Raw genomic sequence first — 72,089 nt, 5'->3', positions numbered from 1 at the left:
AGTTGAATCCATAGATGAGGACATCAAATAAAGAGGGTTAACAGTTGATATTATATAAATCATAGCATGTTATTTTAAAAAAGGGTATTGCTCAGCATTTAATACAAATAAAAGCCTCTGTTCTGAATGGCTCTGCTATGACCCTCAGAGAAAGTTCCCTGCTACTGTCAGGAAAATAAATGTATTTCCAAGGTCCTCTTGGAAATGCCTCATTTCTTGCAGCCATGATTAGTTTACAATTGGTCTTACTAGTCAATTGGCAGATGAATTGCACCTGCAAGAGCAAAATATCTACCAGAGTCCTACTATTCCCATCATAGTCTGTAGGTTCCTGGCAGGAACCTTCATAAGCCACAAAGTCATTCAGGTTATTCAATTATACCTAGACATGTTATCAGAAAGTCCTATAGAGGGACACCCACAGCTGGGATCATCATTCTCTGCAAAGAGGGAATAATTTCAGAGTCCCTCCCACTTCAGACCTTCTGCATTGAGAATGCTCCCCTCACTGCAGACCCAGAATCCACAGGGACCTGGACTGCCAAGAGCCAGGGAGGTACCCCTCTTCTGCTTGATATGCACACACAGGTCCCCACATAAGCTGCCTGTACTGCACAGCTCCTGGAACTGCTCTGGGGCCCAGGAAATGCTGCTCTACAGGAACAATCTTCAACTTTATACATTTATGGAGCCTCTAAATAAACAAAACACTTGACATTCCCAAAACAAGGTGTGATGTATTTTCTTTGTTTTGCCTTGGCCAAGAAGTAAAAATATTTATAATAAACAGAAAGTTAAAGACTTCAAACTAAATTTATGACATTGATTTCTTAAAAGTAAGTGAATTTTAATGCAAAATTTAAGAAAGGCATAATCTCAGAATTGAAGACAGCAATTTTTTAAAATATAGACACAATATTTTATTTATTTATTTTTATATGATGCTGAGGATTGACCCAGTGCCTCACATGTGCAAAGCAAGTGCTTTACCACTGAGTTATAACCCCATCCCTGAGGACAGCACTTTTAATTGTACACATTTTACTTAAGACAAACCTATCACATCATTCTTGCTTCTTTCATTCCCCATAGACCTGTACCCACATTGACCTTGGTTCCGTCTTGGCCAATTGGTAGAAAAATGCAAAACAACCCCATTTTATTCAACAGTGTTGACAAGATACACTGAGTGAGATTTCATCACATCCTTTTGGGATGATTGATGTTGGTGTGGTTGCCTGATGTAGAGAGATGGGAAGCAATGTGTGTTTAAGCTTCTAGCTCCAAACTGGTCACATATTTAAAATATCTATCACTCTCACAACATGACTACAAACATCAAATTGACTTCAGTGGGTGAATTAAATCAGTACTTACCTTCAAGGAGTGACATCAACTAGTATTGTTTTCTAGGTTATGTCACATGGACTCATAATTCATAATATTCTGCACAACCACTTTGGATTTTGAATTTATAGTCTATATATGATACTAATAATGTAAACAACACTATTCACTTTTATCAAGCAATCTACCATTTGACTAGTCCTAGAGACTCTGGTTGTCCTTGGGCTGTTTATTGATTGATTCATGCATGAGGTCACTTATCATCACTTGTTGTGGAAACAAAGGCAGAATTTCTACAGCCATGCCACCCCATTCTCATCCACAGGCCCCATGAGCACCCCCTGCTACAAACACTGTGGTGGCACTGAGGTCCCTGATGCTCACCAGAGACAACCAAACTCTCCACACCTGCCTATTATGGTTGAGTTATGTGCCCCCAAATTCATAGTGGTCTCAATCACCAATACTTCAGAATGGGTCTTTATTTGGCAACAGGACCTTTAAAGAAGTAATTAAGGTAAAATGGGGTCCATATGATTGATTATAATCGATTCTGACTGGTGATCTTTAAAAAGAAAATACTGGGTAATGCAGTCTTATTTGGCATGCCCCTTATTTGTAGGGGCATGCCAAATAAGACTGCACTACCCTGTATTAGTCTTCAAGAAAACAGGGGAGATAAAGACCTTGATTAAGAATAAATTAAGGGAATGCATGACCACTAGACCAGCATCATTGAAGATATTTGTGATGATTTGGATCCAGAATGACCCCTAAGGCTCACACTCTATGGCTTGGTCCAAGGTGCAATAATATTCAGAAGTGGGGCTTTTAGGAAATGATTGAATCATGAGGACTCTGATCTCCTAAGTGGATTAATCCATGGATGGCTTCATAATATGAGTGGGTTACTGAGAGGTAGTAGAAACTGTAGGAAGTGGGGTCTAGTTAAAAGGAGTGGATCCTTGGGGGCAGGACCTTATGGAATATGTCTTGTCACCAGCCCCTTCCTGTCCCTCTCTCTGGTTCCAAACTGCCAGAGCTGGGAAGCCCGTCTGCCAAGCCCATCATGATGTTCTGCCTCACCTTAGGCACAAAGGAATGGAGCTGGCCCATCACAAAATGAAACCTCTGTAACCATGAGGCAAAATAAATCTTTCTTTTTTTAAGAGTTTTCTCAGGTATTGTGTCAACAGTAATGAACAGCTAAGATAATACAAAAGGTAATACTATACCCAGAAGAGGAGGAAGATAAAATCATCAGCAAATGTGACAAAGTGAATCCCACTAGAGGAGTAGACATGAGAAATAATATAGAATCATACATTATCAAAATCGTAAACCATCTAAGATGAATAAAACAGGAAGATATAAAACATGTAATATTCAAAACCACCAGAAGAAAAAGGAACAAAATGACAGGAACAAGTACATACATTTTGATTAGCACCCTGAGTGTAAATGTTATTAATTTCCCATATAAAAGATGTAGATTGGCTAAATGGATTAAAAAATATGAACGAACAAAATGCTACCTACAAGAAAACTTACCTCTTGTGCAAAGATATACACACAGTGATAGTGAAAGGGTGGAAAATGATGTTCCAAGTAAAAGGAATCCAAAAGCAAAAAGGAGTAGCTATATTTATAATTGAAAAAAACAGACTTTAAAACAAAATCAGAAGAGAAAATAAAGTCACTATATATTGATCAAGGGAACAATTCATCACAAAGATATAATCATTATAAATGCATTAGCAATAAGCCTTGGAGCACCCAATTTTTAAAAACAAACATAATTATAGATGAATGGAAACATAGGCCATAATAAATACATCATCCAGACCAAAAAAAAATTCAACAAAGAAACATGAGGTTTACATTATACTATAGGTTAAATGGACTTAACACACATCTACAAAATATTACATCCAACAGTTGCAAAATACACATTATTTTCTTCAGCCCCAAATATGTTTTCCAGAATAGACCATATATTAGGTTATGGATCAACTCCTAACAAACGTTTTTAAATGAAATCATTTCTTGGGCTGGGGTTGTGGTTCAGTGATAGAGTGCTTGCCTCGCACATGTGAGTACCTGGGTTCAATCCTCAGCACCACATAAAAATAAATAAACAAAATAAAGATACTGTATAACTAAAAAAATAAAAATTAAATCATTTCTTGTATTTTATCTGATCACAATAAAAAGAAACTAGAAATAACTGCAGAAATCACACATACACATGGAAATTGAGCCAACACACTATTAAATGAACAATAGATTATAGAAGAAATCAGGAGGGGAAAATTTAAAACTCCTTGAATCAAATGAAATGAAACCACAACATACCAGAACAGGGAAAGCAGTGCTAATAAGCAAGTTTAGCAACGAATGCCTATATCAAAAAAATAAAAATAGAACTCAAATTAATAATGTCATGATTCATCATAATGTCTGACAGAAAAAAAAATCCAAAATCCATGGAAGAAAAGAATTAGTAAAGATCAGAGAAAAAAATCAATTAGAGACTAAAAGAATAATATAAAGCATCAATACAACAAACAGTTGGTTCTTTGAAACAATAATATTGACAAACCCTTGCCTAAACTGACAAAAAGAAAGAGAAGGACCAAGGAAATAAAGTTAAACTTAAAAAAGGAGTCTTAAAAATAGATAAGAGTGAAATTCCAATGATCATCAGGGAAAGTTTGAAAAACTCTGTGCCTAATAAATTAAAAAATCCAGAAGAAATGGGAAAATTTATGAACACATATAACTTACCAAAATTCAACAAAGAGGATATAAAATACCTGAATATATTGATGACAAGAAACAATATTGAAGCAGTAATAAGAAGTTTTCAGATTAAAAGAAGAAAAAAAAATGATCCTAGGACAAGATGGAATCATTGTTAAATTTTACCAAATTTTTTAAGAATTAACAACAATGCTGCTCAAACTGACTCATAAAACAGGGAAAGAAAGCTTTAAAACTCATTCTATGAAGTCAGTATTATCTTGATAACAAAATCTATAAAGGACACAATAGAAAGACAGTTATAGACCAATATCTCTGATAAATATAGATACTAAAGTCTTCAATAAAGTACTTTCAGATTTAATTTAATAGCTCTTAAAAAGATAATGCCATAAAAAAAGATAATGCCATGATTGAGCTTGTTTCATTCCAAGGATGCAGGATTGGTTCAATAAACACAAATCAATAAATGTAATAAAGAACACAAATAAAATCAAGGATAAAAATCACATGATTATCTTAATAGATGCAAAAAAAAATCCTTTGAAAAAATTTAGCATTCTCATTTTTATAAAAGCCCTGAATAAATTACACATGGTGGGATCATTTCTCAACATTGTAAAGCTGCACATCATACTAAACTGAGAAAAGCTGAAAGCACTTCCTCTAAGATCAGAAACAAGACAAAGATGCCCACTCTCACTAACCTTATTCAAAATAGTACCAGAAACTTTAACCAGAGAAATTAGTCAAGAGAAAGTGAATGGTTTACAAACAATAAAGTTGAAAGTCAAATTATCCCAGTTTTCTGCTGATATGATTGTGCACCTAGAAAATCAGAAAAAAAAAAATCCATCAAAAGACTTAGAACTGGTAAACAAACTCAGTGAATTAGGATTCAATATTAGCATGCAAAAATCAGTCACTTTTGTCTACATCAATAATGAATTCTCTGAGAAAGTAATCAGGAAAGTAATCTTATTATAGCAATGAAGAGGAGGAGGAGAAAAACGAAGGGAAAGTGGAAGGAGGAGAAAAAGGAAAAGAAGAAGAAGAAATACCTAGGAAAAAACATGAGAATGTAAAAAGCTTCTATGATGCAAATTAAAGTACTGAAGAACATACACTAGAGGTTGGAAACACCTACTATATTCATGAATCAGGAGAATTACTATTAAAAAAGGCTATACTACCCAAAGTAATCTACAATTCACTGCAATCCTCAACAAAATACTAATGAGATTCTCCATAGATTTGGGAAAAAATTCTAAAATTCATATGTAAGCAAACAAGATTGAAAATATCTAAAGTATTTTGAACAAAAAGAGCAATGCTAGAAGCACCACAATATCTTATAGTGGTCTGTCTGACAGAAGACGAATACAGCAAAAACATAACAACCAAAAATCAAGTCATATAATAAAAATGGACCAATGAACCTGAATAGACACTTCTCAAAAGAAGAAATGCAAATTGCCAATAAATATAAGTGAAAATGCTCAACATCTTTAGCTATCACAGATGCAAATCAAACCTACAAGGAGATTACATCTTACCCAGTGGGGTAAGATGGTTATTCCAGTTGGATTATTTTAAAAAGTAACTGGTGAGGATATGGAGTAAACAGAATCATATACAATGTTGGCAAATTAGTACAACATCTACAGAAAACAGTATGGCTATTCCTTAGAAAATTAAAATAGAATTACCATATGACCTAGCTATACCACTGCTGGGTATTTATTCAAAGGAAATGAAATCCACAAATAAAAAAGACACTTGAATGACTATGTTTATTGCAACATTATTTACAATTGGTAAGATATGGACTCAGCTGAGGTCCCTGTCAACATATGCATGAATAAAGCAAATATAGTGTGTGTGTGTGTGTGTGTGTGTGTGTGTACACACACACACACACACACACACATATATATGATGAAGAATTATTCAAAGAAAAATGAAATCCTTCTGTTTATAGGAAAACAGAATTGGATCTTGTTAAATGAAATAATTCAGACACAGAGAGGCAAGGATTGCATGTTTTCTCTCATATGTGAAAACTAAAAACCAAAAAAGATATGCAGAAAGAAGAACCATTCGAAACCCAGAAGCAGATAGTAGGGAGAGGGGAGGGTAATAAGGGTGGAAAGGAAGGTCAATGTATTATGCATGCATGTATGAAAATGACACAATGAAACCCATTAATTTATACAATAAATATATGATAATAATAAATTCTCTCTCTTTCACACACACACACACACACACGCACACACCTACATAAAAAGGGGGAGATTAGGGCAAAGACACATAAGATGAAGGACCATGTGAACACATAGAAGAAGACAGCATACAGAATCCAGGGAGAAAATTCTCAGACGAAAACATCCTAATGACATCTGGATCTCAGCCTTTCAACCTCCAGAACTGTGAGTCAATAATTTCTATTTTTCAACTGACTCTTTTCATGGCACTATGTTACGGCAGCCCAAGCTACCTAATACACATCCCTTTCTGCAGAGAGGAATAGAAAGTGGACTCTGCCTTTCCCAATGGCAATCTCTCAATATGTCCCTGGAATATGGGGCCTCACATGAGTTTGTCCCTGTGTCCAGCAGCACCTGGCACCACTCTTATTATTTTAATACTTTTATGACATAACAGCTTTAACAATTTGAAAACTGAATGCCAAAATGGGTACAAATGGGCCAGTTCCACAGTAAAGAAGATAAAAATGGAGTGGAAAACTCAAGGGATGCCAAAAAGTAGTAGTCAAGATAATGAATGTACAAATTTGCAAAATCCAAATTAAGTCCAAAATGTCAAAAGTTTAAGAGCAGTATTCACTAATGATATTTAAAAACTTAACCACCAGAATAGCACATACCCTGCCACAGAGCTGGAGTTGACCCAGAGGGCTTCAGCTTCCAGGAAAACAGGGAGGTGCAGACAGTGTCAGAAGAGAGGCAGGGACAGGCTTGCAGCAGCGGGAAGGAGGGGGGCATTCAGTACTCTTCACCAACCAGTACACACAGTCACACTGGTTTGAGCTATAGAACACCAGCCTATGAGTACAGGTGGAATCAGCCACTGCTAAACACTCTGATGTGGGTGATGTTTATGTCTAAATAAACATCTGGCCCCAGTACAGATAAGGCATCCTCAAGGCCAAGCCCATATAATATTTGCCTTTACATTCTCACAATATGGCTCAGTGCCTTGCCTTCCAGTGTGCTCAATAAATGCTGGTGCTCTAACTGAACTAAAAAAAAGCATCTTTATCTCCATATAACATGAACATTCTAGAAAAGTATAAATTGACCCATAAAGAACCATTTTCTGAATGAAAATGGTCTTTCATGGGCATTGTCACAATTGGTTGAAAGGCAAGTGCTTTCTCAGAGACTGTTTGTTAACCTTCCAAGGTTCATAGGAAAAGAAAGAAGACTGTATTCAAATTTTAAGCCAGAATCCACCCACCTTTGAATACATAGCACACACAGAGGGGTTAATGAAGGGCTTTTGAGGCAGAGACAGCTCATAGAGATGTGGGCAGAGATGAGGAGTTCATTCATGGACCAGTAACACCTAAAAGGAGTCTAGTCTGCACATCAGGTGTGAGTGACAGGGAGAAGCATGCTCCTAGACCTTAGCCTGAAGCTGTCATGGAAGAATTGCTGCCACCTCAGCAGTGGGCTCAGAACTCAGCCTCTGCCAGGGCTGTCTCCAAGCAGGACCACAGAGGTCAGGGAATGAACACCCTGGCCTCTTTCCCCTTCATCCCTCCTCTCCCCAGAAGTGTCTCTCATTGGATGAAGGTAAACCACTGAAAGAGGTCCAGGGAGCCAGGCTGATGCAGGGTGCCATGAACACAGGATGCTGTTGGAGGGTTACATGCAGAAAAGTGCAGAGTTGTGAATGTCATATGTATATATATGCGCATTGATGATCTAACAGCTTTCAAATGCTTCCCATTTAAACAACATCACAACAGGAAATGTTAATAAAGAATGTGCTGAATGACTCCCAGTGATGATTTGTCTCTCTTTTTAGCACAAAACTTTAGTTTTTTTTCTATTTAAAATGTATTTCTGTGTTTAGAGTGTTTCCAAGCTCAGATAATGGTTAAGAGGATTTGTGAGATGGAAAAGATAAAAACAACAACAAAACTCCAAGGACTGAGAAGTAATATCTAACGTGGAAACACTGAAAGATTATGAAAATGCAAAATTAAAAAGAGGAGAAAATTATATATTACAGAGACCAAGAAGATTAAGAACAGAAATGGGGAATAATTTCTTAGCAAAGTCATTGACAGAAAATTAAAAAAAGAAGAAGAAGAAATTCAGGCAAGAAAAACATTCTTGCTGACAAAGTCAGCAAGATCAATTAGAACAAGTAGTTATGTAGTCATTAGAGCAACCAGCAAGAAGGGGCTTTATAATATTTGACAACATTTAAAGAGTAGAGCAATATGTAACTTGTTATGGGTTGAACTTTATTCCCCCCAGAAGATTGTGACATCTTAACACAGTACCAACATATATGACCTCATAAAGAAACAGAGATTTTAGAGATAAGCTAAGATGAGGACATTGGGTAGACCCCAATTCAATATGACTGTGTCTCTATAAAAAGGGGAAATTTGAGAAAACAATTTCTGTGGCATAAGCCCCCAGTTTGTGGTACTTTTCTATGGCTCCCCAAGAAAACTAGTAAACTGCTCTTATTGAAAAGGAGCCATAGCTACTAGGCAAAGTAACCCTCATTTGCCACTTAAGCTTATTATATCTGAAACACCTTTTCTGCCATTATGCTCTTATATCTCTCCAGGACAGAGGTGTTTAATCAATAGTCAAGTTATTGGTGAAAGCTCTGTCTTCAGCTGTCACTTGCACAATGAAGGACCATGTTAAGAACAAGCACAGACAGAAGACTAGATTTTGATGCTAAAAATAATCTTTTAAATAGTGCTCCATTTGTGTACAATATTTCAAAATGCATTCTACTGTAATGTATAACTAATTAGAACAAATTAAACAATAAAAAAAGAAGTCTACATGCTGTGGTATATATGTGTAATGAGAATTGTAATACAAAATAAAACAAAGTAGATGTATAAAGGCATGAATTGGCATGAATATACTCTATATACAAAGATATGAAAAATTGTACTCTATATGTGTAATAAGAATTGTAATTCATTCTGCTGTCATGTATTAAAAAAATGCAAGTCTGTCATTAATAACCATAGCAGAGAAGAGAAAGTAGAACATTAATATAAGACCATTGCTCTATGTGTGCACAATGAATAATGCTGAGACTTTTGAGAGAGCCATTCAGTGAGATGGACTTTGCTAGAAATCCCTTGTATGTGGAAAAGTTCCATTGTAAACAATGCCTTACAGATCATTAGCCATGTAACTTTGGTCAAAATAATTCAATCTCCATTCACTTTAATTCTCTTCACCTGTTGGACTGTGTACAGTATCCAGAATATGAACAAAAGTAAAAGTCATCATGGGGGCAGAAAAACAAAAAGCAATAATGAACATAGTAAGACATTTAAGAGAATAATAAGAAACAAATAAGCCTCCTGAATCTTCAAAGGGCTAAGCAAATTGAAAAGGGCTTAGAGATTTCACTAGGACATGAGAAATTGATTTTCAGATTGGTAAAAACTATTTACTTTATCAACACATTTGGAATTCTAATTTTGATATTTAAGAGAGAAGAACTGATACCTGAATTTTCCTTGCAGCCATCTATTTATTTGAATTTAATTGGGGCTAGAGAATATAATTGCCCAAACTTATTTTTAGATGACAAAATCAATCAAATCAAAAACTGAAATGAATGTGTTTCTAGTACATTACATTAAGTAGAAGATGGAATTTCAGAGCTTGAAGATCAGGTGGACATCCTTGAGCATTCAGGCACTATTAAAGAAAAAAATTAAAAACTCTATAATCATAATTTAGAACTCTGAAACAACACTAAGAAACCAAACTTAATGTACACAGACATTAAAGAAAGATCAGAGATATAGGATCATGGAAGTTATATAATAGCAAAAAAAAAAAAAAATCCTTAAGCTTTGGGAATGGAATGAACCTTCTGATCCTAGAAGCATTTAGACTCTCAAATAGACCAGACTAGAAAAGAAGTTCTTCACGCCCTGTTATAATTACAATGCCAAAATTTCAGTTCAAAGCAGGATTTTAGAAGCTACTAGAATTTTAAAAGCCAGGTCACATTTAGAGAAAAAACAATCAGCTTAACATCAAATTTTTCAACAGAAATTGGAAGGCTTGGAACATTGTATTTAAAGTCCTGAAAAAAAAACTAACAGCCAACCATGGCTGTATCCAATAAACAATAAGAATCATAGTATCAGAAATGAAGAAGAAATAAAAACCTACCAAGATGAGCATAATAAAAGAAATGCTTTACTACTGCTATGCCAGCATACATAGAAGAAAATTAAAAACAATCCAGAGATTTTGAATAAGAATAAATTCCATTAGAAAAGTGGATAAAATGTAATAGTTAGGATAGAAACTAACATTAAATGTAAATCAAAATGGCAAGAAGCAACACATCTTTCCCTATAATAACACTGAATATAAATGGTCTCATTTCTCCAAATAAAAGACCGATATCATAAGACTGAACTAAAAAAAGAAAAAAATGACCCAATTATTTTGCCAGCAAGAAACACATCTATGGTCAAAGCTATTCACAGGCTGAATGTAAAAGAATGAAAAATGACATTGCATGTAAATGAAACCTGAAAACAAATAAGATTTCAAGCAAAATTAGTTAAGAGGAGAAAAAAGAAAGTCACCACATACTGGTAAAGGGAACACTCCAACAAGAAAATAAAAAGATAGTAAACATGTATGCCCCCAAACATTGGTGCACCTAATGACATAAAACACCATGCACTATAAAGTTTCATATAGGCCATAATATAATAATATCAGATGATTCCAATATATCTCTCTAAAAGGTCATCTAGACACAAAATCAACAAAGATACTACATAGTTAAATCAAACTGTAAATCAGATGGATTAAAAAATATATTACAGAATATTTCATCAAACAACAGCTAAATACACTTTCTTTTCAGGTTTCTCCAAAACAGATTATGTTTTAGGCAACAAAGCAAGTGTTAACAAATATGAAAAAGTTGAAATAATTCCATGTATCATATTGCAATAATAATGGAATAAAATTATATATCAACAACAAGAAGAAAACCATGGAAACTGTACAAAAATATGGAGATTGAACAATATACTTTAATGATTAGTGGATCATCAATGGATTTTGAGAAGAAACTAAAAAATTCTAAAAATCAAATAAAAATAGAAATACAACATACCAAAATCTCTAGGACACAGTTAAGGCAGTTGTGTGTAGAAAGATTATAGCTATGAGTGCCTACATTAAAAAATCAGGATGAGTCAAAATACATTTAATGCTCATGTATCCTGAGATCTTATATAAATAAGAACAAGCCATTCTCAAATGTCAGAGATAAAATACAGTCTAAAAAAACATAAGAAGGAAATATAAAATGAAGAATTCATTCTCTGAAAAGATAAATAAGATTGATAATTTCTTAGCTCAAATAACAAAAAAAGAGAAAGACTCAATAAGAAACAAAAATGTAAATATAAAATTTCTTAAGAAATTCAGAGTGTCATTAAGATTAATTTGAAAGCATATATCCCAATAAATTGAAAGTAAATTGAAAAATCTAGAAAAAATAGATACTTTTTAGACGCATACAACATACCAAAATTGAACCAAGAGGATACAGAAAAATCTAAGCAGACAAATAGCAAGCAATAATATTGACACATTAATAAAAAGACTTTCAACAATGAAAAGCCTGGACCAGATAGATTCTCAGCTGAATTCTGCCTGAGCTTTAAATAAGAACAAATGCCAACATTCCTCAAATTATTAGATGAAACAGAAAGGAAAGGAACATTCCCAAACTCATTTTATGAACCAGTAAACCCTGACATGAAAATAAAATTAGAAAACTTCAAGGGAAGAAAACTATAAACCTTGATGAACACGGATACAAAAATCTTTAGTAAAATATGAGCAAATCAAATCCATTAACACATTAAGAACATTGTATATTGTTATCAAGATGGTTTCATATCAGGGGTTTAAGGATGATTCAACATATGCAAATCAATAAACATAATCTACCACATAAATAAACTCAAGGATAAATCTCAAGAGATGTGAAAAAAATCCTTTGAAAAAATTCAATATGCATTCTTTTTTATTGCTAATATAAAATTCTATGTGGTTTATTTTTTATTGTTTTTTTTTTCAAAAAATAAATGACCAGTGAAATGCATTACAATTCTTATTATACATATGCAGCACAATTTTTTATATCTCTGGTTGTATATAAAGTATGTTGACACCAATTTGTGTCTTCATACATGTACTTTGGACAATGATGTCTATCACATTCCACCATCCTTGCTAATCCCCTGCCCCCTCCCTTCCCCTCCTACCCCTCTGCCCTATCTAGAATTCATCTATTCCTCCCATGCTCCCCCTCCCTACCTAACTATGAGTCAGCCTCCTTATATCAGAGGAAACACTTGACATTTGTTTTGGGGGTGTTGGCTAACTTCACTTAGCACTATCTTCTCCAACGCCATCCATTTATCTGCAAATGCTATGATTTTTGTTCTGTTTGATTGCTGAGTAAAATTCCATTGTGTACACATGCCACATTTTTTTATCCATTCATCCACTGAAGGGCATCTAGGTTGGCTCCACAGTTTATCTATTGTGAATTGTGCTGCTAGTAGCATTGATGTGGCCCCAACTTCCTTAATAAAACTCCTATAGCACAAGAATTAAAACCAAAAATCAAAAAATGGGATGGAATCAAACTAAAAAGTTTCTTATCAGCAAAAGAAACAATCTGTGGGGTGAACAGAGTACCTACAACTTGGAAGCAAATTTTTACCCCTCACACATCAGATAGAGCACTCATCTCTTTTAAAAGCTAGGCACCAAAAAACAAATAACCCAATCAATAAATGGGCCAAGGACCTGAACAGACACTTCTTAGAAGAGGATATACAATCAACAAATATATGAAAAACTATTCATCATCTCTAGCAATTAGAGAAATGCAAACCAAAACTACTCTAAGATATCATCTCACTCCAGTCAGAACGGCAGCTATTATGAAGACAAACAACAATAAGTGTTGGCGAGGATGTGGGGGAAAAAGGTACACTCATACATTGCTGGTGGGACTGCAAATTGGTGCAGCTAATATGGAAAGCAGTATGGAGATTTCTTGGAAATCTGAGAATGGAACCACCATTTGATCCAGTTATCCCTCTCCTTGGTCTATACCTCAAAGACTTAAAAACAGCATACTACAGGAACTCAGCCACACCAACATGCATTCATGATAAAAATACTGAAGGGACCAGGGATAGAAGGAACTTGCCATATATGAGAAACCCAACGCCAACATTGAAATGAATAGGGAAAACCTGAAAGGATTTTCTCTAAAATCAGGAACATGAAAGGATGTCCACTCTTACCACTCCTATTCAATATTGTCCTTGAAACTTCAGCCACAGCAATTAGGCAAGAAAGGGAAATAAAGGAGATTCAAAAAGAAAAAAAGTCAAACTGCCTCTGTCTGCAGATGATATTATCATAAACTTAGAAGATCCAAAAGCTTAACCAGTAAACTTCTAAAGCTGATAGACAAATTCAGCAAAGTAGCAGGACACAAAATCAACATACAGAAATCAATCACTTTCCTATATACTATGATGGATCTGCTGAGAAAGAAACCAGGAAAAAACTTTCATTAACAATAGCTTCCAAGAACACAAAATAGTTAGCAACAAATTTAACCAAAAATGTGAAACACTTCTACAAGGAAAATTTACAAAACACACACAAAAAAAATAATAATAATAAGTCAATTTGAAGAAGACACCAAAAGGTGAAAGACCTTCCATGTTCGTGGTTAGGGAGATTCAATACCATTAAAATGGCCATACTACTAAAATCAATCTGCAGATACGATAAAATTGCCATCAAAATATCCATGATATTCTTTTCAAAACCAGAAAAAAAATCCTAAAATTTGTACATAAGAACAAAAGACCCTGGATAGTGAAAGCAAATCTGAGCAAAAGGGTTAAAACTGAAGGTATCACAATGCCCGACTTTAAATTATACTATAGAGTTATAGTAATGAAATCAGCTTGGTTCTCATATAAAAATATAGACATGTAGGCCAATGGAACAAAATAGAAGACACAGAAACAAACACACACAGCTACATAAATCTGGTTGACAAAGTTTCCAAAAAGTTAATACTGGACACAAGACAGCCTCTTTAACAAGTGATGCTGAAAAAACTGAATATCCATAAAAGATTGAAAATAGATAGCTATCTCTCACTCTGTATAAAAGTCAACTCAATTGGACCAAAGACCTAGAAATAATACTATAACCTTTGCAACTAATAGAGGAGGGAAAAAGGAAAAGCTGCAGCATACAGGTGTAGGCAATGACTTCCTTAATAGGACTTCTATAATTCAGTAAATAAAAGTAATAAGTTAGATGGCATCAAACTAAAAAGTTCTTTACAGTAAAGGAAACAATTCATGTCACAAGGACAAAATCTACAGAATGGGAGAAAATCTTTGCCAGCTATTCTTCTGGCAGAGGATTAATATCTATAAAATATAAATAACTCCAAAAACTCAAAAAACCCATTCAACAAACAGGCAAAAAAAAGACACTTCTCAAAAGGAGTACAAATTATATTTTTAAAAAGTTTAACAACTATAGTCATCAGGAAATGTAAATCAAAACTACATTGAGATTTCATTTCCCTCCACTTAGTCATCAATTAAAAATACAAATAACAATAAATGCTGGCAGAATGGAGGGGGAGGAAAGAACCCTCATACACTGTTTATAGGGATGCAAATTAGTATAGCCACTGTGGAAATCATTATGGAGATTCCTCATAAGACCAGGAATGGAACCACCATAAGATTCAGCTATACAATTTACTCCTCAGTATTTCTCCAAAGAACTAAGGTCAGCATACAACAGTGACACATGTCTGTCCATGTTTAGAGTAGCATTATTTACTATTGTGAATTGAAAATTATTGTATGAATTACCAAGTCATAGAACCAGCCTAGGTATCAGTCAATAGATGAATAGATTTTAAAAATGTAGTATATAGACACAATGGAGTTTTATTCATCCACAAAGAATAACAAAATTATGACATTTGCAGGAAAATGGATGGAACTGGAGAGTATTGTGTTAGACAAAATAATGTAGTCTCAGTCTTCTGAGTTGCTAGGATTACAGGTGTGTACCACCACGCCCAGCACTATGGAAATTTACAAACACACACAAAAACAAAGAGGATAGACAGTAAAATGAAAACCACATATAAGTTGCTGAAATTTTTACTTAGAGACAAACACTGTGGTTTTCTAACAAGAGTTTCTTTATTCCCAGGTGCTATGTACCTGAAATCAAGTTTGAGGCTGATAAGACTCTAGCACAGAGCCTCCTCAAGCAGGGCATTGCTATAGCAACCAGGCATCCTGTGTCTTTGCACAGAAATTTTCCCAGCAGCCAGGCAATTCTGTATCTCAGCACAGAAACTTCCTAGCCACTAAGAATGCCACAGTCATGAAGCTATCAGAGACCTCAATCCCAAACACAGAATCCTTACATAAACATACCACAATGAAACCCACTATTCTGTGTAATTTTTACATACCAATAAAAAGATCAACACTTAACAAACTGATGGTCATCTTATGGAAAACTCCTGGACACACAGGATTCAGGACATACCTGTAGAGATGCTTTCTGTAATCTTGAAACAACTTCCCTTCAAAGCCTACTGCTAGTATCCATCTGCTTGTGTGCTACCCATTGGTGTTGGGTGTGTGCAGTACATGTCAGTCACTCCAGTCATTGTCCAAGTCTTAGCCTTGAGTCCTTGCTTCCAAGACACTGGTCAGGAGAAGCTGAACCAAGTACAAATTGAAACACGAATCTTCCGAACTGTGAGTGTTAAACATTCCTTAGCCGTTTGTGGGATTGTCTACTTCCATTCCTAGTAGCTGGGGTACTATGGAGTAAATGTCTTGACCTCAACTTTAAATATTAAAGACTTAAACCCTAATATGATGGTGTTAAGATGTTGGGGACTTTGGCAAGGAACTCAGTCATGAAAGTGGAGCTCTTAAAAATGACCTTAGCCCTTATGAACAATGGAAATTTCTTCCCCTTTCTCTTCACTATGTTAAGGCTGCCACCTACAATTCAGGATGAATTCCTCACCAGATCCCAGCCAGGCTGGCCCTATAATCTTGCACTTCTAGCCTCTGGGAAGTGTAGCATCCTGAGCTGACTAAGGCATGGGGTAAACAGAGCAATTCAAATACACTACTTGAGGACAATGTCACGGGAGCCTCAACCTGAGTCCACCTAGTTTTAAAGCATGGAGATACTCAGAAAGGGAGTGGGAGAGGAGGTTATAAAGGTTTTGATTTCCTGGTTTAGGGATTCAAGGGCCAGGAACATTGTCTGCAACACCTGATTCAGGCCTACCCAGCCCCTTGCTCCAAGAGGACTTTGGTACCAAGGCCCTAGTGACTGTTCAAATGTAAATTATTGGGCAAGGCTTAATCCACAACAGAGCAGAAGGAAAACCCAACGTGGGTCACCTCCACCTATATGAAAGATTTTAAGCCCCAGGCAAGCTCTTTAATCTAGTTAAGGTTGGAGCTTCTCTTTTGGTGGTGTCAAAACTGCAGAACAATGCACAGGTGTTTTGTCCTGGAGCTCTGTAATCAGCTGCTGCTGCAGGCTTCTCTCTACTATTTTTTGTCTTTAAATTTTGGGGTATTCTTAAGATAATTTTCAGTCATTGCATCCATTTAGTTCTTCCTTCTTTATTCATTTTCTTGTAAATTCTTTTTTTGTCAAATTCATTTCTTCCTTTGCACTCCTTCTGTGTGTCCCAGCTTGACCTTTCAATCAGACTCCTGCAGTAAACTGCTAATTCACTTCTAGGCCCCTCAGTACATCCTAAGCATTGCTAAAGCAGACAAACTTTTGCCTCATGTTTGGTTCGATCAGTGTATTCCCCTGGTCCACACACTGCAATGCCCACACCATCTACCAGGGCCCTTCTAAATGCCTCAGTGCATGTCTCAGTGCATGTGTCCAGCACTCCCATCCATGGTCTCTAATGCACCTCCTAACCTAATATCCACTGCTGCTCAGCCTGGTTCATGGTCATTGAAGGGAACCACAATGGAGAGTAGAAGCCACAGTTGCCTCAGAATTGTATGCAATATTTTAACTCTTCTTTTTTTTCTGTTTCTGCTTTTGTTTTGTTTTTTCATTTTCACTACAGGGAAAAGTTTTCAAAAGATGCTCTAATACAATTTGCATTTCCTGAGTTCACAAAATCCTCTCATTAAAGCTTATTTGTTAAATATATACTCAAACAATTCAAATTCTTGATGCATGAAGGCAACCAGGGGGGAGCAACAACCACCAGAAGCATGGTAGACAAGTGGGTTGTAAGTACATGGGTGTACATCAGGGGAACAAGGCATCAGATGTTGGAGGAAGTCAGACAGAGACAAAATCATTAACTCATAGAATGGTTCCATGTAACACTAAAATCATAGATTTCTTCCATGACGTATGCAGAAATGTTAGGCAAGTAGAACGTTACAGGTTAGTTACCAGGATAGAGGTATGACAAAAAGGAACTGAGAGATACAAAGAAGTCTGTAGGGAGTTAAGTAGGAGTGAGACATAATCTATTTACAGATGAAAGACCACTTTGGTAACTGCTACAGTTTGGATGTTGAAAGCCATCTAAAGGTCCATATGTTAAAACTCTGGTCCCCCAGGTTGGCACATCCTGAAGAGGTTGGGCCTAGAGTAAAGTCTTCAGGTCACTGGAGTGTGCCCAGAAGGGCACTGTGGGATACTGGTCTCTTCCTCTCCTTGGGGTATGCCTGAAGGACACTATGAGATTCTGGTCTGTCCTTTTATCTCCTGTTTCCCTGCCAGGAAGTGAGTAGTTTTGTTTCACTACCTGTTCCCACCATGATCTGCTACCATGTCACAGGCCCCAAAGCAAGGAACCAATAGATCTAGGTTAGGAATCTCTCAAACTTAAGCCAAAGCAATTTTGTACTTTATAAGTTCTATCACTTATATAAGTTGTTATGTAACTTATAACTTTATAAGTTGTTTAGTAATGGAAGACTGACTCACACAGAGACTGTGTGTGGAGAACAAGTTCTATCTCTCCCCCTGTTAATTGTCTCCCAGTTACACAAGTTTGTGGTGATGGTGAGGGTCCAAAGTACATATCTGTGTTACAGAGAAAGATTTCCAATTCTTAATTCCTCTCAGGATATTATTTTATTTAGGAATGAGAAGGATATAAACTAAGAAGGAAAGGTTAAAAAATTATTCTTGAGTTCTTTCCCAACTTCATGAATCTGAACTCAGTGGTGGCTTCATACTGAATTGCTTTTCTTCCTGGCAAACTATTAATTTTATACTCTTGTGGGCCCAATGAAGAAGACAATGAACAAGCTCGTTCTCCAAAGAAGCCAGGTTGGGGTCTCCATATATGAAGATCACTTTTCAAAGCAGAGGGTTGACTTTATCTTTGCCAGTGATGCACTGCTTGAGCACCAATCACTATCTGCTTTTATCTATGAAAATGCACTAAAGGTTTGAAGGCTTAATGGATGAGACATACATCTGTGCCTGTGTGTTCTGTGCCTGGAGGTAATACCATGTCACTTTCTTTCTTTTTTATTTATTTATTTATTTATTTATTTTTACATGAGCTTTAGTATTATTATTATTATTATTATTATTATTATTATTATTATTATATTTGCATTACAATTCTTAATACACCTTTATACCACAATTTATCATATCTCTATGATATGTTGACACCAAATTCATATCACTTTCTAGGAATAGAATTGAGATTTACTCAACTACTGGAATATATTTTTAAAATCTATCCGCTTCCAAGTGTACATTTAAGATGAAGGTCTTTACCATGACATCATGGGCTCCCTTTCAAATAAAAAATGTTGGAATTCAGTATACATATATGAGTACTTAAAATACACAGAGATGTTACAGTATAAAAGATATATCTCCTATTTTTAAAAAATTATTTGATGTGCAGGTGAAGATATTTTGATATACTTTGGGGCAAAAGTTATATACTTTATCTGCCAGAGATCATTTATATTATTATTAACAAACTCAATATTGCTTATGACTTTTTTGAACACAAAATCCTGTGTATTTATACAGAATATGCCAAAATAATCAGTTATTATAAGAGCAAGTGACAATAACAATAAGAGCTTATTTTTACTGAGTAGTTATTATGTGTCACAGCTGCTGTTCTAAGCATATAAATTCAGCACGCACACACACACACACACACAGCCATGAATCAGGGAGAAGCTTTTGTGCCTGTTTCACAATACAAGTAGACTAAGGCAGAGATTGGATTTAATTAGCTAAATGTACACAGTTAATAGGCTATAATGTTATATTCATGGTCTCCCAGTGTGGGAGGTAGTAATACAAGTCCCTTTGTGCTTCTTAAATTCATCTCATAAGGTTTAGTTTGTGACTTATTTATATCCTTATAAAGGAGTAAGATTCAAGGACACTGCAGAAAATGATGACAATGTCCTCTTAGTTACCAGTGACTGGAAACATTTCTTTTTTTTAATTGGTTGTTCAAAACATTACAAAGCTCTTGACATATCATATTTCATACATTAGATTCAAGTGGGTTATGAACTCCCATTTTTACCCCAAATACAGATTGCAGAATCACATCAGTTACACATCCACATTTTTACATAATGCCATATTAGTGACTGTTGTATTCTGCTACCTTTCCTATCCTCAACTATCCCCCCTCCCCTCCCCTCCCATCTTCTCTCTCTACCCCATCTACTGTAATTCATTTCTCTCTTTGTTTATTTTCCCATTCCCCTCACAACCTCTTATATGTAATTTTGTATAACAATGAGGGTTCTCCTTCCATTTCCATGCAATATCCCTTTTCTCTCCCTTTCCCTCCCACCTCATGTCTCTGTTTAATGTTAATCTTTTCCTCCTGCTCTTCCTCCCTGCTCTGTTCTTAGTTGCTCTCATTATATCAAAGAAGACATTTGGCATTTGTTTTTTAGGGATTAGCTAGCTTCACTTAGCATAATCTGCTCTAGTGCCATCCATTTCCCTGCAAATTCCATGATTTTGTCATTTTTTTTAGTGCTTCGTAATACTCCATGGTGTATAAATGCCACATTTTTTTATTCATTTATCTATTGAAGGGTATCTGGGTTGGTTCCACAGTCTAGCTATTGTGAATTGTGCTGCTATGAACATCGATGTGACAGTATCCCTGTAGTACGCTCTTTTAAGGTCTTCAGGGAATAGTCCGAGAAGGGCAATAGCTGGGTCAAATGGTGGTTCCATTCCCAGCTTTCCCAGGAATCTCCATACTGCTTTGACTGGAAACATTTCTAACATACGAAATTACCACTTGAATGACTGAGTCAAAGTAAAATAAATTCTTCATAAATTTCTATTCCATGTAGGTCATACATTATAATTACTATTACTATAAATATTTATTATATCATAGAGAATGTGGTAAACTGGCTTTTGGTGATAACTTTCCTAAAACCCAATGAAAGTCAGTATAGGAAATTCTATATCAGTAAAGTATTTTTGCTACATGTTCTTCATTCTTTTTTTTGGGGGGGGAGGATATGCATAATATGCTATTAATGTATTTTGGAACTTTATAATGGTTAACATTCAAATTCAATCTTTAAAAACAAAACATGGGGACTGAGGTTGTGGCTCAGCAGTAGAGCACTTGCCTAGCACATGCAGGGCCCTGGGTTCAATCCTCAACACCACATAAAAATAAAATAAAAGTATTTGTCCATCTACAGCTAAAAAAACTTTTTTAAGTGTGGTTTAAAAGTCATTTTAAAGTCACTTGATAATTCCTGGAACACTTAAGAACTTTTAGTGTGCATTTGAAAGTAAAATTCCCAGTTTAGTTTTTGGATTTCTTCCCCAAAAACAGGAAAGAAAAAAAGTCCTTTGGTTTTGGCTCTCCCAAAAGGCCTTGCTCTTGATGGCTCTATTCCCCTGAAATACATGTTGAAGGTTAATGAAGCCTCCAAAAAGCACTCACCCACTTGCACAGCTGCTGGAGGTTAGGGCCACACCAGCCTTTCTAATCTTACTGGAAGAACCCCTGTCTCATTAAAAGCTCAAAACATGTCACTCCAATGACAATCACTTTTCAACAAGCACATCTGCTGGCATTACACATTCAAAGCCACATGGAAACTGAAGGACCCAAGATATAGGCATGCTGATGAGGGAAGCAGTCTGCTAGATACACAGGGATTTAAAAGTGTGTTCCCAGTTTTTCCCACTAGAACCCAAAACAAAGACCCCCCAAAATATGTGGTTAGGAGCAGAAATCTGAAGAACCCATAAAAAAATTTCCCATGTTTGAACAATTTGTTATTAAATTCCCATTCCTAAAATGGACACCTGAGATGCAAAATAATTTCTTCTAGTGCCCTATAAGTACTTTGTTTTTGCTGTAGGCAATATTTGTCAAAAAAATGTGCATGTGTGTGTGTGTGTGTGTGTTTGTGAGAGAGAGAGAGAGAGAGAGAGAGAGAGAGAGAGAGAGAGAGAGAGAGATTATCATGTTCTATGTGCTGTCACTTATTGCTCTCAACTTCCTGGTTCAGGTTCCCACTCTTATGTAGTAAGTTCACCAGATGGAAAGGAAATCTGCACATCAACTGTTCCACTGGCGTTCTGAGCTTCTGATATGGCAGAGGAAGATGTAAGAACCACATCAGCATTTAAGTTATCTCTACTGGCAAGTAGCCTCAGAGTAACTGTGGAAAAACTTCCAGTATAATATGCACAGAACATACTTAATACTTGCATAAATTTTCAAGTTCTATGGCTAAAGGCAAAGGCAAATGCTTTCCTATATTTGCCAAAGAATTTCATCAGTTGTTACGATAATTTCTTTTATCAAAAATCCTGCCCATATTCCATCTCCCTGTCCTCAGGGCCAGGTATAGTTTTTAATTCTAAGTAGCAAATTAGGAAAGGTGACCCATCCATTCTGTTCACAGTGACAGCCTTAGGGGCACACCTCCCCATGACATGGTCCAGGCATGGGCCCCAAACACACCCTGCTAAGGGGCTGTGTGGGCAAAATTGAATCCGCAGCTGTCCCTCCCTCTGAGCATGTTATTTCTCTTGCAAGAAACTCTTCTCCTATTACCTCAATGCTTAGGTGGGGGCAGCAGGTCCCACTGGGATTCTGGTGGCAAATTGGGCTTTTTTCAATTCTCTTTGGGGGAAGCCTCACAGCTGGAGATTCAGATTGTTCTTTCCCTTCAAAAGACTAGATTGTTGGGGAAAATCAAGCTGGAGGAGTGGGCATGCGGCAGTGGCTGGCACTCCTGCTCTGTCCTGGTGAGGGTGCCATCTCAGGAGCCTGTCCTTCAGCTGCAGGGAAGGAGGCAAGTGGCCTACATGCAGGGCTCCAACAGGGCCTTGTTCATGGAGCTCACGGCAGTCTTGCCCCAATGCCTGGACAGCAGCTTCTTGTTCAGCAGCTAAGAAAGAGTTACCCCTTTCTTTTAGGGGCCCTCATGTTGTGTTGCTGCAGGAACATGAAGTCTTTGTGTGACTGGCTCATGCTAAGGTCTTTCTGTAGGTGCCATTGGTGGAAAATCAGCTTGGCACCCTTCCTTAAAATTCCTCCTTGGGGCTTCTTGGCAGCTCCTGGCTCTAAGACACTCGGGAAACTATCAGATAGCATGTCCCTATCAAGTTCAAGTGGGGCTGACCCGCCAAATGCTACCACCAGGGGATCCTTCTCCAAGTCCCAGGGGTCCTGTTCCTTCTCCTGGGGCTTCAGGGTAGCTGGGGCTTAGGATGGCTCATCTTCTACTGGGTGGTGTAGATGGGGTGTCCTGGTGGGTGCTGTCCATGGAGGATGCATAGTCCTACATCAGGGAATCATAGTTCTGAGAGGGAGGTCTTGGAGATCCCTGAAATGATGTTAGTGCTCTTCTTCCATGGAGACTTGAGTTTCAGCTTTGAAGATTTAGTGGGCTACTGAATGACAACTTCAGCAACCTGATGGAAGCTGTTAAACACCAGAAGTTCCATATCTAAAGAAGAGAATGTCTTGCTGACAGGAGCACTGTCGCGACCCCTTGCCCGCAAGGAAGACGCAACTCAGGAATCTTCTTTCGGCAGTTTATTCAGGCCCTTGATATTTCTTCTTCTCTCTCTCGGATGCCCCTCCCAGCCTTAATAAAGCATCCTAAGCCCCAATGCAAAGCTGCCGCGTGGAGCTTTCTCACAGGGTGATGTACAGGGTGGTGAAAAATCATGTGCCAACTCTCCCAGATAAGGAGTTGTTTGTCACAGACCACAGCGGAGCCAGCGTCATCTTGTAATGGCGACCATAATCTGCAGAAACAGCAGAAGCGGCTCACCACAGTTCCCCCTTTTCTGTTTTCTTAAAACAATACAGGCGAGAGTAGAGGTCCTATCCCACTGTGCAGAAGTGGCTGCATAGTATGACTCAGTCCTAAGGAGGCGCCTTCCCCAGATCTGAAGCCATATCAGCCGACGCCTTTTTTCGTGGGGCGGGGCGTGAACGCGTTTAACCCGCATGCAATAGGACATGCTCTCCTTGAGGTCCACGTCAAGGATCACTCAAGTGCAGTGCCTTGCCTCGCATCCTGTATCGTGACGATGGTGGACGAAGGGGGATAGCTGAGGCTGAACTGTGGCTGTTTATAATGACAAACAAGTTGACAGCACCCTGAAAGAAAGGCACGGACTTTAAGGCGATAGAAAAGCACTAGTGTGGAAACCCATCTGCGTGCAATGGCAGTAATACCGGCAGAGTGCAAGGGCTTTCCAACACTAAGAGAATAACAAGGAAAGTCATGTCGATCCCAGTGCAATGTTATAATAACTTGGGGTGTAATGACCATGACAAAGGTTTACTGCTTAAGATGCGCAAGCCAGACTTGAGGCGAGTTGCCATTTTCTAAAGCTGCAAGAGCTTGTATGATCATAGCCTTTTCTTGTGCATGGCGAGTTTTAAGGTGACAGAGAAGCCACAAACAAAGCACAACACTGAAGCAACACATTGCCCCAAAAATGCCTACTCCCACCCACTCTTTGAAGAAGGAAAAAGCAGAAGATATCCAATCGGTGAATTGACCCAAAGTCACAGGATCGACACGAGTACTGTTCAAGACAGCTATCTGGGTTAGTTGAGACTGGATCATGTCTTCCGCTGCCATGGACCAGGTTCTGGATAGATACTCTCCGATGATGCGGGAGGCATTTCTGGAATTATTAAATCTGACAGAGGTTATACATAAATGTGCACGTTGATCAACACAACCCAAATGTACTAGGTCAGACAATTCCTCAACTTGAGCTTGAAGCAGATCTATCCTTTGATTAGCAGCCAGAATCCCAGATAAAATGTGTTGATTAATTCTACTTTGAGATTCAAGTATGGTGGATGTTTGTTGAATAACCTGATTAATAGTGGCAGCAGTTTGAATTTGGCTGGCTATGGCTACTCCAGCTATAACTGCTGCAGCAGCAGATACCGCCACAGCTGTCACTATGGCTGCCGTGATTCCAAAATCTCTATGGGCTCTAATCAGTTCAACAATAGGAAATGACTCTGGATCTGCAGTAACCAGGATCGGGACAAAGGTTGGAAATTTCATAACCATTGCCGTAGTCCAGGAGCCATTCCAACACTCAGACAAATAACAGGTAATATTAGAACAATTAAGCATCCCCTGTAATGTATCATCAGCCAAAAGAAATAGGAACGGAGATTGGAGACAGACTGTTGCAGAAGGTAATGTAGCATTAAACAATTGTGAATTATTTGTAGAAATTTTAAGTTTCCTACCTCGCTCCGAGTCTTGGGTACTGTCAGAAACATTAAACAGCCAACTTTGGACTCCTAATATTTCCCTGGGGAAACACAAGTGCAGACTAGACTAGCCTAATCTGAGGGAGTCATGCAAAATCTAGTAAGTCCCTCCACCTGAGTGAGAGTGAAAGCAGCATCTATGCCATAAGTGCGGACAGATTCTGCCAAGGTTTTAATTATCTTAAAGTCTAAAGGCTCATGATATCTTCCCCTGTTATTGTCCTGAAATACAGGGTATGCAAGTCCCATATCTGTATTAACTGTCCTCCAAACTTGTGCATGAAAAGATCTCCCGGAACCTTGGCTCCCCCCCACATACGGAGGTGGGGCAATCGGCACCATATCTTCTTCTAGATATTCTACCTCCTCCTCCTCAGAGTTTTGTTGACCGATGTTAACTCCCTTCCCCTTCTTACAGTAGGCCTGCGTGCCCTGTGTCTCCTTTTTCTTCTTTTTCATTTTTATCTTATGTAGTTGTTGTAACAATATATCAAGGTCCTCAGAACTCTCTGAGTCGCTTGTGTTCTCAGGCGTTTTTAATTCGGTCAAGTCTGGGTAGAGCCTTCTCCTATTTTTATCTTCAGGCTCTTTTGCCTTTTCATTACTGTTACTTTTAATACTCTCTGCCACTTCACTACATGATCCTTCAGATTTTTCCTCATGCAGTTGCTCAAGAATAGCTTGACCCTCACTCACAGCTTCCTGGCATTTACCATCTGTTATACATCCTCTAACTAACTTCCAAAGTGGTATAACGCCACCCTGCAAGGTACCTTGCTCATGAGCAAAATCTAGATCTTTCCCTAATTTGTCCCAGCTGGGAACCGTAAGACTCCCTGAAAAAGCAAACCAAGGAGCCGCTATATCAGCTTCTCTTAAAAACATCTGCAAAGTACTCTGCTTTATCTTAAGTCCTTTTGAATGTAAGAACCCATCTAGGGCCAACAAAATTGAGCTTGAAAAAGCAACGCCCATAATGTTTTTAGAGCTATAAAGAAAGTGAAAGTACAAAAGTCCCCGCTCTCTTCCTTTTACAGGGGAGCGTTCCGTTCTATGAATTCCCCGCTCTCTTCCTTTTACAGGGGAGCGTCCCTGTCGTAACAACAACAAAAGAAGCACAAAAAACAAAAGCGAAAGTAGAAGCGAAAGTACACAGTGCAGCTGCAATAAAATGTAAGGCTCTCTCTTTCTTTACAGAGGAGCTGCCCCACTTTGGTCGCGGATCCCACTTACCTGGGACTAACCCCGCTTTGATCGCGGATCCCACTTATTGGGATTAACCCCGCTTTGGTCGCGGATCCCACTTACCTGGGACTAACCGGTGCACCACCCCTGACTGCTGAAAGTTCTGGTTCCCGGGTTTCGGCACCACTTGTCGCGACCCCTTGCCCGCAAGGAAGACGCAACTCAGGAATCTTCTTTCAGCAGTTTATTCAGGCCCTTGATATTTCTTCTTCTCTCTCTCGGATGCCCCTCCCAGCCTTAATAAAGCATCCTAAGCCCCAATGCAAAGCTGCCGCGTGGAGCTTTCTCACAGGGTGATGTACAGGGTGGTGAAAAATCATGTGCCAACTCTCCCAGATAAGGAGTTGTTTGTCACAGACCACAGCGGAGCCAGCGTCATCTTGTAATGGCGACCATAATCTGCAGAAACAGCAGAAGCGGCTCACCACAGAGCACCACCTGGCCTGGGTGGAGATGTCCTTCTTGATGGCTTTCACCTTGATGGGCATCTTCAGGGGAGACTCAGATCAGCCAAGAATCCCATGTTGTAGTAACAGTGACAGTAATGACTACAATCCCACAAGGCATCTCTGTGAAGTCCTTTTCTATCTTGGCAGCAGAACAGGGGAAGGGGTTTGTGAGGATTTCAATTCACTGGGTTTTATGTAAGGAAACTCTGCAGTGACAGAGCCCAGTGCCAAGCTGCTGAGGGCAGGCCCACTGATCAGCCTGGAAGTTCTGCAGCCTGGAAGGCTGCTTCTTTGACAAGTCAAGAGAAACAGTGGTCATAGCTAGAATACCTTCTGAGGACTGCCAGCCCTCTGTAATCTGCAGGTGTAACTTCTTGGACTTGATGTTCAGCTTGAAGGTGAACTCTTCCTCCCAAGTGAGGTGAGTAGTGTTCTTGGTTAGGAGCAAGGCATGGATGTTTTTACCAGTGATTTTTAGTTCATGAGCATTTGGAGGTTTAGGGGGACAGGATTCCTAAGCATTAGATGAAGTGTGCTGTAGATTCTGAGATTCTGAGCTTCTTTTATGTCCATAGGCTTGGTGCTCAGAACCATGGACAGAGAGGCAGAACTCACAAGGTGCTTCAAAATATCCTTGAGGGTTTCAGATATTGCATTTGTCTCACCCACCGGGCCTTCCCTGATGCTCTGGGGTGGATCTTTATGGTTACTTCCTTCCGGCATGTGGATGTAAGACCACCTAATCTGGATGTCTTCTCTCTCTTCTTTCATGTGTAGCTCCAGCTGTAGATGAACCAAGGGGAGAATGTCATGCAGCTAATATCCTAAGCCCACCACTGAGGGCACTGCACTGATCAGGAACTGAAAGTCTTGCTCACCATGTGACAGGCCACCACGTGACAGGCCACCACATTCTGGGCTGACTAAACCATGCTTGTGCCAGCTCCTAGAGCTGAGGCCACTGATCTTGTTGGAAGGACAGCTGCATGGGGCCCCTTCTCATTTTGGCCTCATGGTTCAGGGCAATCACCCAGGCTGCCTGCCACTGGTCCCACAAGCTGTTCAGCCTCAGGATAGAAGAAAGCAGTGCACACATAGGACTTTGGGCACTGCTCCTCTTTGGGATCTACTCACTGCTGCAGTGGGGGTCAGGCCCTTTCCAGTGCCTACTGTTGTCAGGTACATGCCCACCATGACCACAGCCTTGACGAAGAGCCACATCAACAAGAACCACTGGACCTCACTATGCCACCAGTCCAGCTGATTATTCTGGCAAATACCCAGCCCACCTCACCCCAGCTTCCTGGAGCAGCCCCCATGCCAGGATACAGAGCCTACTGGCTATGAGCACAGGACATCCACTGGTGGCTTGCCAGAAGATGCATAAGTGCGGCACCCCAAGTCCCATGAGGCGTGGACCCTGGAAGCCTGAGGCCAGGCAGGGTGAACAGGAAACGAATAACTGGCTGGAGCCAGGTGACCAGAGCCTGGCACATCTGGCAAAAGGGAACACAGGAACAGATCCAGCAGCCAGAGGGCCTGATTAGTATGACTCTCTTCATTGTTTTACAAATTGAATTTTCTAAAATATCGTTGTTATTAATCATTCATTGCAGAGAGTCAATGAAATCACCAACAAACTAACAACATTCTTTATAGAACTACGAAACAAAAATCCTCAAATGGAAGAACAAAAGACCCTGAATAGCAAAAATAATCCTGAATAAACATAGCAATGCTGGAAACTTCACAATACTCAACTTCAAAATATCCTGCAGAGCCATAGTAACAAAAACAGCATGGTCCTAGCATAAAAGCAGTCATGTAGAACAATGGAATGGAATAGATGGCACAGAAAGGAACCCACACAACTACAGCCATTTGATTTTTGACAAAGTTGACAAAACCAAGTGCTGGAGAAAAGACAGCCCCTTTAACAAACAATGCTAGGAAAACTAAATACCCATATGTGGAAGATTGAAACTAGATCCCTATCTCTCACTTCTGTCAACTCAAAATGAATCAAAAACCTTAATAAACACCTGAAACTTTGAAAAGAATAGAAGAAAACCCAGGGGAAACACTTTCAGACAGTGAAACAGGCAAGGACTTCCTGAATAGAACTCCAGCCTTCTCTCAGGAAATAATACAAGAATCAACAAATGAGACTGCATCAGTCTAATAAAGAGAAAAGGTATATTCTGGCTCACAGTTTTGGAATCCATGATTGATCACACCTATTGTTTTTAGGTGTCTGATGGCATGCAACTGATCATGGAAAGACGGTTGTCCAAGCAAAACAACTAGCCTCAAAGCCAGGAAGAAAAAGAGAGACAGAGAATGGGGTCTTAAAATCCTCTCTAAGAGGATACCCCTGGTAACCTAAAGACTTCCCACTAGGCCCCAATCTCCTACAGAATACATCAGATCCCAAAAGCACCACCCTGGGAACCAAGCCTTTACTTCATGGACCTTTGTAGGACATTCCAGATCCCAACTCTAATATATCCAATCTATAATTCTACCTCCATAGTGTAAAATTATAGCACACTACTTTGGGATAATGCTGTTGCTGTGTTTATAAAAACCCTCTGCTTAGCAATGTTTGAGGGTCTGAAAAAATGTAAAATATCCAGAATAAATCTGGATATGTGAACTGTGTATCAACCTACTTTGCTTGTTTGGTTTTGGTCTCTTTTATGCTGTCCCATTTTTATATAAGCTTCGATTCCTATATCTTTATCTGGCAACATCAACTTTAATATTTAAATGAGCACTTCCATTTGTTTTTATCAGAATCATTGTGAGTATTGTAGAAAAAAAACTGCCACTGAAAATTTAGGGAAAGAATGTCTTTCTTTTAAAATAATTTCCTTTAGAAGTATTTCAAGAATTAAAATTGTCATAGTCTCCATCTTATTTCCTAGGCTAGATATGGTACATAATATTACATAGTGAATACTTAAATCAACTTTATAATATATCTAGAAATTCACATTTCTAAACTCATAGCTCACCCAATAATCCAAAATGTCAAACACATTTTTTTCCTGCATTATTCAGCTTTCTGTTGATGTGATAAAATACTTGAGAAAAACTTAGAGGAGAAAAGATTTGGGCTAATGACTTCAGAGGTTTTCATCTATAGTCACATGGCTCCCTTGGTTCTGGGCCTCTGGTGAGGCAAAACATCATGGTCAGAGGGTATGGCAGAATAAAGCAGTTCACCTCATGGCCAGGAGAGAGGGGTGACAGAGAAGCACCAGGGACAAAATAAAACTTCAAAGGCACACCCCAAGAGGGGGCCCAACCTCCTAAATCTCCACCACCTCCCAACAGTGGCATCAACAGGGGACAAAGTAACTAACACATGAGTCTTTGAGGGACATTCCAGCTGCAAACTATAACATTTTCCTAAAAAGAAATGCTAAAAGTAAGTGGTAGCTCTCACGCGAGTCCTTTAAAATTGCATGCCAATTTCACATCTTAAAATCTGGTCCTGATTTAGCAAACTGCATGTCCCTAGGTTCCAAAGTGAACCCCACACCTTGCAAAATATCAAGAAATGCGTTAAAATTAAGTTGACATAATTGTACAAATTGGTTTGAAATCTTAAACTCTTGGCACTTTTTCTTCTAAGATTATTTTTAAAAAAAATTAATTGTCACTAGGTACAGTGGCACTCACCTTTAATCCCAGCAGCTTGGGAGGCTGAGACACTAGAGTTACAAGTTCAAAGACAGTCTCAGCAACTTGTGAGGTCCTGAGCATCTTACAAGTTCAAAGACAGTCTCAGCAACTTGTGAGGTCCTGAGCATCTTAGTGAGAATCTGTCTGAAAAATAAATAAATGAAAAGAGCTGCAGATTTGGCTCAGTGGTTAAGATCCCTGGATTCAATCTCTAGTATCAAAAAAAAAAATTATCAATTAATGGGTACCCAAATAGATAAAGTAATGTTTTTTACTATACAGCATAATGAGGGGACTATACTTCAAAATAGTCTATCATTTATTTTATAAAATAGCCCAAACCTCAAATTCTGGGGAGACCAGCAAGTAGAGGCTGGGGGCCTCTCTTTCATCGAAACTCATATCCAGAAACTGCTGGAGATGCTAATCACCAAAAGAGCAGAATTAAAAATGTGGACAGAAAATGCTAAGAATGGGTCCTCTTTCAAACCAATGACCCCAGACCACTACCTGGATTCTCTGGGGAAAATGTTGAAGTCACTGGGAGGCAAGAGAGACACCACTGCACACCCCTTCTGGAACACAAAAGGGGAAACCAGAGTACCTACAGCATTTCTCTTACCACAAGGCCTTGGGGGACCCTTTAGAGCATACAGCCAGCTGTTCTGGAGCCTTCCCTCTCTGCACAGTGAGTCCCCAGTGGCTATTGCCTGGGTCTCTAAGAGGTCCTTCTCTGCACAATCTAAAGCTGTTACATTAACAAAATCTCCGACTGTTCCCCAGTTCAATCTCAGGCTGAAGAATCTCACAACTTTCCCAGGACCAGCCCTTGTTCAACTATGTGGTCCAATTGCAATTTGTAACACAAACACTACCCCCTTCTGTGGCTCAGGTCCAGAACCACACACATCTCACATCCTCACTCCCAAACCTACCAACTTCTTCTCCACCCCAGAAGAGGACCCAGAAAACAATTTGCCCTACATCCCAGGAGGAAGTATGGCCCTTCATCTCAACTGAAAATCAACACATGGAATGGCCCTTGCAGAAGAAACAGAAACAGACAAAGGTTTTACTCTCTTCACTCCAAAAATCTCAGGGAGCCAACAGCCAATCCACTTCAACCATATCAGAGCGGTTGCCCCTACCGGATCTCCATGTCTGCCTCAATCCCTCCTGGGGATTCTAACAGCACTGAGCTCCCTAGAGGCCTAGCAATGAACAGTTTGCTTTAAAGAAACATTCTCATCCATCACTGCACATGCATCTGTCACATGTCACCTCAATGATCTGTGTGTCCAATTTTCATGGCAGAAATCCAAAACTTTATCCAGAAGAAGTAATCCAGGGGTTCAATCCATTACAAAGATATTCACATTACAGATTTTATGGTCATCTGTATTTTATTTTAATAAGATTTACCTACTGTTGGGCTGGGGTTGTGGCTCAACAGTAGAGCACTCACCTAGCATGTGTGCAAGGCCCTGGGTTTGATCCTCAGTACCACATAAGAATAAATAAATAAATAAAAATTAAGGTATTAAAAAACTTTTTGAAAAATTTACCTACTGTAAGTCTCATAAACATTTCAGCATTTTAAACATACTTTTTAGTTATAGATGCACACAATACCTTTATTTTATTTGTTTTTATTTTTATGTGGTGCTAGGGACCAAACCCAGTGCCTCAAGCGTGCTAGGCAAGCACTTTACCACTGAGCCATAACCCCGGCCCAATATATCAGCATTTTTTATACATACCAAGAAATAGATAATCAGTGATGAATCCTATGAAAACTATTGCATTCGTAATAGCTTCAAAAAATAAAATAAAATACTGGGGAATCAACTTAACAAAAGAGGTGAAAGACCTCTACAATAAAACTACAGAACACTAAAGAAAGAAATTGAAAGATCTTTGAAGATGGAAAGATCTCTGATGCTCTTGGATAGGCAAAATTAATATTGATAAAATGGCCATAACTACCCAAAACGCTATACAGATTCAATGTGATTCCAATTAAAATCCCAACATCATTCCTTATAGAAATAGAAATAGCAAGCATGAAATTTATTTGGAAAAATAAGAGACCCAGAACAGCCAAAGGAAAATGTTGGTGAGGATGTGAGGTAAAAAGTAGGAGGCATCACAATAGCAGACCTTAACCTATACTACAAAGCTATAGTAACAAATACAGCTTAGTATTGGTACCAAAATAGACATATAGACCACTGTTAAAGAATAGAAGACATAGAGACAAACTCACACAAATACAGTTATCTCATACTAGACAAAAGCGCCAAAAACATACATTGGAGAAAATATAGCCTCTTCAACTAACGGTGCTGGGAGAACTGGAGAAATTAAGCCCAAATCTTCATAATGTCATTTTAGGCCCCAGCTTTCTTAGCAAGACTCCTAAAACACAAGAAATAAAATCAAGAATTAATAAATGGGATGGACTCAGACTAAAAAGCTTCTTCTCAGCAAAAGATGAACAGAGAGCCTACATATTGAGAGCAAATTTTTGCCACACACGTCAGACAGAGCACTAATCTCCAGGATATATAAAGAACTCAAAAAACTTAACACCAAAAAACAAACAACCCAATCAATAAATGGGCTAAGGAGCTGAGGAGACACTTCTCAGAAGAAGATATGCCTTTGATCAACAAATATATGAAAAAATGTTCAACATCTGTAGTAATTAGATAAATGCAAATCAAAACTACTTTAAGATTTCCTCTCACACCAGTCAGAATGGCAGTTATCAGGAATACAGACAACAATAAATGTTGGTGAGGATGTGAGGTAAAAGGCACACTTATACATTGCTGGTGGGACTGCAAATTGGTAAACCAATGTGGAAAGCAGTATGGAGATTCCTTAAGGATTTTTAGAATGGAATCACTATCTGACCCAGCTGTCCCTATCAGTCTATACTCATAGGACTTAAAATCAGCCTACTATAGTAACACAGCCACATCAATGTTTATAGCAGCTCAATTCACAATAGCTAAACTGTGGAAGCAACCTAGGTGCCCTTCAATAGATGAATGGATAAAGAAACTGTGGTATATATACACAATAAAACATTACTCAGCATTAAAAATATACACAATAAAACATTACTCAGCATTAAAAGAGAATAAAATTATAGCATTTGCAGGTAAACAGATGGAGTTGGAGAGTATCATGCTAAGCGAAGTAAGTCAATCCCAAAAAACCAAAGGCTGAATGTTCTCTCTGATAAGTGGATGCTGATCCATAAAGAGGGTGGGGGAGGCATGGGAAAAATGAAAGAACTTTGATTGGGCAAAGGGTAGGGAGAGTAGAGAGGGTGCATGGGTGTAGGAAAGGTGGTGGAATTAGATGGACATCACTACCCTAGGTACATGTATGACTACATTTATGGTGTGAAGCTACATCCTGTACAACCATAGAAATATAAAATTGTGCTACAATTATGTACAATGAATCAAAATACATTCTGCTGTCATGTATACCTAATTCAAATAAATAAACATTTTTTAAAAGAGTAAGATATTAAAGAAAATAACAAAAATACATCTTTTTAATTTTTTCACATTAAAACATTTTGCTGCAAATAAAGTAATTTGTTTTGTTTTGTTTCATAGGACTAGAGAATGAATCCAGGGCCTAGTATAAGCAAGTGCTCTACCACTGAGCTACACTCCAAGCCCCTTTATTTCATTTTGAGACAGTCTTGCTAATTTGCTGAGGCTGGTTTCCAACTTGCAATCATCTTCCCTCAGACTCCTGAGTAGCTGGGACTACAGGTGTGCATCACTGTGCCTATCTTGAAGTGATTTTTTAAACACACAGATGACTCTCTAAATGGTATTTAGAATCTATTGCAAATTCAATTTGGAACAGACTTTTATTTAACACAGGTTTCACACTGACTTCAACAAATCAGGCACTCCAGAAGACAATGTGGAATGGTAAAATATGTGATGCCTTCTTCATACTCTAAGGGAAAAAGCTCTATTGCAAATAAGCAAAACCCAAACAAAACAAAAACACGGAGGTATTCTACAATGTTATCTCTTAAGAACAATTCCCCTTCAATAGACTATAATGCTGTTGACAATGTCAAGCACTCTGACTTCTAAAAAAATCCCACAGAAAAAAAAGTTCCTCCAAGTTTTTCCCAGACATAGCTACAATTTATGTCCTTCTCACTACCTTAACAGTATGACACATCCAGCTCCAGACAGCCCCAATGGCTTCCCCCTGTTTTCTCTAATGTTGGTCACATTCACAACCACTCTTTTAACACAATCAATTGCTGTAATTATATCTGGGGCCAATGTGGATTGCTGCATTTTCCAAACAGGTGCAGGTCTTTGTGGTTACTCAAAGGTTTGCTAAGGTGCCCCTCCCTGGGCTGAGTTGTCACCCTTCTCCCCATAAACATGTGGTCCACACATCTCACATCCATGAAACCACAATTATGTAAACCACACAGGTGAAACTAATGCCCAGAAAGCTATAAAACAATGCTGTACCAGCCAGAATGGATGGGGATTAGAAAATGCTAAGTTCTCTTCTAGGGAACATGGCTGGCACAGTCCTGGAGTCCTGAACATTTTTGTGCATTAGCTTTTCTCACCCTCATTCATTCTCATTATGTATGCAGTTCTTCCCTTTCCTCTTTGTCCAAAACTTGAAATTGCTGCCACCTGCTCCTTGATGTTCTTACATTCTCTACCATTTTTCCCAATAGCTGCTTCACAAGACAGACATCTCTCAGCTCAGGAATCCTCCTGAAACTTTGCAAGCAAGAACATTCCATCATCCTTTTATATTCCTACCATAATCTGCTGCCAGGAACACTTCTCATACCTATTTACAACATGAAGAAAAACTATATAAGGTGTATGAATTTCTTTTGTGCACTGTGGTCTCTGCAGTGCAAGAAACTTTCCACATTTCAGTTTTACTTTCCACATTTCAGTGGAGACACTCAGTGTCTGCAACAATCACTTCCTAACATGAGAATGAATGTTAATAATGTTGCAGTGAAGGGGAAATGAGTTATAATATTAAAACACTGCATGATTCCTATTATATGAGTTTGATATTATCATTTTTAAATACTTTTTTACTTGTCAATGAACCGTTATTTATTTATTTATATGCAGTGCTGAGAATTTAACCTAGTGCCTCATACGTGCTAGGCAAGTGCTTTACCACTGAGCCACAACACCAGCTCCATTTTCATTATTTTTATTTCTACTGCATAATTGCCAACTTTTACTTGTGAAACAAAGGACACACAATAGTGGTATACTGTTCCAAGAATTAAGCAATTAATTTTCTAGCACAAAAGCTAATGTTTAATACACACTAAAGATTTACAGTTCTGAGAAAAAAAGAAATATTCCTTTAAGTAATTTTTCAAACAACTATTTTGAACATATTTAGTGTGTTTCTACTAATTTACCTTGGTGTTAGAGGATTGTTTTTTGTAATCCCAGTTACTTCTGTTTGACTGCGAACAAACTGCACTCATGGAGTTCTTCAAAACTGACTTTGTTCTCTTCACACTGCCTATGCACAACTGCTCCTGAGTGCTAATGCTTCCAATCCTTCAGTTAAATCTAGGGTCCCCATGGCTTACCTGCTTATGTTCAAATAAGGAAAAATGTACTGGTTCTCCTCAGGGACAAAATGAGGTCTGGATGTAGTAAGTATACTGCTGGTCCCCGGTTCATAGTTAAAACAGGACACTGCTCTGAAACAGGAGGTTTCTTTCAGGAACAGCCAGCCTTGGTGGAATTCTGCAGAGCCAGGCCAGCAAGCAGCAGGTAGACTTATCCCTTTGCGTTTGGCACAACTACCTCTTCTGCCAGACAGGCCCAGTGGTCTTGTCTTCTGACCACTTCAAGTCCAGCAGCTACCCTGGGAGTAAAAGAGCAAGAAAATGTCACTTGATGGGTGCTGCTTTTCCCTGAGCCCACAGGATGCTGTCTGGTTTCCAGGGACTTGAAACTGTACTTCCCCTGGCTGGTCCTCACAGTTATCTTCTGGAACTCTTCATCAGGTAGTATTCTTGCTGTCACCATCTCCCTCCCCACCCTAGGGCTCTCAAGCTGTGGTCTAACTTTTGACGCTATGGTGGAAAAGCAGTTAATTCCAACTCAGCCTCTTCTGTGTCTGGGTACTACAGCTTACTTTACTCCTAGATGGCGCAAAGATGGTCAGAAAACAGTCTTTGAGTTCCGCCAAGTGACAGAAGGAACACAGGCAGGTTCTCACAGTTGGTTCCTAACGGGAATTAAAAACTGAGAACACTTCATTTAGCAAAGCTTGATTAAAAAAATAAATAAATAAGGTTCTAGCACCATGTTGCACTTGGGACCAAAGACGGTTAACCGCACCACCTCTGCAGATTACACTCACGGCCAAAGAAAAGGAACTGCCATACTGAAACCACCTGATTAGACGCAGTAAGCTTCTGACCATTTGCGTATAGTCAGATCAGTGATTGGTTGAAGCTGCTCTGCTGTGATTGGTGGAAACTTAGTTGTTTGGTAACAGGCAAGCCACCGCCACGCCCCCATGGCACGCCCCCATGACACGCCCCCGTGACACGCCCCCACCTCACGCCCCCCACAACACGCCCCCACCCCACGCCCCCACCCCACGCCCCCACCCCCCAACACCCACGCCCCCCCTACCATTTAATTGGATTACAGTTCATTTGCATAGCAAGCTAGGTTACAGATCACATATATGGGGGCTACTTTGGGACAAATTTATCATGCAAGTATGGAGACAAGTTTAGGACAAATTTAGTTCAATTTAACAATTAGCCCCATTTTGGCCATGTTTTCAAATCTCAACAGAGTGACCAAAACCATGAATGTGAACAGTGACACTATCTTCTACAGTCATCAAAATGGATCTGTTTGATTTCCCTACAGACTTCACAATTGCAGAATGTCAAATTAGTTAGATGAGCTGGGCATAGTATGGCAGGCCTATAATCCTAGCCAGTAGGAAGCTGAGGCAGGAAGATCAAAAGTCCAAGGCCAGCCTTGGCAACTTAGAGACCAGAAGCAACTTCCTGAGACTCTAATAAAAATAAAATATTAAAAATAAAAACGACTGGGGTTGTGGCCCAGTCATAAAATACCCCTGGGTTTAATTTGCTGAACCTTCTTCCCCCCACCAAAAAAAAGTTAGATGGCTTGTAGATTTTATGCCTACCATAACAAGACCACTGGATGTTCCAGGACAGCAGTATGTCAGTTCTTAAACTTTGAGTGAGTACATGATTCACTGTCCTTGCAGCCTGGGGACTGTCATGCTTTGTTCTCATCATTAGGAGAAAACATGTGACACAGCCCATTCACGCTTGGCCCTATTCTATGACCATCATATAGAATCCAGCCTTTTGCATCATGAAACTATTTTCTAATAATTTCTCTAATATGCCTATGATTTAAAATGAAAAAAATAACAAAATAAGATTGAACTTGTATTTTTTTTAATATTTATTTTTTAGTTGTAGTTGGACACAATACCTTTATTATTTTATTTATTTGTTTTCATGTGGCGCTGAGGATCGAACCCAGGGCCTTGCACGTGCTAGGCAAGCGCTCTACTTCTGAGCCCCAGCCCCTGAACTTGTATTTTTAAAATCTCATTAATTTGCTTAATTTTTCTCTTTGATACAAAGTGACTTTTAGCTTTTAATTCACTAAAAAAAATGGCACAGACATTAATGTGAGAAAATAATTGTTTTGCTAAAAACATATAGTGGAGCAACTCATTAGAAATGCTTGGGACAAGAATTGTTTCATATTTCAGAATTTTTAGATTGTGGAATATTTCCTCAGATTTTACCCGTTGAACATCCCTAGTTCAAAAATCCAAAAGTTAAAAAGTTCCAAAATCTAAAATGTTTTGAGCATTACTCTAATGTTCACAAAATATCAGATTTTGGATCATTTTCTGTTTGGATTTTCAGATTGGGAATGCTTAACCTGTATGTAAATTATGGCATATGAACACTTGATAAATTTTGTTTTAATTTTTGTGGATTTGAACTCCAAAGAGCTCCTGACTCTGTTTGCTTCTCTAGTTTGTTTATAAAATATGAGAAATACCCACCAGAATGCAATATACAATATCATTAGAAAATCCCAAACTCCAAACTTTGATCCTGGAGGAATACATGCATGAAAAGAGCAAGAGAAGGGAGGTCGCTGAGCTAACCTCTGGGGTCATCTGCTCAGAGTGGTTTTAAAAGGCAGTAAGAGCAAACAGGAGGGTTGAGATGACCCTATGCACAGCCTGCAATCCTACAACAGTAGCTGTTGAGAGCCACAGCCGAAGGGGCCCCAGCAAACTTCCAGCTGCCAGCAAACTTCCAGCTGCCAGCAAACTTCCAGCTGTCAGCTGATGATTGGCTCACAGGGGCCCCAGCAACTTCTAGCTGCCAACTGATTGGCTCCTCTGTGGTGATGCTCATTGGGCTGTTTCTCCGCCCTTTCAGACCACTGAGCTGCTCATTGGGGGACTTTTTTTGGCTCTGCCCAAGCGACCCAGCCAATCAGCCTCAAGAGCAAGAGGAGTGGGGAAGGTTGAGAGGCTTGTGGGAAGCCGGTTGTGGCAGTTGGGCTCTGAAGGTTTTTCCTGAGGAGCTGTTTTGTTTGGCCTGTGTGGTTCTAAAAATAAAGTTTGTTTCTTTTGTCAAGTGGCTCCTGAATTGTGCCCAGCCAGACTGCGGCAAGTAGCTCCTCCAGAAGGTGAGGCTCAGTGGTGGCAATTGGCAAAAAATACATTTGAGGGACATTTTCTTTGTACTCTACTGGGTTTTTGAATGGAGCCAGAGATTTCACCCTTATTGAAGTGTGTCTTTTTTCTTTCCAGGGAGGGACATTTCACACACACCCTTCCCCTCCGTAAAGCAGCAGCTTCTCCTTTGGGCCCCCTCTGTCTGTCATCAAATACATCAAGGATATCTGCAGAGTGCTGGCACCTCCCTGAGTGTGGATGACACTCAACATCTCTCAAAGGGCAGGGTGAAGTCCTTGCACAGTTCTCATTGGCATGAGGGGCTTTTTGTATTAAGGTGAACAACAAGCTCATGAGAGTGCTCTGGGGTATCTGGATTCTAGAGACTTAGTCTGTTTCTCTTTGTTCATATATATGGTTCTCCTCCCTTAGCCGAGATTTTATTTCATTATTTTTTGGAGGAGCCAGATTTTATCTACTTATTTTTATTATAATTATTATCACACAATAATTGTACACAGAAATGGAACTCACTGTGATATTTCCATACATGCATACATTGCCCTCATACTACCTCCCCCCTCCCCCAGCACCTTTTCCAATCCCCAGCAATCTCTCTTCTACTTTCAAATCTCTTTTTTTTAAAACTTCACATTTGAGAAAAAACATGAAAGACTTGTCTTCTTGCTTTTCTGTGTCTTTTCATTTAACACAATAAAACCAGTTCTATCCACTTTGAGGCAAATGACAGGACTTTATTCTTCTTTATGGTTAAACAATAGTCATATATATATATATATATATATATATATATATATATATATAATCATATATATCATATGATCTATGATATATAGGGCTGGAGTGGTGGCTCAGTAGTAGAGCACCTGCCTAGCATGTTCCTCATCACCACATATAAAGAAACAAAAAATAAAGGTCCACTGACAACTAAAAAATATATTAAAAAAAGAATTAAAAGAAGATGTGTATACATATAAAGAAGATATATATATATACTATAGAAAAGATAAAATATATATGTATATAAAATATACATACACACACACACATATATATATATATATATATATATATATATATACACACTACACATACACCTGTATGTGTGTGTGTGTGTGTATATGTATACACACACACACACACACATAACCATAGTTTCTTTCTCCATTACCATGCTGATGAATACTTAGGTTGATCCTTTATCTTAGCTATTGTGAACAATGCCACAATAATCAGAGGTATGCAGCTATCTCTATATGCCAACTGAATTTCCTTCAGATAAATACTCAGGTGTGGGATAGTTGAGTCATATGCAATTTCTATTTTCAGCCTTTTGACAAGCTTCTAAACTATTTCCAATGTGGATATACTAAATTACATTCCCACACACAGTGTATAAGTATTCCTTTTTCTCCATATCTTAGATTAATTTTGTTATAATAGCTATCCTAACCTGAATATAATAGAATCTTACAATTTTTATTTGTATTTTCCTGATGACTAGTGAGATTGAGGATTTTTTCATGTATTTATTGGACATTTGTATTTCTTCAAAGAAGTGCCTATTCTGATTAAACCATTTTATTGATATATTTGTTTTTTATTAAGTGGTCTGTGTTTTTTATATATTCTGAATATTAATCCTCTTTCAAATGTACAGCTGGCAAAGATTTTCTCCCTCCCTGATGGTTGTCTCTTCTCTTTGCTAATTGCTTTCTTTGCTGTGCAGAAGTATTTTAGTTTGATGTAATCCCATTTGTCTTTTTTTTTTTTTTTTTGCTTTTGTTGCCTATGATTTTGGGGTCTCACCAGGAAATTACTGACTGTGCCAAAAATCTTAAAAAGTTCCCCCAACACATTCCCCTTGCAGTTTCAGAGTTTTTAGGTCCTACATCAAGGTCTTCAATGCATTATGAGGTGATTTTTTTGGACAGGAAGAGAAATTGGAGTCAAACTTCAATTTTCTGCATGTGATTATCCAGTTTTTCTAGTACCATTTGTTGAAGAGACTCTCCTTTCTCCAAGGTATGTGTTTGGCACCTTTGTTGAGAAGCAGTTGCTTATGGGTTTATTTCTGTTTTTTTCTGTTCTGTTTCATGGGTCTGTGTGTCCGTGTAAAGGTCAATACCATGCTCTTAGTCCCTACGGCTCTTTTAATATAACTTGGGATATCTCCATCTTAGGTCTGTGTGTCCGTGTAAAGGTCAATACCATGCTCTTAGTCCCTATGGCTCTTTTAATATAACTTGGGATATCTCCATCTTAGGGCAAGGTGAATTGTTCCTGATGAGAATATAAATCTGTATTTCAGACATCTTCTCAGCAATGTCTGATTCTTGTGGGTATGATTAGTTTGCCATTGGTTTTACCAGTCAACTGGCAGATGAAGCACTGTTGAAGGAGCAAGACTCTGTGCACCACTACGTCCTCCTTTCTCCCTGGCCCTGCATTGCAATACTAGCACCATAAGGCTGCAGATCCTTGATAAGTACCTTCTGGAGCCACATGCCCACTCTGTGAAAGTTACTTGGATTTAACTAGGCAATGTCATTGACAAGTTCCCATAAAGGGCACCCATAATCAGATTCATCACCATATGCTGAGAGGGGATGATTGACAGAAAGCCTACTCACAGCCCTTCTGTATAGGAGACAACTCTTTCCTGGGAACCCTCTGGATCCACAGGGACCTGATCTTCCCACTTCTATGTGGAGCACCAAATTCACTCATTCTCTCAAACTCACTTGACTCATGTCCCAATAACCTGCTGACCAGCTCCTTCTCATGTTAACCAGTGGACATGCAGAAACTCTCTCTACCTCTCATCATTTAGCAGCCTTTCCACTGCCTGGAGACCCTGTTCTCTAAGAAGCACCCACCTGGGGTTACACAACCAGCTAGGATGCAGCCCTTCCTTGCCCTCCCCTGGACACAGACTTGGACACTACACTGCCCTGTCTGCAGCCAGAATATTCTACAACTGAACCCTCACCCTACTCCAAGAGCCTATTGGTTGATTGTATTCAATCTTCATATCACTAATTTCTTACACACAGAGGAAAAAAGATTTGTCAGTAGTTTTTCTGAGATAAAGGAAATCTTAAGGAAAAGATTAGTTAGGTTATGGAGCAATTACAGAGGCTATCAAGAAAAGGGAACAGATCCTGGGACAAGTTTCACATCCACAATTCTATATTGCAATTTCAACAATGTTCACTGGACCAAAGAGCCAAGTGTGTGTTTATTCTGAAACTTTGAGGAAGGAAAACAAATTGTTTACCTTGAATCTCCATTGGCTATAAATTAGCAGGTAGGATAATGCAAATCACAGAAAGCTTTGGGATAAGAGGACAGAGTAGAGGAAGAAGTGCTAACTGCTTCTGGAATGGTTAGTGTGAATAGTCCAGAGAGTTTTCACATAAAAGGGTATGCTATGCCTACTGGTCAGCCATGGGATTTAAGTCAATATTTCAACATATATGCAGGAATGTGCAAACTCAAAGCTGTATTGATCAACTTTCCTTAGCTCCCTACCCCACTACCTACTGATTCTTGTGACTAAAGTTAAGACACTTTTTCTTATCAATATAATAATGAATAAAAACCTAAGCTAAGTTTTGTTAGCTTCCTTTAGTGAAATATGCAAAGACTCAAATTATTCGACAAGATTCAATGTTGTGTCTTTTCTATCCAAATTGACTTATAAAGCTAATACAATCTTGACCACAATCCCAGCAGGCTTTTTTTTTTTTTGTAGAAATTAACAAACTGATTGTAAAAGGTATATGGGAATTCAAATGAGCCAAATTATTTTTTTGTAGAAGAACTAAGGATTTATATTACCTGATCTCAGAGGTGAAAAAATAATTAAAGCTACAGTAATCAGAATAGTGGGGTATTAGCATGGAGGTTGGCATACAGACCAGTGGAACTGAGGAGAGAAGTCAGAAACAGATCCACAGACAAATAGTCATCTGATTTTCCAAAAAGATTCTGAGATGATTTAATGGGGAATGAATGGTTTTTGAACAGAAAATAATAGAATAACTGACTATCCAAATATAAAAATAATGACCTACAAACTTTCTCTCCCATCATGTATGTAAGAGGTTGGATTATGATCCCCCAAGACAGACATCTAAGTCATGGGCTTCAGTACCTGCAAAAGAGACCTTGTGCTTAGATAAAGGATCTTTGCAGAGATAATAAAATCAAGTCTTTCTAATTAGATTGTCCTGGATTAGTTGTACAGCCTGTGTATCCAATTACAAGATGAGGAGGAGACACAGACAAGAGAGGATAAACATGGAGAAAGCTATGGAAAGAAGTGTGGGAAGCCTTCAGCTACACTGCCACAAGCCAGAGAACACCTGCAGCCCACAGCAGGAAAAGGTTTGGAGGACTCTCCTTCAGAGCCCCCGAGTGAGCAGGGCCCTAGCAACACCTTGATTTAGGCTTTGGGCCTCTGGAACTAAAAAGGATTAAGTGTCTGTTGTTAGGAGCCCTCTTGTTTGTCAGTCATCCCCAGAAAACTGTCAGAACACACAAAAATTAGTTCAAATGTATGATAAGTCTAAATTTAATCTAGGACTATAATCTAATCTAGAACTATGAAGTTCACAAAATGAAACAGGAAAGTCCTCATTACCTTGGTTGAAGTAAGCAGTGATTTTTTTTTTTATAAAACAAACAAAAAATGTTAACCATTAGGGAGAAAAATAAATGAAAAAAAAATCTTTTAAAAAGACACTACTAGGGAGCTGCTGAGGAGAAGTAGGAGGAAATAGTGGCTGGGGGAAGATGATGCTCTTTGGCTTAAATTGCAATCGATTAGGGATCATTTCTCAGACTCACTCTAGAAGTCAGAGTTTAAATAAGTGAGGCCGCCATTGCTGCTTTGAATACCTCAAGGAGAGAATGAGGATTTATCAGAAGTGAAAAAGAAGAGCTTGCTAGGAGCCAAGGGAAATAAGAAAAATTCCAGAGCTAGGGCTCCTCGTCCTACCAAATGCAAAGAGCGCTCAGATGAGAAGCCCAGGGATCACTCTAAAGACCCACTAAGGAGTCAAGCAAGAAGGACTATGGCAGAAATAAGCTCGAAGAGACGCAAGGCTTGCAGTGGAAGCAGTAGGTCCAGCTCCACTTTCAGCTCAGGATCTAGCGCCAACACAGGCTCAAGCATGGGCTCCATGTCCTCTGCACAGGCCGCTGGGGAAGCTCCAGCACATCAGCTCCAGTCCAGCAGCTCCTCTGGATCTCCCAGCCATTCTTGGCGCAGACATGACAGCAGGCGGCGCTCCTGCTCCAAATCCAAACCACATAAAACCGATGAAAAGGAAAGAAAAGGCAGAGCCCTTCCCCTAAACCCACCAAAGGCTCATCAGGAATGTGACCAAGGATCACATCATGGAGGTATTTTCCACTTATGGAAAAAATTAAAATGATTAACATGCCTGTAGAAGGCTGAGTCCTCAGATGTAGCTGAGAAGGCACTGAAGTGCGTGGACTGAGGACAAATTGATGGCGAGGAAGGAGATCACTGCTACCGCTGTGTTGGCCTTCTGGCCTATGCCAACCCCCCACCCACTCTAGCTTTTCAGCCCTCTCAGGAGAAGGCGGCCGCCACTGCCATGTCACTCCCATGGATGAGGAGGAGACCTCACTCTCCAAAACGCAGGTCCTCCTTGCGCAGGTGGTTCTGCTTTCCTCGCCGCCACCACACAGAAGCCGCTCCAGTTCCAACTCCTCCCAATACTCAGAGCCTCTGAAGCTCATCTATACCTTGCCTTTCACCTGGCTCAGTTGTGTCACTTTTCTAGCCACAGGATTGTTGGCAGGGAAGGCCTCCTCACTGGGACAGGCTTCAGGCAGGCTCTGGCTGCAGAAGTGCTGATGGTTCAGAGCTGTGCCCATTGAGGGGCCCTGCAGTTTTCTGGCAATAAGCTCACCCATTCCCTTTCCAAAGTCTGTTCAGTGGCAGAGCCTGCCGGGGACCAGCAAGCTTCCAGGTGGCAGTGTGGCCTAGTCTCTTCACAGATGACCTGAGCTAGTCTGGCAAATGTGTTGCTGTTGCTATGCTATGTCCACAGGAAAGGGGACAGAGCTGTCATTCCTGTTAGGCCTGGCCTCCATCCACCTTGAATTCTCTAGGACTGTGTTCCCCCACCACCTGTTACTGTAAATGGTTCTGTCTTTCTGAGCCCTCCCACACACTCCACTGCCCCACATACCACTTACTCTTTGAAATTGATGAGCAAGTTGAGAGCCAGCTCGTCCAGGTCATTTCAGAGCCCCTGTTCTGACAGCCATTCAGGTGGTTTTACAGGTACATTGCTTTTTTTTTTTCCTCTTATTGTACAGTCAGTACTAAAAATTTGTTTTAAGTTTTGCAAATTTGTAGCATTTTAGATAAGGCTGGGTTTGTACATTGTTGTGTAGAGTGATGAAAATGTACTGAATAAACTTAGGATTAGAATGAAAAAAAAAAAAAAAGACTACTGGGAAAGTAAAAGCAAGCCAGTAACTGGGAGAAACATTTCACAATATAGATATCTGAGAATGAACTCATATCTACATGTACAAAGCAAACTTAACATTTTGTAGTAACAAAAAAATCTAATTAAAAATTAGGTTAAGTATTTAAATAAATATAAATTTGGTGGGGGGGGGGCTGCATACCAGGATTGAACTCAGGGGCACTCGATCACAGAACTGCATCCCCAGCCCTATTTTGTGTTTTATTTAGAGACAGGGTCTCACTGAGTTGCTTAGTGCCTCACTTTTGCTGAGGCTTGCTTTGATCTCATAATCTTCCTGCCTCAGCCTCACAAGCAGCTGGGATTACAGGCATACACCATTGCACCCAACTAAATAGACATACAAATTTTAAAACATAATATATGAATGGTTATTAAGCACATTAAAAACACTCTTAAGTCAATAAAGAAATGAAAATTAATACCACAATAAGATTTGTCTATATATGGTACTTATTAAAATAGATCAAATCAAAAAGACTTGACAGTACCAACTCATGATAAGAATACAGAGGGACTAGAACTCCCATATTCTGCTGCTAGATTAAAATGGTATAACTACCCTGGAAAACAGTTTGGCAATTTCTCTAAAAATTTAAGCATGGAACTACTGTATTATTCACCATCCTACTCCTAGAATTTACCCAGGAGAAATAAGAGCATGCATCCATACACATGTGGGTAATTAGAGAATTAGAAGCCACTTTGTAGGCTGGGATTATGGCTCAGTGGTAGAGTGCTTACCTAGCATGCATGAGGTACTGGGTTTGATCCCTGGCACCCCATAAAAATAAACAAATAAAATGAAAGTATTGTGTTGATCTACAATATATATATGAGAGAATTAGAAGTCACTTTGCTAAAAGTACTGACTCTTCACTCAGGCCTTTCAATGTCCAAAGAGTAACTAACAAGCAGAATAAAGCTTGGCATCTTTGCTTTCAATTTGCATTTTATTATCTTAAGTTTTGGACCAGGTCCCCGTTCAGTTCTGTACAAAGGCTAGTTAGTCACTTCAGGAGTAGAATACAAGGTTTATTAGCCCTAAATTTATCTAACCTATCTTGTCCCCCTTCAAGACTGAGGACACCAAGAGAGATATTTTTGAGATTTGCAGGGACATTCAATTGCCAGCTTTTACAACCCTCCACCCTTCAGTGGCTCCCACATGTCTTCTGTGACTGCCCTAAACCTGCAGTCAATTGTGTTCTAGGAACAGCAGAGCCTCACAGACAGATCATGCCTGATGAGATCATTCCACTAAATGGGAGCAATTACCTCCCATGGGAACTGAGGCTGCCCCATGAAGCAGGAGCAATCACCCCATGTGTACTGATTGCACCACTTAACTGTGATAAGGACTTCTGCAGAGCCACCTCATAAAACCAGTTCTGAAATAATGATCAACCAGAGCATAGCCTGACCAAAATGAACTACTTTGCTATCTATGAAAACTCCCATTTGAACCCCCAACACTTGACTTTGTTGCCTTTTCTATAAATCATTGAGGTTTCTGTCAATGCCTTGAAGAAGATCTATGGCCACTGTACCCCTACACCTGTTCTGGTGTGGTCACACTGATTAAAACTCCTTTCCTGCCCTTCACCACTACCTGTGTCTTTGATTGGCATATTGGGACAGGTGGCCCAGCCTGATCTGTTGGGACACCCTAGGGCTAGGGTCTTCAAGAACTCCAGTAACACATTCATAGCAGCTTTATCAGTGTCAAAACCAGGAGATGAGCCAAATATCCATCAACAGAAGACATACCCAAAACAATAAAATCAGATTCAGCAACCGAAAGGAGGAAACTACTAATGGATGCAATACAATAGATATTTCTCAAACACAAAAAGTAGGAAAAACGCAAAAGAATATAAGCTCTAAGATTGCATTTATGTAATCACAAACTTTATATGAAGTGTTAGAAAAGTTAAACCTAACTCATGGCATCAGAAAGAAAATCAGTGGTTGCCAAGGGCTATGGGTTGTCTGCAAATGAGGCAGAAGAGAACCTTTGGGGGGTTATAGAAAATGCTGCATCTTGATTCATGTTGTGTTTACATGGCTGTATGTATTTATCATTGCTTAATGTGTGCATTTTGTTTTATGTGAACTTACCCCAATATTGGTGGTTTTTTAAATGAAAACAAGTTGAACCAGTATCTACACACTTCTGTGAATTCTTTCAAGAATGAGAAGACAGTCTACTTGGTGAACTAACTTTGTTTAAATGAGTCCACCCTTGAAACTACATCAACATCCCAATATGTTCGTAAGTACCCATGCCCTGACCAGGCTGCTCTTAGTCCTCCCTGAGGATAGGGAGACATAGCCTGGGGCCTTTCTATCCTGGTCCCTGATGACATCAGTTCCAAAGTGCTTAGTTGTCTGAAAGATGATCAACTGATTAACATGATATACAGTCTCTAACCTCAAGCAGATGTCGGTATACCTGGAAAAAGCAGATCACTTCAAGAAAGAAAACATCACTCTAAAGAATGGGGTATTTCCAGTAAAAATTGACTGGGGTTAAAAGGCTAGAGATAGGGAAGACTTCATAGAAAAGTTGGAGCCAATGGATCTTTAAAAGGAAAAGTCTAGGATCAAGGAAGGGTCAGGACCTTCCTGGCAAAGGTAGCTAAAGGAAAATTGAAAAGGAGGTAAAATGTGTGTTATCTTTCCCTTAGTGATTTTTACATTAATATAGGGCCATATAAAGTGTTACATGTGATTTCCATTCCTTTAAATCTGCTAGGTTTGATCTAAGATGCAAGACGTGATCTGTCCTTGTTCATTTGGCAAGAACTCGTACCCTCTGTGTTGGGTGGAGGGTCTATGAAAGTCCACTCTGTGTACTTGGCTTCTGGTGTTGTTCTGGTCACTGCCCTTGACGATTTTCTATCAGTTTGATTGATGATTTAGAGAATGGTGTTGAAATCTTCAATTCCTCTTGTGGATTTATCATGTCTCCTTCAAGTTCTTTCAATTTTCTCTTCCTGACTTTCAAGCTCTGACATTGCACATTGGGATTATTGTGTCTTCTCATAAATTGACCCTTATATCATCATGGAATGCCCCTCATCCTCCCTGATGGCATTATTCATTCTGAAGTCTACTTTGAGTGGCATTCAGATAGATGGTTCAGTTTTCTTTTCATTGGTGTTTTCATGGTGTATATTTTTCAAGTCTTTCACTTTTAAACTACATATAGCATTGCATTTAAAGGGAGCTTCTTCTACAGCATTTAAAATTGTTATTTTTAAAAGTAATCTGGCTCTGTTGCGGGCCATCCCTGCCCTGCGCTGCATGCTCACCATGGCCTGGTCCTGGCTGATATACCTAGCTTAGTTCTCTCATTAGATCAGAAGCCAGCTTGTCACAAGTTATGAAGGATTCATTTCTGTTTTCTATAAAAATATTAGGATGTCTGTACGGCCTGGCCATTAGTTGATGTTGTAAAGCTGTTTGGAATGCCTGCCCATGCCCTGAACTCACCCATGTCCGGTTTTCCCTGACCAGATAACAACCCTTTCCTAAACCTTGGTGACGCCTCATAAATTCTGGCCTTCCCTGGCTGGATAACGACCCTCTCTGAGTCTCTAAGATCTCCATAAATTCTGATGCCGGGGCCAGCAAAAATGTAAACTTGTGTTATGCTCCTCAGAGTGTTGTTATCTGTAACCCCCCTTTGTGTAACTTTTTGGGCTATAAAACTGGGCTGCAAAGAAGCCTCACCGCTGTCCTTGGCTCCCACGATTTTGATGGGCAAGGCAGGTCAAAATAATAAGCTTGCTTTAATTTGATTTTAATTGGAGTCATTGGTCTTTTCTTGCATCGTGGTCTAACACTGGCGCTGGGCCTAGGACTGCCCACAGCCTAGGCCAGGCAGGTGGCGTGCACAGCCAAGAGAGGGCCCTGGTGCAGCTCTTCTGAGGAGGAGAGGGCTCACTAGTGCCAGGAGGAGGAAGATCAGCCCATCTGCGCAGTGAACAGAGTTGTGTTGGATGTTACTTCCGGAAAGGAGTTGTTTGGAAGAGGAGCCTTAACCAGGAAGGATTCCACCAGAGGGGTGGCCAAGATTTCCTGGATCCTGCAGACCTCACCCATGATACCACAGTCTCACAGCAAAGGAGCAGGAGACCCTGAATGATGCGTTCACCAGGGCATATAAGGACAAATACTCCATTGTTGGCTACACAGCCCAGAGAATTTTCAGTGAGGACTTGGACTTTAAGCCTGAAGATCAACCCCATTTTGACATAAAGGATGAGTTTTGGTGTTCCACCTGCAGGAGGAGGTTCTTGGGAGAGTGAGCTGGGGGGACAGGTGCTTATCTTCTGCAAAATAGGCTGCCTGACGCCTCTGAATCACCTGGATCTGAATAAAGCAGAAGTGAAGCTGGAAGTATGAATGCATTTTATTATCCCATGGTCAAGTGCCACCTGCCTGGGTATTCCTGCCTGCATGTTAGCAAGGGTGCTAATAATAGCCCTAGTGGGAGGCCTTCTGCATGTCAATGGTTGGCCCTCTCAATAGTGATAAGAGGTGACTTAATTTCTTTCTTCTTTGTACTTTTCTATACTTGCCGAATTTTCTTCTGTGACCAAGTCTATGTTATAATAAGAGGAAAAACTCAACTTCCTGTTGTTGGAGAGGAAAAAAGAGTAATTCTGATACTCTTTGTACATGGATATTCTGTATGTGTAGAGATAAGTTACCGCTGTTACTGTTGTCAAGCAACAATATATAGTTTTGTGGTGTATGTTTTATTTTTTGTTTCAGCAGGTTTTATTATTTTTAATTTTTTATTTGTATTTTTCTTTTGTCAACAATTCTATTTCTGGGAACTTTATTTTTATTGCTTTATTATAATTATACACAATAGTGGATTTCATTGTAATATATCTGTGCATGCACATAACATAATTTCATCAATTTCATTCCCCAGTAGCTCCCCTTTCCACCCATTTCTCCTGCTCCCTTTCTTCTACTGTACTGGTCTCCTTTCTATAGTCTTTAAAAGCAATCTGCAGTCTCTGTTTTGATTAATGTGATTAGAGCATTTGCATTTAATAAAATCATTGACCTCTTTGGATTTAGCTATGTTAGTATTTGTTTCCCATTTGCACCATCTGTTTTCTGGTTTATTTCCTTTTTCTGACTTCATTTACATAATGTAAACAGGTTTAAATTAATTGTTTTTTATAATATCTCCTCATGCAAATATTTTTCTCAGTACTTAAAATTTTGCATCTCTACTTCAGGCCATATCCACAGAGTTCAAATCTAAGTGAGTTAAAATCCTAACTGTACAAATTACACTGTGAAAACTTTCAGAAGAAAATGTGCTATATTTCTTGTTAAAGAAAGATTTCCTAAAAAGACCAATACAACCTGCCAGGAGTAGGAACAGGCACCCCCCAAAATGCATGTGACCAATAAATATATGAAAATGTATACAATCTCAATTGAGAAATGCCAATTAAAACTACAATCAGATACCATTTATATTCTGGAGACTGCAAGGGGAGAGGCAGAGACCATCAAACCAATTAGTATTGGTGAATATCTGGAGCAATGACAAATCTTAGGCCCAGCTGGAGAGAGGCTGAATTCATACATCACTTAAGGGAGGGACTGGAACAGATTACTCACACTATGACCCAGCAAGACATCTAGTCTGGTGCCTGGTACACATAAAGACATATAAATTGTATCTCCAACAGCACTATTTCAAATAGCAAAAAAACTCAGATGCAACTTGAGCATGACTAAATTAAGTGTTGGTATATCCATTCAATGGAATACTCTATAGCAATTAAAAAGAATAAGCCACATTGTCTTGACATGGGCAAATGTAACTCATAATTTTATTGACTAGAATGATCAACTTGCACAAGCATGCACACAGTGCACGCGCACCATCATTTAAGAAAATGAGGACAGTAAAGCACTACATCCTTGGAATGCTCCTTTAAATTCCCAGGAACCAGGCTAAGTCAAGGGACTATAGAGAGCAGGCCTGGGTCAGAATGTCCAGCTAGTGCTATCTTGAAGGACACTGACATTCTCTCATGTATGCTGGGAACTAGAACATGTTAGTATTATCTGTAGAAATTCACTTTTTTTGCATGCATGACAGGATAGCTGCTCCTTGATAAAAAGAAAAAAGCAAGCTAATACTGATATAACCTAATACTATAAAGAACAAAGCAAGCTAATACTGATGATGTCACTGCTTCTTCAGCCTAAGCTACAAAACCTCCTTCCACACAGTGACTGGAGAGAGGCTGAATTCTTATATCACTTAGGGAGGGACTAGAACAGATTACTCACACTATGACCCAGCAAGACATCTAGTCTGGTGCCTGGTACACATAAAGACATATAAATTGTATCTTCAGCGGCACTATTTCAAATAGCAAAAAAAAAAAAAAAAAAAAAAAAAAAAAAACTCAGATGCAACTTGAACTGAGGGCACTGCAGAAAAGATAGGTGTCTTTCATTCAGCTGGCCACCACCAGACAAAACACAATGAGGAATAGGAGACATTGTCTTCTGGGGTGGCATTATTAAGGGCAGGGGGTGCTACTTGGTGAAGCACTATGAGGGAAGAAGGTCCAGCCTTCACCACTAGACTCTACTAAAGCCTCCCATTCAGCCTGTCACCGCTGGGCCTTCCCCCAAAGCATTTCCCTTACATCTCACCCACCATCTCCAGGTGTCTCTTCCTTGGTGTTTTGGCAAGTTATCCCACTGTTCTGGCACAACTGCTGTGGCTGTGGACATTATCTCATTTATCAATTGTTCAAAATACACACAATAAGTCTCTGTGCTGTTTAAGAATGCACACATACATAATGGAATCTAAAGGGAAATGCAGGAATAATGAAGATTAAATTCAGGTTAGTGGTTATATCTGGGGGAACATTGAAGGATAGATTAGATAGGACAATGCAAGGGGTCTTGATCAGAAAATCAGTCAAGGTGTTCTTTATTTTGAAAAAAAAAAATTGTATGTTTGAAATATTAAATAATAAAAACATATTTATCTCTCTATATACATAGGAAGAAACACTTCCAAAATCTTAAAAATGTGTATTGTTGAGCAGTAAAATTATGAGGTATTTGTATTTTTATATTTTCTAAAAATTTCTTCTAGAGTGTATCATTCTTATTATCAGAAAAATAGTTGCAAGAACAGCTTTTTATAAAAGAATGTTTTATCACAAACAGATATACAGCAACCGACCACACAATACCGAGATCAGGATGTGCCTGGTTTTTTGAAATACATTGTTTCCATTTCGCCAACCTGTCATGCTCCTACTGTGGAATGAGTTAGGGTCTTCAGGAGGGTGGTAGGACACAGAAATGCTACCAAAACATGCCTGCCCCTGTCCCCTGTTTCTCCACAGAGACTTCTCTCACTATAACTTCTTTCCTCAAGCACCATCAGCCTGTGTCTGGAAAAGGGCACAGGAAAGTCCTGCCCAGCTGTGTGCAGCACTCAGGTCTCCTGTGGGAATCAGGTGTAGCACTGTGATGTTGTCAGTGAGCCCCACAGTCCAGGGGAAGGACAGCGCCAACCCATTCACTCTCTATTCAGGGATTGGCAACACAGACCCTGATCCTGGATAGTTATTTAAAAATATTATAAGTAAAATAACTGCACTGAACATCCTCAGACATATTATGGCAGGTAGCTCCTATATTTTCTTTAAAAATACTACAAAACTAAATTTTTTAAGTAAAAAATACAGGCAAATAGATTCTAGTGAAATCTATTCAAAATAGAGTTTTGTTTCCCATATTTTTATTGGTGCATCATAATTACATATATTAGTGGGATTTGTTATTACCTATTCATTCATGCACATAATATAACAATATAATTTGGTCAATATCATTCCTCAGTAGTTCTCATTTTTAGTTTTACATGACAGCAGGAAAATTATAGCCACCTCATGCCAATTTCTGAGTAGCTGAGGAAAAGACAGAAACACATATGGAAAAACTAATTCTTTTTTATGAAAAAAGAGGTCATCATTGACTTCATAATTAAAGTAGCAGGATTTATATCCCCATGTTCACATATATATGTATGGCTACATTATTCAATTTTAGGTAGCATTGAATTCTTTTTTTAGTACACTTTGTATATAGCATACATATAATATACATGGGATTTGAAATAAAAATTTTAAACATTAATAAAGAAAAATAATGAAAAACTACTGAAATAATTTAAAATAACATTTTATATTTTTTGTCTAGAGTATTTCAGCCATATTCATCAACTACTCTAGAATTTTAACACAGACCAAAGTGCTCACTTCCAAAGAATTCCAATTTTATTTCTCATTTAAGGAACCTCACTCAGCAGAGAAAAGTATACAATATGTAGCCTTCTTCCTAAGCCCATAGCCCAGTCTCCTTTCCTTTTAATGGGACCTATGTAGGAGATAAGGTGCTCACCTGAACTAATAGGAAAGGGCTTACTCAATTTCTTATTTTTGTATGATTTTATGAGACATTTGAAGGTTCATATGTGTGTTCAGCATTAATCTTAATTGCTCTCAAATGTCCATTCATCAAACCTGTAATAAATATACCACCAAAAATGAAAAAAGAAAACCATGCCCAGAATCCAGCCATGCTCCATGATGTGTGTGCCGCTGGTGGTCAGAGCAGTTCAATATACAGGAACCCAAAATAATGGTTTCACTATATTAAGAATAAGGTCTTTTAAAAAATCATAATAACCATTAAAGCAATTCAAATAACACAACCAAACACAAAAGTACTATAATATTTATAAGCTTATCACACATTAAATGAATTTTAATATTTTATGATGTGCAAATCTTTATATTTCTGAACCATTTAAAAAGTTCCATTTTCTGGGGCTTGGGTTGTGGCTCAGTGACAGAATGCTTGCTTCACTCACACATGTGAGGCACTGGGTTCAATCCTCAGCACCACATAAAAATAAGTAAACAAAAAAAGATTCTGTGTTCATCTATAACTTTAAAAAAAGCTTAAAAAAAGTTCCATTTCCTGAAATTAAACTCAGGTCTTGAAAAGAGTATTAACCAGGCCACAAAGAACAGTGTGAAATTCCTATTAATCTCTCCAATGGTGGCTTTCCGAAGGCTCATGTAATGTTGTAGGCACGTATGTTTTAATATTCTAAATCCATTTATAAAAGGTAAACATATACATTTTAGAAAATTTAGGAATTACAGAACTTGATTCTTCTCTTTTGATTCCCAAATTCATCAGAAGTGTTTCCTCCATGGATGGTGATGGGAGGATATAAGGACACTTCCTTATCTCCTCCACGCGGGTCACAAGGTCTGGCAGGGCAACAGGAACTGGAAACTTTAAAGCCTTGGAACCAGGAGCACCCTCCCCTGGGGCCTACACTTGGCTTTTCACAACTGAGGGATACAGGTGACTCCTGCTGCAGAGGGAATAGGCTGTGCCACCATGAAGGCATTGCCTAACTCAGTATAACAAAGATTTTATTATATTTAAATTTAAATATTTGATCCATTTTAAGTTAATATTTGTACCTGCTTTGAGGAAGGGATCCAACTCCATGTTTGTGTACATGGATAACCAGTTGTCCCAGCAACATCTGTGGAAAAGATTCTTTGTTACCCCATTGAATTGTGTTGGCAACATTGTTAAATATCAACAGATCATAAAGATAAAGGGTTCCTTCTGGACTCTCAATCCCATTCCATTGATCTATACCAGCAATGATCCTACCTGAGCTGCACTGTCTTCAGTACTTACTGCATTGCCCTGGGGGAACTGGGTCTCTTGTTCCTCAGGCCACTGCTCTTGCTGGGGTCATAATTTCCTCTTATCATCACTATGGCCTACAGTTCTAACATTATAAAATACTTATTTTATATTTATTAGAATTTTTGCATTTTTAATCTTATTTCCTTTTTCCTATGAATTGCTCAAGAGATATTATTTTTTAAATATTTCCATGAAAAGAGATTTTCTGCTTCCCATTTTCATACTAATTACTAGTTTTATTGAACTAGTTACAGACTATTGTAGGCAATAATACTGACTTGTAAGATTTATTGCGGTTCTCTTATGACCTAGTATGCTTTTACTTTTTTCAATGAAATTTCATGGAACATGAAAAAAGGATTTTTTTCCTTTGTTTTCTCTGGTGTTGTATTCATTTCTCCTTTAGCCTCACTTGCTTTTGCTGTTCACTATATTTGTTATTAAATCAGATCAGAACATTGAAGTCTCCCCCTTCTGGTGCGCAATCACTCCTACTACCCCTGTATTTTGTTTTCTGCATCCTGATATGTTATTAGACACACAGATTTTTTGTGTTCACACATTAATTTTAAACCTTGCTGTTCAGCTTATTAAAGTGATTTTTTCACTATATATATATATATATATATATATATATATATATATATATATATATATATATATATATAACTGCTGTGTTTTTTTTTAATCCAATGTATTTACAATTTAACAGTTTGTACTTCCAGATTGGCAGATTATGTTTTGTCTGAACTTCATTCTACTGTGTTGCCCATTTGTTGGCCCTATCTGAAAAACAAGCTTTCAATAAGCATATTCTCCTTCTAGTAAGTAGATTGTCTTGCTGCTGTGATAATCATCTTTATAATTTATGGCATTCCCTTAACTATTTTTCTAGAAATTTCATATTATAAACAATAGTAGAAGTCGTATGCTTACCTTCCTTTACCCTACTTAACTGTCCATTTAAATAGATTTTATGGTCTTTGATAGTTTTAATTTTAGTACTAATGTATACATATATACATATATATGTATGTATGTATGTGTGTATATATATGTGTGTGTGTGTGTATATATATATATATATATATATATATATATATATATTTCTATTTATGTATTTGTTGATTTTTTAAAAAGAAATTCATCATTCTATGCTCTGTTTTGTCCTCTTCTTTCAAGAATTGTTGGGTAAATCCTGGGCTCCTAAGGAGCTTGCCCTTGCCCCTGGATTCTCCTGCCATCACTGACAACTCACCCACTCTCCCTACTTGATTATTCCTATGATAGCAGATATCTTCTCTTTGTTCCAACTTTGAGATGGCCTCTGATTTGATGTGCATATATTGCAGCTGAGGCCTAGGCCTGCTGCCTGCACTTGGGGTGAAGGAGGATGGGGTTTCAGGGGCAGCACAGAGCAGGTGGTCACAGGGGAAGTGAGAGACAATGTTATTGCTGGTGCCCCCAAGAAATCTAATAATGTTGGACTTCTGAATGGATTCCTAAATAGCATTAAACTCTAAATAGGGTCCACATGCTGTGCAATTATAAAATCAATGCACTATGGGCAGTCACATGGTAATGTCTGCTTACTCACTGGGGCCATATGGCTGCAGAAAGGCAAGGAAGAGGAGCCAGGACCAGGGAAGACTCATAGCCCTTGTTGGTTTAAAAAATAATTTAAAAAATAAAATATTGTTCTTATGATTATTCAGGTTTAGTAGGACAAAGAGTGCAAGAGATGACTCACATTGAAATGAGTCTGATAATATCCATTCAAATTGAGTGAAAATATCAACATTGATAGCCAGAAGGAAGGGGACCCACACACCATGAAGGGCCATATGGGAAGCACCAATGTCTGTCAGGGTGCAGAGGGAATAAGGAATTGGGGCAAGGCATTGATTGTGATTTCTCAAAACTAGAGCATACTTTTGCTTCCAAGGTTCTAATTTAAAATAGTAAAAATAAATGGGTGCTGAAGGCAAAGACCCTACTCTAAAAGTAGGAATGTCAATGACTGAGGATGAGATACAATTTGTTTATTATGAGGACCTACCAAACAATCGTTCCTTCTAATAAATGTAACACATTAATTTATCATCTGAATGTATTCTGCATAAGAGTTATACTTGTGATGAGGTCACTGTCTGGTTCACAATTCTTTCTAATAAAACATATTAGTAAGACCTACAAATTTGGATGCATCTCTAGGCTCCCTTTCCTGTGTTCAAGAGGTCCACGTTGCTCAGTTGCACAGGTGCTAAAAGATCTGAAAGGAGAATGTCAGGCATCCTGATAGCCAGGAACTGGGGTATACTACCACTCAGTTACATTTCCACCCTGTTTTAAATTTTATTTAGAGACAGAGTCTCACTAAGTTGCCCAGGCTTTCCTATAATCCTATAATCCTCCTGCCTCAGCCTCCCAAGTAGCTGGTATTACAGGTTCTGGTTGAGTTTCGAAGGCTTTCCTCAAACTTGGCTCCTCTAGCCCCCTGAGTCACTGGGTCTACAGGGGATGATGCACTTCCCACTTCCTCTCCTTAAAGATTTATTAATATAAGGCATTGTTATAAAGTTATTGTAATTAAGGGGATTAGTACATCCTCCCAATGTGTTATGAGAGAATGGCCATAACAGAATTTTAATGACAGGAATACAGCTTCATAACAAGTCTATCCCTTTGGAGAATGGCATAAGGTGGTTCAGAGGAAGCCATACTATCATAGGAGCTTTCCAAGAAGGAATCAAAACAGCAAATCAGCACCAGAAAATTGAGTCTACAAAGCTGAGAAAAGCAGAAAAGCACTTTCACTTGAAACAGGCAATCTGAGCGCTGAGATTAGGAGCCTTTCTGTCACAGGTGGGGGAAGGGGACTGAAACAAATTAAATTCAGACCAACTCTGGTGAACCACGAGTCATCTCTTCCAAGCTTAGAGAGGGCAGGATCCGCTGATGCATCCCACTCTCCTGCCCCAGCACATAGTCTGAAACCCACCAAGAAGGGAATGGAATTCTACTGTGAAACTCTGCATTCAGACTCCCTAAACAGGCTTGGCCACTTTGGGTCAGAGCTGAGGAAGAAACAAACTGCACAATAAGTGAAGCCCTAGAAAGAAAACATTCCACTGCAAAAATCTGGCCAAGAAAAATAGATGAGTGGGTTAGTGAAGAACACTGTCAAAAAGATCTCCTTAAAGATTTATTAATATAAGGCATTGTTATAAAGTGATTGTAATTAAGGGGATTAGTACATCCTCCAAATGAGGTATGAGAGAATGGCCATAATAGAAAGTTCAAATTGAGTGAAAATATCAACATTGAAATATTTGACCAACCCGGAACACACAGTAAAAAGAAAAGAATTCACTAAAAAAAATCCCTAACAAAAAAAAAAGTAGAAGAGAAAATTATCCCAGAAGATGGGTAAAAATACTAACAATATGGAAAATTAAGGGAACAAGCCACCCCTAATAACTCACAACACAAGTGCTTCCATGGACACTACAATAGAGAAAATGCCAGAAAAGAATTTGGAAAGTAGATAATTAAAATGTTCAATGAACTTAAAGATCTAAGGAATTAATAAAAGAACAAATATATAGGAAGTGAAAGAACATTTCAATAAAGGGACAAAGATTCTGAAAAAAAATAGAAATGACTCAATAAATCAAATTAAAAATTCAATCGAAAGCATTTCCAATTGAGTAGGATCACAGAGAAGACATATTCCCAGACCTCAAAAATGAAGTATACAAACTTGAAAACAAAGTCAACAATAAAGAAAACATGTTAAAAGATCATGATCAGAATATTGAAGAAATCTTGAATAACATTAAGAGACCAAAGATAAAAATCACTGGCATACATGAAGGCACTGAAATACAAACTAAAGAAATGCACAAACTTTTAAATGAAATAATCAGAAATTTTCCAAGCCTTAAGAATGAGACAGAAATCCAAATAGAAGATATATTTACAACTCTAAATAGGTAAGATCAAAAAAGATCCTCTCCAAGACACTTTATAATTAAAAAGGCTAATAAACAGAACAAGCAAGATTATAAAAGCTGCAAGTGGAAATCAGCAAGTCACATTTAGAAGTAAGTCAATTAGAATTTGTATTGATTTCTCACCCCAAACCTTAAAATCCAGGAGGTCTTGGAATAATATACACAAAACTCTGGAAGATAACAGATTCTAACCAAGATTGCTATATATGATAAACACAAAAACATCATCATACTAAATGGAGAAAAACTGAAATCATTTCCTCTAAAATCAGAAACAAGACAAGCATGTCCACTCTTGCAACTCTTATTCAACGTAGTTTTTCAAACTTTAACCAGAACAATCAAGCAAGAGAAGGAAATTACAAGGATTTAAATAGAAAAATAATAATTCAAATTATTTATGTTTGCTGATGACATTATCTAAGAAGACCCCCAAAATTATACCAGAATATATCTAGAGCTAATAAAAAAATTTAAGCAAAGTAGCAGAATACAATATCAACATACAAAAATTGATAGCTTTCTTATACTCCAATAAGGATCCTTCTGAGAAATAAATCAGGAAAATTATCCTATCACAATAATATCACAAAATAAAATAAAATACTTAGGAATAAATCTAACCAAGGTGAAAGACCTCTACAATGAGAACTATAGAACACTTAAGAAAGAAATTGAAGATCTTAGAAGAGGGAAAGATCTCCTATATTCTTGGATAGGCAGAATTAATGTTGTCAAAATTAATTATCAGCAAAGCTTTATACAGATTCAATGAAATCCCCATCAAAATACCAATGACATTCTTGACAGAAGTCGAAAAAATAGTCCTAAAATCCCTTTGGAACAATAAAAGACCCAGAAGAGCCAAAGAAATCCTAAGCAAGAAAATGATGCTGGATGCATATTATACTACCCAGCTAGAGGAACACAAAGAGCATAATATTGGCACCAAAACAGACATGCACAGAGACCAATGGGATAGAATAGAAGACTCAGAGACAAACCCACATGGATACAGTCATCTGATACTTCACTAAGGTGTATGTTGGAGAAAAGGTAGCCTTTTAAACAAATGATGCTAGGAAAATTGTGTATCCATTTGCAGAAGAATGAAACTTGACTCATCTCTCACCCTTTACAAAAGTCAACTCAGAGTGGATCAAAAACCTGGGAATTTGTTTCAGTCAGTTTTTCTGCCATGATTAAAAAAACTGACAAGAATAACTTAGAGAAGGAAAAGTTTATTTTAGCTCCTGGTTTTAGAGATGCAGCCCATGGTTTGCCACCTCCATAGCTCTAGACCTTATTGAAGCAGAACATCATGTCAGAAGTGTGTGGCAGAAGAAAGCAGCTCAGGTCATGGCAACCAAGAAGCCGAGAAAAAGCTCTGCTCCAAAGGACAAAATATAAGCCCCAAAGGCATACATACCCCCAGTGACATACTTTCCCCAGCCGCAACCTAGCTGCTTATCATTACTACCCAGTTAATCCATTAGCAGACTAATCCTCTGATTAGGTCACACTTCATTTCACCTCTAAAAATTCTTGCATTGTCTCATAAATGAACTTTTTGGGAACACCTTATATTTAAACCATAATAGAATTAGAACAGAAACATTTTCAACTGCTAGAAGAAAATATACTGTTAACACTCCCAACATATCGGTGCAGGCATGCAGTTCCTTAACACGACTTAACAAGTTTCCCTAAAGCTCAAGGAAGAAAATCAAGAATCAATAAGTGCAGTGGCATGAAATTTAAAAGTTTCTGCACAGCAAACAAAACAACTAAGAGTGTGAAGAGAGAGTCTACTGAATGGGAGAAAATCTTTTCTGGCTACTCCTGTAACAGGGGATTAATATCCAGAATATATAAATAACTTAACACCAAAAAAAATTTATTACCCAATTAATAAATGGGCAAAAGAAGTAAATAGACTTTTTTAAAGAAAAAATACAAATGGCAAATGCATATTTGAAAAAAAAGAAGTTCAGCATTCCTGGAAATCAAGGAAATGTAAATCAAAACTACATGAGATTTCATTTCACTTCAGTTAGAATGCAATTTTTTAAATTATAAATAATAAATGCTGGTGAGGGTGTGGGGAGAAAAGTACAGTTATAAATTTTGGGTAGGACTGCAAATTAATAACTACTTTGGAAAGCCATATGGAGACCCCTCAAATGACTAAGGATGGGAACCTGACCCAGCTGTCCACTTCTTGATGTTTATCCAAAAGAACTACAGTCAGCATAATATACTGATATAGGCACATCAATGTTTACAGCAACACAATTCACAATAGCCAAGTAATGAAACCAGCCCAGGTACTCATCAACAGGTGAATGATTAAAGATGTGTTATATATATTTAGCCATAAAGAATTTACTGATAAATTCATGGAACTGAAGAACATTATGCTAGGTGAAATAATCCAGACTCAGAAAGTCAAGAGTCAAATGCTTTCTCTCATATGCAGAAACTAAAGAAAAATAAAGAAAGAGGAAGGGGGCTGGGGTTGTGGCTCGCAGTACAGCAATCGCCTAGCATGTGCGAGACCCTGGGTTTGATCCTCAGCAACCCATAAAAATAAAATAAATAAAATAAAGGTATTGTGTCCAACTACAACTAAAAAATAAAAATAAAAAAGGAAGAGGTAAATCATGTGCAGAATATGTTCTCTGAACATAATGCGATTATACAGAGGAAAACATTTATAACAGAAAGATATTAGGGAAATCCCAGAACATGGGAAATTTAAACAATGCTCCTCTGTTGAGAGCCACAGCCGAAGGGGCCCCAGCAAACTTCCAGCTGCCAGCAAACTTCCAGCTGCCGGCTGATGATTGGCTCCTCGGCCCCAGCAACATCTAGCTGATTGGCTCCTCTGCGGTGATGCTCATTGGGCTGTTTCCCTGCCCTTTCAGACCACGGAGATGCTCATTGGGGGACTTTTTTGGCTCCGCCCACGTGACCCAGCCAATCGGCCTCAAGAGCAGGAGGATTGTGGGAGGTGGGGAGAAGCTTGGGTGGGAGAGAGAGGCTTGTGGAAAGCCGGTGGTGGCAGTTGAGGCTCTGAGGGTTTTTCCTGAGAGGCTGTTTTGTTTGGCGTGTGTGGTTCTAAAAATAAAGTTAGTTTCTTTTGACAAGTGGCTCCTGATTGTGCCCAGCCAGACTGCGTCACTCCTCTAAATGGCCATTGGCCAAAGAAAAATAAACAGGGAAATCTTAAGCTTTTTTTTTTTTTTGATAGTGTTCTGATCTCAAGGACCTTTTTTTTTAACATAGGGAGACAACAACATGTGTCAATATCAGAAACAAGAACATATTCCTGACCTGACAGTGTTGGCCAGTGCAGAGATCATCACTCAGAAATGTAAGGTCATCAAGGCTGGGTCTCTGAATGTGTAGGAGTTCTGCCACCTGGAACACAGACTGCAAATAAATAAAGTGCATGAAGACCACATCAAACAACCAGAACCAGGGCTCATGAGGAAGAGAAAACAGACCAGAGAGGAGGTGGGAAATCAGAATCTCACCAATGGGTCAAGGCCCCAACAGTGTAGTGACACAAGGCTGGGGCCTGGAGCCTGGTCCCCGTCCTTCCCAGGGCCAAACCCTTTTGACAGAGGTGGCCACAGTCCAAGCCAGGTTGCTGGGCAGGGCTGGGTTTCCCTGAAGTGGAGATCTGAGGGTGGGTCCTGAGGCTCCACTCACATTTCTCCCTATAGGAAAGGGTTCCCTATGCCCCAGGTGGAGCCCTTTGCAGAGAGGGCTGAACAGCTAGAGCAGCTCTCATATTCAACAGCTCCATCCCCTCCCTTACACACTCACAAGTTTGCTGGTTCACTCTCACATGCATACTCAAACATCCACACACACTCAGGAAGGAGTGAAGGACCATCCACCTTACTTCCTTGCTGGGTGAGGAAGAGGCTGGAGCTGAGGATCCTGTCACCCAGAGTGTGAGACCAGGGTCTAAAAGGGCCACAACTGGGTACTGGCTCCTGCTTTCTTCTTCTCTTGCCCTGTGTCTCTTGTCCCACAGAGGTGGCACCCAGAGACCTGTGATTGAGGTCAGAGGCTGACAAGTCTCTAGAATTGGTCCTGAGTGGACAAGATGAGAAGGGTCAGTAGGATGCAGGGCTCTGAGGGACTTGGAACAAGGAAGGAAGCTATCAGGCCTAGACTTTGGGAAACCACAAGGGCACATGGCAGCCGTGTTAAAGCCTCCATCCTTGGGTTGAGGCAAACTGAGATCTTCATTGTAGACCCTAGGTCCAGTGGGCAGCTGAGAAGGACAGTGGATAGGAGGTTGGGCCACTCTGTCCCTGGGTCTGGCCAGGCTTCTGCAGGTTTTGGTCCCAGGAACTCAGTACATGGGCCTTGAGCTACCAGTGCCAGGGGAGCTGAGGGAATAGGAATGGGTAGTGAGGACTCCCCTTGGGCAGCTTCTGGCTATTTGGGATCCCCAATAGCAGCATGCCTGGGGCTTCCAGGGCCAATCCCAGATCATGATGAGATTCTCCTGTGTCATCCTGGGGGCAGAGAGATGGAGTCCTGTCAGAAGTCCCAACCCTATTTCATCCCACCCTCCTGAATATATAGCATCCTGAGGAGCCAGAGAGCCACCTTCCTCCCCACTCCATCACCAAACTGAGAGGCTTGTGCCACACAGCTGCTGAGGCGCTGTCAAGCTGAGGTGCTGTGGAAAGGCAAGGCTTTGTGTTGAGAACAGGGCACCCCAGAGGGTTCAGGGACCCATCTCTCTTGTGCCCCATCTCAGCTCACTGTTTTGTTTTCCCTGAGACTTTCCATACCACTCCAAGGAAAGCCAGATCCACAGATTTCCTATCCCTGGACCCCTCCCCTCCTAGGTGCCCTGGGAGCTCTGTGCTTCTTCCCTGTTCCAGAGGCTGCCAGATCTTTAGGAAGTCTGTAGAAGGAGTGGGAGATTGCAGATCCAACAGCAGACTCACCTCCATCCTCCCATCTATGTGACAGGGGCAAATCCCAGCCCCTTCCCTGGAGCCCCATTGAGGGAGGAGAATACATCTTCCTCACAGTGCTACCAAGAGATATCAGTTCCCAAAGAAACATGACCCTCCTTCCCACTCTAGGACTAATCCCTAGGCCACCTAGTTGAACACAATACCTTTATTTTTATTTATGTATTTTATATGGTACTGAGGATTGAACACAGAGCCTCACACATGCTTGGTGAGTGCTCTACCACTGAGCCACAACCCCAGCCCCTAGGACTCTTCTTTTTTAAAAAAATTCTATATTTTTGAGCTAAGAAATTTGATCCTGTGTGCCTATATTATAATTATTGTTCAGACCTATTTTATCCAACCATAAAAGTTTTTTTTTTTACACTCTTCTTTGCTCAGTGACCAATTTATGAGGGTTGACTCTTAATATATTTTAAAGTTATAAGGCCTTTACTTATTTGTTCTGTGTACTGTCTTGTCTACACATGTGTACCTATCAGAACCAAAACACAGAGCACTCATAAACTAAAATTCAAAAAAATGAAACCAATGCCTTTGATTCACATGATTTAAAGTTCAATTTAAATTGGGTAAACAAAAAATGGTAATGATGGCTTCAAAATCACTGATGCAGATGATCAGACAATGGAAAATCTCATTTTCTATTAAATGTCTTAAATATAATGTACATTGTTTTTTCTAGGTTTATTCAACAACAGCAACAAAAAGCCTTAAAATGTTAACTTAACTTGGTTTTCATGGGTAATCTAAGTTAAAATAGATAAATCATATTTAACTTAAATGGGGTAAACATTATAAATATTATTTTCATAAATTGTTGTTCAATTGAAAGCTTAAGATCTCTTTATTTCTGCTCTTACTAAAACCAAGATGATTGAATGTTAAAATTCTATATTCATACATGTTTTAAAAACTCATATGATGGTAAAATACTGTGTTATTTTAACCAAATGACACCAGATATTAGACCCCTCAAGGTCAACACTCCTGGACTCCAGACTCTGAGAATCAAGCCTGCAATGAGGGGGAAGAAGCCTCTAAGCCAGCTGTATTTGCTTCCACTCCTCCACCTGCCTTGCATCCTTCACTATTCTCTGCTCTAAGCCTTCCTTTTGCTCTTCTTCTCTCCTGCCCAGCTTTTACTTGTCACCAAGGCTCTGGATTCCTCCAGAGACCCTACTCCTACACAAACAAGGGACTTAAACCCTCCTTTCAACCCCACTGATGAGCCTCTCCCTTACTGAGTTCCACCAAACCCACCTGCTCCCTCCTCACCACCATCCCAAACACCCTTCAGCCCTCCCATCACCCAATGTAACACAGCCATTTAAAAGCCCCCCACTTTACTCCCTCTCCAGGAAGTGCTGGGTCTGAGGGGTGGGCAGAATCCATGTGTCCTTCTCTCTAGGTGATGTCTTCCAAATTGAGAAATACCTAGGATCCTTTACCTCCAACCCTACCACATATGCCAAGGAGTTACAATACATAACATAGGCCAAAACCTCACCATTCGTGGTATGCAAGTGATCCAATCCAACACCCTCCTCCTAGAGGAGTGCAGATGAGCCTGGGAACAAGCCTGGAACTATGCCAATAAAGTCCACCAATTGGGACTAAATGTTTCCCTGGGGGCCAAACAAGAAGGGACCAATTTATTACCTGTTTACTGACAAAGTTTAAAAAGGGCAGCTCATAAAGCCATCAATTATGATAAATTCCAAGAGGTCATTCAAGATAAAAATGAAAACCCCTCTTCCTTTTCAAACTGCCTGACTCAGGCCCTACTCCAGTACACCAATTTGATCCTGAGTCACCTGATGGTCATAACTTACTCATGACCTACTTCTTCTCCCAAAGCTTCCGGACATTAAAGCTAAACTTAAAAAGTTGGAGCGAGGTCCCCTCACCCCACATGCTCAAGTGCTTGAGGTGGCCTTCAAGGTGGACAATGGCAGAGATAAAAAGGGCTGTGATGCTAAATATCAAATGCTAGCCAAAACATTTCAACAACCTGCCACTACAATCACTACCTCTGTAACCCACAGAAGACCCATGGAACATACTATAGGTGTCATCAGTTGGCCCATTGGGCCAAATCTTTTTCCAATCCTCACCAACCTCTCAGTCCCTGTCCTAAATGTCCCCAGGTGGGCCACTGGGCTCTTGCTTGCTTTCTTGCCCAGAGAGGCAGGAGGTCACACAGCCCCACACTCTGCAAGCAGACCTTCTGCAAATAGCTATGGATAACTGATGCAGCCTGGGATCTCAAAACACAATGACCACCATCACAATACAGAAACCCAGGTAACCATTGTGGTAGCAGGTAGGCCCATCTCTTTCCTTTTAGACTCCAGGGCTACATTCTCAGTACTTTAGCATTAAGTGCCTATAGAGTACACACACATAACAACAAGAAGAGCAACAACATTTATATTTATATTTATTGGAATATAAATTTTCTAAATAGACCTTAGGGAACCTCTGAATTTTAGAAATGACTGTGGTGATATCTCTTTTTTATCTCTAATTTTTTTATTTGAGTTTTCTCTTTTGGGGGGTAGTTTGGCTAGGGGTTTATTAATCTAGTTTATCTTTTCAAAGACCCAATTCTTTGCTGCATTGATCATTTGTGTTTTTTGTCTATTTCACTGGCTTTGGTTCTGATATTAATTATTTCCTGTCTTCCACTGGTTTTGGAGTTAGTTTGTTCCTGTGTTTCTAGGGATTTGGCATATACATTAGATTGTTTATTGGGGATCTTTCTGGCTTTGTGTGTGTGTGTGTGTGTCTATGTGTGGTGTTGTTGCTCTTGTTGTTGTTATGTATGTGTATCTATATAGGCACTTAATGCTAAATGTTCTCCTTAAAACCTCCTTCATAATGTCGTGGAGATTTTAGTATGTTGTTATCTCTATTCTTGTTTGATTCCAAAAAAAATTTATTTCGGCTGTCATTTATTATATTATTTATTTGTCATTTAAAAGATAATTGTTAGATTGATATTCAGGTATTTTTTTGGAGGCTGTTGTGAATGGGGTAGTTTTTCTAATTTCTCTTTCAGTGGATTCATTGCTGATATATAGAAATGCATTTGATTTATATGTGTTGATTTTATATCCTGCTACTTTGCTGAACTCATTATTAGTTCTAGAATTTTGTGGTAGAATTTTTTTAATCTTCTAGATATAGAATCATGTCATAAGCAAATAGTTTTGAGTTTTTCTTTACCTATTTGTATCTCTTTAATTTATTTCTTTTGTCTACTGTCTCTGGTAGAGTTTCAAGGATGATGTTGAATAGAAGTGGTGAAAGAGGACATCCTTGATTTGTTCCAATTTTTAGAGGTAATGCTTTCAATTTTTCTCCATTTAGAATGATGCTGGCCTTAGGTTTAACATATATAGCTTTTACAATGTTGAGGTATGTTTTTACTATCCCTAGTTTTTCTCATGTTTTGAACATGAAAAAACATGATGTATTTTATCAAATGCTTTTTCTTCATCTATTGAGATGATTATATGATTCTTGTTTTTAAGCCTATTAATATGATGAATTATGTTTATTGATTTCCATATGTTGAACCAACCCTGCATCAAATAAGAGATCCAGAATAGCTAAAGCAATCGTTAGCAAGAAAAATGAAGCAGAAGGGCTGGGGATGTGGCTCAAGCGGTAGCGCGCTCGCCTGGCATGCGTGCGGCCCGGGTTCGATCCTCAGCACCACATACAAACAAAGATGTTGTGTCTTCCGAGAACTAAAAGTAAATATTAAAAAATTCTCTCTCTCTCTCTCTCTCTCTCTCTCTCTCTCTCTCTCTCTCTCTCCCACTCTCTCTTTAAAAAAAAAAAAGAAGAAGCAGAAGGCATCACTATACCAGACTTTAAACTATACTACAGAGCTATAGTAACAAAACAGCATGGTATTGGCACCAAAATAGACTTGTAGACCAATGGTACAGAATAGAGGACACATAGACAAACCCACATAAATATGGTTATGTCATACTAGACAAAGGTGCCAAAAAACATTAACTGGAGAAAGATAGCCTATTCAACTAATGGTACTGGCACAACTGGAAATCCATATGTAGCAAAATGAAATTAAACCTCTATCAATAAATAGGATTGATCCAAATTAAAAAGCTTCTTCTCAGCAAAGGAAACAATCAATAACATGAGAAGAGAGCTTACAGAATGGGAGAAAATAATTATTCTCTAGGATATATAAAGAACTCAAAAAACTTAATACCAAAAACAAATAACCCAATTAATAAATGGGCTAAAGAAGAGACTTCATAAAAGAAGAAATACAATCGATCAACAAACATATTAAAAAGTGTTCAACATTTCTAGCAAATAGAAAAATGCAAATCAAAACTAAGATTTCATCTCACTCCTGTCAGAATGGCAATTATCAAGATTACAGGCAAAAATAAATGTTGGCAAGAATGTGGGGAGAAAGGCACACTCACACATTGCTGGTGGGACTGCAAATTGGTGCAACAACTGTGGAAAGCAGTATGGAGATTCCTCAGAAAACTTGGAATGGAACCACCATTTGACTCAGCTGTAACACTCCTTGGTTATACCCAAAGGACTTAAAATCAGCATACTACAGTAATGCAACCACATCAATGTTTATAGCAGTTCAATTCACAACCGCTAAACTATGAAATCAACCTACATGTCATTCAATAGATGAATGGATAAAGAAACTGTGGTATATATAGTCAATGGAATATTACTCAGTTTTAAAGAAGAGTGAAATTATGGCATTTGCCAGTAAATGGATGGAGTTGGAGAACATCATGCTAAGTGAAATAAGCCAATCCTAAAAATCCAAAGGTTGAATGTTTTCTTTAATATGTGGATGCTAATTCACAACAAGGTGGGGGGCACTAGAGAAGAATAATGTTACCTTAGATTAGGTAGAGGGAAGTGAAGGGGGGGAGGGTAGGGGATGTGGGGATAGGAAAGATAGTAGAATGAAACAGACATTATTACTTTATGTATATATGTGACTGCATGACCAATATGATTCTGTAACATGTACACTCAGAAAAATGAGAAATTATATTTAATCTATGTATGATATATCAAAGTACATAAATGCATTCTACTGTCATGTATAACTAATTAAAACGAATATAAAAGTTGATCAAGAAAAGATAAGTGTTCAATCTCCATGTGTTTATGTGGCTTCTATACTTTTGTACTCTTGATTTCTGATTTCATTTCATTATGATCTTACAAGGTACCAAGGATAATATCAATTTTTTGTTGTTTCTGTTAAGACTTGCTTCATGACCTAAAATATGGCAGTCTTGAATAATACAAAGACCTGACCTACCTTTTTCTGCAAAATGAGAAGACAGATGAGTATAAATATTCCTCCCACCCTGAGGCCCAATGCATGCAGTGGCCCTGCAAGGCTAGATAATGTAAGGTCTTACCACTGAAAATGGAGTGGGTCAGGACAGCTAAGAGACACTCCCCAAGTCACACCTCCAGCAACTTTGCACAGAGCCAAGCACTCAGCTCTGGTGCCCTGAAGTTGACAGAGGTCCTGTTTCTTGGCATCTGTAACCACTGGTGACCATTTCTGATGCTCCCTGTGAGAGCTCATTCACCTCCCCAGCGGACATGGGTCTATAACTGTACAAAGCCATAGCACAGACACCAGCCCATCCTCAAGGTCCCACTTACACTGTAGACTTTAGCAAATTTGGAATGTGAAAAAACCATGCAACTACAAGGGAGATTCATTTCTCTCTCTTATTGAATGCATAGGAGGAAAGGCCCAGTATTAGTTTAATAACACCACTGTGACAAAATACCACAATCTAGATGGCTTAAACAACAGATCAAGGTGTGGGCAGGGTGGATTCCCTCTCTGGCTGGCAGGGAGAATCTGTCCCAGGCCTCTCTCCAGCTTATGCAAATTTACATCAGTCTGGCTCATAGAAGTATTACCCCACCTCTGCCTCCATCTCACATGATACTCTCCTCATTTGTCTGTGTTGAAATGCACCCTTTTCATAAGCACACAGTCATATTGGATCAAGGTCCGTGATAATGGTCTCATCTTAAGTTAATCATCTGCAAAGACCTTGTTTAAGGTTGAGGCCACCATGGGTATTGCAGTTAATACTTTGCTGCCTTTATAAGGGACATAATTCAATGTCTAATGAGATGCCTTAGTTTCTTTTGGGGGTCCAAGATAGTTTTGAGGGTTTCTGTTTCACAGTTTTGTTTACTTCTGGATATTGAGATCTAAAATGGAATGATCCCAGATCTCTATGGAGCCATAGGAGAGTCACATCTTCCCCTGAAATGAGAAAAGGGAATAAATAGAAACCGGCCCTTCAAGCAATGTGGGGACCATAGATTTCTCTGCCTCTACCCTCCATCCTCATTTCTTTTTCCTTCCATGGGCCTCCAAAATTTTTTGCTAGATTATTTCTTGGAACACTCGCCCTTTATGCTTACTGTGTTATTTAAGTTCTTGCCTCTGTGATCAAAATACTTGATGAGAACAATTTAGGAGGGCAAAATTTATTCTGGGCTTATGGTTTCAGAGGTTTGCTTCAGTGGTTAGCTGATTCCATTGTTCTGGGCCTCAGGTGACGTAGAACATCATGGCAGAACAGCATGGAAGTGGAAAGCTATTCACCTCCTCGTAACCAGGAAACAGGGAGAGAGAGTGATAGGAGGAGCCAGGAACAAAATATATAATCCCCCAAAACTTAAGGGCCAAATGCTTTCTCTCCTATATAGATGATAGAATAAAAGAGAAAGAGAGAGAGAGAGAAAGAGAGAGAGAGAGAGGAATTCCATGGATATAGGAGATCAGTGGCACCCAGGAAGGAGCTGGGGTAGTCAATTGGGAAAGGGAGGAACTGCAGAATGAAATTGAAGAAGTTATGCTATGGACATATATGAATATATCACAGTGAATTTCACCTTTATATTTATCTATAGCATACCAATAAATAGAAAGAAGACCAATATACAGGAAGGGGAACAGTAGAGGGAGGAGGAGAGGGAAAGAGAAGTACTTAAGACTTAAATGGAGCATTAATTATGTCAAAATGAACCCCAGTATTGTATAACTATAATGAACTAATAAAAACATTTAAAAGTATTAACATTAACAGCTCAAGTCTGTTAAGCATCAAATCATCAGGAAATATTTTATTTTCAGGGATTTCTGGAAAATGACAGTAA

The 72,089-nt window shown here is 38.9% G+C and overlaps 2 pseudogenes; one reads left to right on the top strand and one right to left on the bottom strand.

Annotated features, from left to right (window-relative positions):
* Positions 1-22,843: 22,843 nt before the first annotated feature.
* LOC124077208 (C2 domain-containing protein 2-like) lies at positions 22,844-28,214 on the bottom strand (annotated as a pseudogene).
* An 8,610-nt stretch (positions 28,215-36,824) lies between these two features.
* LOC124077207 (RNA-binding protein with serine-rich domain 1-like) lies at positions 36,825-45,369 on the top strand (annotated as a pseudogene).
* Positions 45,370-72,089: the final 26,720 nt, after the last annotated feature.

Source organism: Marmota monax, unplaced genomic scaffold (genome assembly GCF_021218885.2).
Source record: "Marmota monax isolate L192 unplaced genomic scaffold, Marmota_monax_Labrador192_F-V1.1 WCK01_AAM20220418_F8-fsc00293, whole genome shotgun sequence".
Classification (NCBI taxonomy): domain Eukaryota; kingdom Metazoa; phylum Chordata; class Mammalia; order Rodentia; family Sciuridae; genus Marmota; species Marmota monax.
The sequence above is the reverse complement of the archived record's forward strand: the minus strand, read 5'-3'. Positions and strand labels throughout refer to the sequence as shown.